Source organism: Pelophylax lessonae (assembly GCF_965119305.1).
Source record: "Pelophylax lessonae genome assembly, chromosome: 2".
In the NCBI taxonomy this organism is placed as follows: domain Eukaryota; kingdom Metazoa; phylum Chordata; class Amphibia; order Anura; family Ranidae; genus Pelophylax; species Pelophylax lessonae.
Genome location: NC_138769.1, coordinates 422,017,758 through 422,086,702, shown reverse-complemented (window position 1 = coordinate 422,086,702; position 68,945 = coordinate 422,017,758). Strand labels below are relative to the sequence as shown.

General features: G+C 50.4%; 1 long non-coding RNA gene across 1 annotated transcript; it reads left to right on the top strand.

Moving 5' to 3' along the window:
• The first annotated feature begins 20,528 nt into the window (after nucleotides 1–20,528).
• On the top strand, nucleotides 20,529–56,152 carry LOC309545266. The gene is made up of 3 exons (XR_014224884.1): nucleotides 20,529–20,582; nucleotides 46,536–46,611; nucleotides 55,726–56,152. It is a non-coding gene; the product is annotated as an uncharacterized lncRNA (long non-coding RNA).
• Nucleotides 56,153–68,945: the final 12,793 nt, after the last annotated feature.

Here is a 68,945-nt window from a genome sequence, read left to right as displayed (position 1 = left end):
CCGCTTTGTGCGGGTTCGCAAGTTCCGCATGGAATCCCTGCGCTCAGTGGTGGGCTGCCCTGAGTCCGGGGGAATTCATGGCCTCCATCGATCTGAAGGATGCGTACCTACACATCCCCATTTTCGAGGGTCACCAGAGGTACCTTCGATTCGCCATTGCGGAGGATCACTACCAATTCGTGGCGTTACCTTTCGGTCTCGCTTCGGCTCCGCGGGTTTTTACCAAGGTGCTGGCGCCGGTTCTGGCCCTGTTGCGAGCACAGGGCATTGCTGTCTTGGGGTATCTGGACGATATCCTGATACGGTCAAACGCCAGTCAGAGCCTGGTGACCGACCTGTCCACCACGATGCGGACACTGCAGGAGTTCGGTTGGACTATAAACATTCCTTCGGTTCGTCTTCCCTACCTGGGAATGATTCTGGACTCTGTCCAAGCGAAGGTCTTCCTACCGGAAGACAAGCTTCGGACTCTTCAGGACGAGGTCAGGTCCCTCAGGGACAACCGGCACTCGTCTCTCCGGACATGCATGAGATGTCTGGGTTTAATGGTCTCGGCTTTCGAGGCGATCCCTTTTGCCTAGTTTCACACACGGGGTCTCCAAGCGGAGATTCTTGCCAAGTGGGACGGGCGGCCGCAATCCCTGGATCTGCGGATCTCGTTGAGCCACAGCACCAGAAGGGATCTTCTGTGGTGGCTCCAGTCCCCGGCGGTGTCGGGGGGCAAGTCTTTTCGTCCATTGTTGTGGACAGTGATCACCACGGATGCCAGCCTGTCGGGCTGGGGTGGTGTCCTGGGCGTTTTGTCCGCCCAGGGAACTTGGTCGGAGGAGGAGTCCTCCCTTCCGATCAACATTCTGGAATTGAGGGCGATAAAGCTTTGTCTTTTGCGATGGACGGACCGGCTTCGGGGCCGTCCGGTTCGGGTTCAGACGGACAATGCCACCGCGGTGGCCTATGTCAACCATCAAGGGGGCACCAGGAGTGCCCGGGCGGCTCGGGAAGTGGCCGACATTCTGTCTTGGGCCGAGACGCACGTCCCGGCGATAACGGCAGTTCATATACCGGGGGTGGAGAACTGGCAGGCCTCGTAAATCTGGCAGTCGACGCTCCGTGGCGCCTGCCGCTTCGGGAAGACCTTCTGTCTCAAGGGCCGATATTCCATCCTGCTTTACAGTCGCTGGCTTTAACGGCCTGGCTGTTGAGAGCCAGGTCCTGAAGGATAGGGGTCTCTCCCCTGAGGTCATTCCCACTTTGATCAAGGCTAGAAAAGCCTCCATTCGGGGAATATTTACTACCGTACTTGGAAAGCGTACTTTGCCTCGTGTGAGTCCAGGGGGTATTCCCCTCGCTCATACTCGGTGTCGAGAGTGTTGGCTTTCCTCCAAACTGGAGTGGACCAGCGTTTGGCGTTGGCCACAATTAAGGGTCAGATTTCTGCGCTGGCCGTTCTCTTTCAACGCCCTGTGGCGTCTAATTCATTGGTTATCACCTTTGTTCAGGGGGTGCGACATTTGGCCCCTCCTAGGAGGGAACCTTTGCCTCCATGGGACTTGAACTTGGTTCTGTCTGTGTTACAGCAGGCTCCCTTTGAAAAGATCAGGGAGATCTCGTTGTCTCTGTTGTCCAAAAAGGTTGCCTTTTTGGTGGCGATCACTTCGGCTCGCAGGGTGTCGGAGCTGGCGGCTTTGTCCTGCAGCTCTCCCTACCTGGTGATTCACAAGGATAAGGTGGTCTTGCGACCTAACCCATCTTTTCTTCCGAAAAGAATCTCGGAGTTTCACTTTAATGAAGACATTGTCTTGCCTTCGCTCTGCGCGAAGCCTAAGCATCCGAAGGAGGTTGCCTTACATTCCTTGGATGTTTGGGCGATCAGGGTTTACCGGTCGTCCACTAAATCTTTTTGCAAGTCGAATTCCCTCTTTGTCCTTCCTGAGGGACCTCCAAAGGGCATGGCGGCGTCGGCTGCGACCATCGCCAAATGGATCAGACAGATCATTGAGCATGCCTGTGCCTTGAAGGGGAAGGTTCCACCTTTCCCTGTGAAAGCGCACTCTACCAGATCCTTGAGTACGTCTTGGGCTTACCGTCATCAGGCTTCTGTGGCCCAGGTGTGTAAGGCGGCGAATTGGTCGTCCGTTCACACTTTCTCAAAATTTTATAAGGTTGATGTTCAGGCATCGGCCGATGCCTCCTTTGGCCGTAAAGTTCTCAGTGCGGCAGTTTCTTAGGGACCCTTGTTTACTTGTCTTTCCTGGGTTGTTGCTCCTGTTGAGCACGTGTTCCTGTTGCCCAGTTGGTTCTCTTACTGTGGTAAGGTTCCTTTCTCTGATGTGGGTACTGCGTTGCCTTTTCCACGGTTGCGTCTCCCACCCCTCATGTCTACACTGCTTTGGGACGTCCCATTGGTGAAGACTTGGGAAGGGGCGGCGACTGTCGGAGGACGTAAGAGAAAACGGAATTTTTGTAAAATCTTACCGTAAAAAAATTCCTTTCTCTGAGTCCTCCGACAGTCGCCGCCCCCCGCCCCTCTTTTGGGGTTTTTGTGTACTCTTACTGCTATGCTACCAAACTGAGTTGGGAATGCTGGTGCAGGGAGGTATTGACTGAGGGGACAGCCCTTAGGGGTGTGTCTATGCTAAAAGCTTTTGTATTAACAATTCTTGTTGCCTAGCTACTCCTACGGAGCAAAGGTCAATACCCATTGGTGAAGACTTGGGAAGGGGCGGCGACTGTCGGAGGACTCAGAGAAAGGAATTTTACGGTAAGATTGTACAAAAATTCAGTTTTTGCCTGGTGTGAGTCCAGGGGCTTCTCTCCTCGTTCTTACTCGGTGGCGAGAGTGTTGGCTTTCCTTCAGTCTGGTGTGGACCAGCGCCTTGCGTTGGCCACGATTAAGGGCCAGGTATCTGCACTGGCTGTTCTTTTTCAGCGCCCTGTGGCATCTAATTCTTTGATTCGCACCTTCATTCAAGGTGTGCATCACTTGGCCCCTCCTAGAAGGGAGCCCTTACCTCCATGGGACTTGAACTTGGTTCTGTCCGTGTTACAACGTTCCCCGTTTGAAAACATCAGGGAAATTTGGATGGGTACCGCCCTTCCCTGTCAAGGCACACACTACCAGATTGGTGAGTGCGTCCTGGGCCTTCTGGAATCAGGCCTCGGTGGCCCAGGTGTGCAAGGCTGCAACTTGGTCGTCAGTGCACACTTTTTCCAATTCTACAAAATTGATGTTCTGGCATCAGCTGATGCCTCCTTTGGCCGCAAAGTTCTCTGTGCGGCAGTGCCGCAGGGGACCCTGTTTTTTGTTGCGGGTCCCTGGCTGTTAGGGTTGTTTACCCCCTTGGTTATTTGCTTTCCTGGGTTGTTGCTCCTGTTGAGCTTTTTTTGTTGCCTAGGAGGTTCCCTTGCTGCTCATGCAAGGTTCCTTTCTCTGATGTGGGTACTGCGTTGCCTTTCTGACGGTTGCGTTTCCCACCCCTCATGTCTACACTGCTTTGGGACATCCCCATTGGTGAAGACTGTATGAGTGGGCGGCGACTGTCGGAGGACGTAAGAGAAAACTGAATTTTTGTAAAATCTTACCGTAAAATTCTCTGAGTCCTCCGACAGTCGCTGCCCCCGTCCCTCTTTTGGGGTTCTTATACACTTAACTGCTTGCTACCAAACTGAGTTGGGATGGCTATTGCAGGGGGGTATTGGACCAGTGGAACAGCCCCCATGGGTGTGTCTATGTAAATGCTTTGTTCTTAACAAGTCTTATGCCTAACTACTCCTGTGGACAAGTCTTATGCCTAGCTACTTCCTGTGGAGAGGAAGTCAATACCCCATTGTTGAAGACTGTATGAGTGGGCGGCGACTGTCGGAGGACTCAGAGAAAGGAATTTTATGGTAAGATTTTACAAAAATTCAGTTTTTCTCTGACCTGGGTGCTGTGTTGCCTTTCTTGACGGTTACGTTTTCCCACCCCTCACATCTACATGAGACGTGCATATTGTATGAGTGGACGGCGACTGTCAGAGGACGTAAGCGAAAATAGAATTTTTGTAAGAACTTACCGTAAAATTATTTTCTCTGAGTCCTCTGACAGTCGCTGCCCCCGCCCCTCTTTTGGGGTTCATGGATCTCTATACTGCTTGCTACCAAACTCAATTGGGAATGCAGCTAGCTGGGGGTATTGACCAGAGGGACAGCCCCCTGTAGGTGTGTCTATACAAAGTTTTTGTGAATATTCTAACAAAATCTTCTGCCTAGCTTACTCCTGTGGAGAAGGCCAATACCCAGACATGCAGATTGTATGAGTGGGCGGCGACTGTCAGAGGACTCAAATTGTGCTGGCGGGTTCTTCTGGTTTAGTATGGACCCTGCAGACCATGTGACCCCACCTGACCCCCTCACGGAGGCCGCAGTGCCTTTCCGGAGCTCCACTGTCCATGCATTTTTCGGCAGTTCAGGAAGCATTTGGGCCCGGGTGGAGGTGGCCTTGGTGTGGCCTTGGTGTGCCTCATCTGACGTCTCAGATTCTGAGCCTGACTCAGCCGTGCAGACGGGGGCTTCTCTGACGGGTCTATTACCTCGCACCCGGTCTCGTCGGATAATGAGGATGACATTTCTACCTCCCCTGCCGCGCATGATACAGGCGCTGGTGGATGCACTGGTTGTTTCGGTGCGGGACACCCTGCTATTTGAAGGACGCAGCGATGGCTACGCCTGGGGTGCAGGTTGCATCTGGCATACATGCTTCCCGGAGCAGCCTAATTTGCTAGCATGCTCATAAAGCATGTGACCGTCTGAGATGTTCCCCTGGGGTGTTTAAGGGGCTGCTAGATGCTGCCGTTTTGAGGAGTCTTTGGTAAGGTGAACTGTACCGCCTAAGGTGGACCTACAGTCTCTAGGCAGAATAGGACTTCCGTTGTTCCGGTGGGGGTATCCCCGTCCTTTAAGGACCTGGGGGTAGGATGGCGCAGGCTGTGCCCTGCGATCTGTACCCCCTGGCGGGGTCTGCACTGGATACAGTGTTTGATTGCCCTTGCCACGAAGACTCTGCGGGCAGAGTTCCAACGCCGTGACTTGGTGAGGAGGGAGTCCCTCCTGCCCTGGGGGAGCTGTTGGACAACTGGCGCAGGGGCTGCAATGTGTTGCGATGCTGCGCTGGGCACGGCTCCCTTATTGGGTCACCTGTCGGTTTCGGCGGTGGTTATCCGGTGTATCCTTGCCCGGGGTGTTGGTCTGCGGAATGAGCTCTTAAAAAGGCTGGAAGGGGGAGTGCTTCTCTTCCACAGGCTAACAAGGTTAAGGGCCTTCGTCATGGATGGGGTCCCTCCTTTTCGGGTCTCAGACAGTTTTTGTCCCCCGTGGACAGTCGATGTGGCGTAGTCCTTCAAGACTTCCTCGGGTGGTTCCAAACGACCCTGGTCTGGCGAACCAGAGATCGTTTTTTTCCAGACCTGCGGTCTTCACCAAGGTGTTGGCTCCGGTCCTGGCACTGTTGCGGCAGCGGGGTGTATCGGTCCTGGGTTCCTGGCCGATCATCTTCTCCGTGGGGAGTCCCCTACGATGCTGACAGCGAATTTGGAAGTTGCCATGAGAACTCTGGAGGAGTCCAGGTGGGTTCTGAACCTTCAGAAGTCATCCCTTGTCCCTTCTATGAGACTGGACTATCTGGGCCTGACTTTGGACTCGTCCTCAGTCAGGGTTTTTCTCCCTCTGGGGAAACCACTTGAAACTTCAGACTGCGGTTCAACGGTTACTGTCCAGCACATTGTCGTCCCTTTGGACCTGCATGCAAGTTCTGGGACTGAAGGTGTCGTTTTCAAGACGGTCCCTTTCGCATGATCCTTCTCGAGGATTCCCCAGAAGGCGATCCCTCTCAAATGGGACTAGAGTCCTAACTCTCTGGTCAGTCGGATTCAGCTGAGCCAGGTGACCAGGAAGTTTTGATCTGGAATCCTTCCTCCCCTTTTTACTGGACAATTGTCACCGTGGATGCAAGCCTGTCCAGGTGGGGAGGAGTCCTTGGCAGGTTCTCTGCTTAGGGAGTATGGTCCCTGGAGGATCCAGGTTACCGATCAATGTCCTGGAGCTGAGAGTGATCCGGCTTTGCCTAGTTCACTGGACCTGGCACCTGCAGCTGTCCAGTGCGCATTCCATCAGACTATGCCACGGTCATGGCTTGTGTCATCACCAAGGGTGTCCTTGCGGTCTTGGATGTTAGACATTCTTTGTTGGGTGGAGCGCCTTGTTCCAGCTGTCTCCACTGTTTCCTTTCCAGGTGTGGAAAATTGGCAGCCGGATTGCCTCAGTCGCCAGGCCGTGCATGCAGGGGAATGGTCCCTTCATCCGGAGGTTTTCCAGCGGTTGTGCCTTCGTTGGGGCACTTCCAGACGTGGATCTGTTGGCGTCGCATCTACAGGATAGTGCAGAGGTTTGTGGCCCGCTCCTGGGACCCTCTCGTAGATGCACTGGTGGCACCATGATTTCTGACGTGGGCAAGAACATATGCGAAGTTCAACATGAACGATGTCGAGAAGTTTTAGCATGGTCACCTGCGCAAGGATGACACCTGCATAGTTGTGTGAGTGCAATCGCGGATCGGCCAAGCTGCTGTCTGTCTTCCCTCCTCTCAAGTTGCTGCCAAGACTTCTTGGAAGGATCGAGGCGGAAGGGATTCCGGTCATTCTCGTGGCTCCGGACTGTCCTCGCCGAGCTTGGTACGCCGACCTGGTCAGTCTAGCCGCAGGCTCTACTTGGAGGCATACTCTCACTGAGAATTTGTTGTCCCCAGGGCCCATCTTCCATCCTGCTTTACGGTTGCTGGCTTGTCGGCTTGGCTGTTGAACGCCAGGGCTGAAGGGCAAGGGATTGTCTGCTTCAGTGTTTGCCACCCTGCGTAAAGCATGGGAAGCGACTTCTATGATGATTTTTCATCGTGCGAGAGAGTCGTACATTGCGTGGTGTGTCTCTTTGGGCTCCACCTCGCTCTTGCTCGGTGGCCCAGATCTTGGCTACCCAAGTTGATCTTGGCCTTGAGTTTTCTCAGGGGTCAGGTTTCGGCTTTGTCAATTTCCTTCCAAAGGTCGTTGGCCATCCGTTCCCTGGTGCGTAACTTCTTCCAGGGGGTGCGACACTTGGTATTTCAGGTGCGACCTCTTTCACACCCGGGGACTTGTTTTGGTGCAGTCGGTTCTTCAGAACCTCAGTTTCTCATTATTCAGGGGCATCCCCTGCCTACCTTATTACAGAAGGTGGCCTTCTCGGTTGCTGTCACTCTGCACGCAGGGTGTCGGCATTGGCGACACTGTTCGGTCGTTCTTCCTATATGTTGGTTCATGGAGACAAGTGGTACTTCGTCCGGATCCGTCCTTCCCTCCGAAGGTGGTTCTAGTGTTCACTTGAATGAGGACATTGTATTACCATCTTGTGTCCTAAGCCCGAACATCCTATGGAATGTGCATTGCATGCTCTGGATATAGTTCGGGCACTAAAGGTGTACTTGGTGACTACTGAGTCTTTTCGTGAGTCTGGTTTGCTCTCTGTACTCACGGATGGCCCGAGAAATGGGCTGCCTGCGTCTGCTGCGACTGTTTTCAGATGGCTCGGACTGACGGTGGTGCAGACTTATTCAATTACGAGTCAGGTCCTATCTTTCCCTGTTTCAAAGCATTCTACTAGTGCTTCCTGAGCTTTTTGTCATACAGGCATCTGTGCTTCAGGTTTCAAGATGGCTACCTGGTCATTTGTTCACACATATAAGGTGGATGTGCTGGCATCTGCAGATGCCTTTTTTGGCCGCAAAGTTTGCTGGCTGCTGTCTGGAGGGCTTTTGGCCATCCTTGAGGGTGTTTTACTTTTTGTTTCACAGGGGCCTCATCTTCTGTTCTGATGAGTCCTATGTTGCCTGGTTGGCTATGTTTTAGCCTTGGGGACTTGTTCTTTTTCTGCTGTTCCCACCCCTCATTTTATGGCACTACTTTGGGATGTCCCTACTGATATGAATCAGAGAACTGCATCTGTATATGAACGATAGAGAAAACTGAATTCTTGACTTACCGTAAAATCCTTTTCTCTTAAGTTCGTTGACGGATGCAGTACCCGCCCCTCTTTTTTGAGTTGGGTTCGTGTTACTTTTCTGACACTGCTTTGATACAAAACTGACATCCTATGCATGAAGAGGGGTTGTACCCTCCAGGACTGCCCATAGGCGTAGCCAGAACTTTTTTTCTGCCTAGTGTCCCACTCCTGTAGGGGGCAGTATAACCCTACAAATATAGATCAGAGAACTGCGTCCGTCAGTGAACTTAAGAGAAAAGGATTTTACGGTAAGTCAAAAATCCAGTTATATATAAATATTAGTGATCGACCGATATCGTTTTTTTACCGCCGATACCGATATTTTGGTCATCGGATATCGATATCTGCCGATATTTTCGGACATTAAAATCTTTTTTTTTTTTTTTAATGTCTACAGGTACTGTGGTGGAGGGATCTGGGGGTCTAAAAGACCCCCAAACCCCTCCTCTGCACTTAAAGCATTTTGAATGTTGTACGTTTTTGAATTCTGCGGCGCCAGTACCCGGAAGGGATGTCATTTCATGACATCCCTTCCGGGTACTCGGCGGCGCTGAATTCAAAGAAATGGAGACTCGGTCAGATGGCGGCAGTGCAGATGGAGACCCGGTCAGACGGCAGCGGTGAAGGTAGGATGCCCGGGTCTCCCGGTGGGACAGGAGACCCGGGCGAGACGTCCCCTCCCGCTCCTTGGAATGACAGCCGAGCGGCTTCTCAGCTGCATCGTTTGTCATTACAAGACAGCCGAGCGTCGGCTATGGACACCGGTACTGGGGTGATGCCTGCAGCTGCAAGCATCACCTCGGTACATGCACTTTCCCGAAATATCGGCAATATCGGTAAATCAAAAGGCCGATTCCGATATATCATGGAAAGTGCATATTGGCCCTCGATATATAGGCTTTGCCGATAATCGGTCGAACCCTAATAAATATATATACTCTTTTATTATTGCAATTATTGTTAGTAATAGTATTTAATAGTTTAGGATTAACAAAATATTTTACTTTTTCCTTTAAAGATATAGACCGTTCCAGTGAAAGGTTAGAAGAACTTGATACTACTCGCTTGTTGCCTTTGGAGGTGAATTTTTTTTGTTTTCCCCATTTTAATCAGCTTCTTGTTGTTATAGCTCCATTCTGTTTTTCGTGTTTTTAAATATCAAGGAAGTCTGTCATTCGATAACCTTAAAGACTGCCACTGCTGAACTTCTTAAAATGCTTGCTGCCTTGCATATGCCAACTAACTGGCTTTAATAGTTTTTGACAATTGATCATTCTGGTGATACTACTTACTTTGCTGGAAAATGTATGTACCAAATTTGTGCTGTAATATGAATCTCAAAACGTTGGCAATGACATACAGTGCACCAAATTGTCAGTGACAAAAAAATTGATTTTATGTAATTATTAAATATTAAAATTTTCAACATATAATATTTTTGATGTTTTATAGCCTATTGGATTGATTAAACCCTATATTAGAAGGCATGTCGGAGTACTAATTTGTTTAAAATGAATGTTAAATGCATGGCGAGAGTAAATTTTCCTTGTGGAGTATGTGATGTGTGTTCCGTAACAGTACCCTTTTTGGTTCATTTTGATCTGAAAATGTTTGATGCATTTTAGAATGTACAAACTTTCAAGTCTCTCTTCTGCAAATATGTGGTTATTTGTAGAATGGGTATAATTGTAAGGAAGCTAAGGGATAGACATTCTATGATTTCTAATACTTGTTTTCATTTTTGTAGCCGTCAGATGACCTCTCAAGTAGCACATTTATAATTGGTAAGGCGTTAAAGTTTTTTTTTTTTTTTCTAAATGAATACTACTGTACAGTATATGTGCTGTCTATTATAGAATTGTCTATAATATTTTCATTTTGAGGACACCTGGTGGTAGCCTGTTGCAATTGCAGTTCAGTTCCTTACAGGAAGAAACCGAAAGGCTTGCCTTTGTTAATAAAGTTTCTTTTTGAACATCATAAATTTTCACCTTGGTTACCACATAACGATTTTACCTCTGATACAGTTCTGATGCAGACAAGTGAAGATCTCCATATTTGCCCCTAGATACACAAATGCCTGTAAGTCTATTTATTATTTCCCAAAGTTCATTTTACACTTGGACTGCACTGTTGTGTGTTTGATATATCATTTTAACCACTTTTTAGCTTTCAGTGCTCTCACACTTTGAATGACAATTGCGCGGTCATGATACACTGTACCCATATGAAATTTTTATCATTTTTTTCACACAAATAGAGCTTTCTTTTGGTGGTATTTAATCATCTCTGGGTTTTTTATTTTTTACAAAAAAAAAGAAAGAAGACAGAAAATTATGAAAAAAAAAAAGTTTTTCTTATTTTCTGCGAGTAAATTTTGAAAATAAATAAATTTTTCTCCTTCACTGATGTGCGCTGATGAGGCGGCACTGATGAGGTGGCACTTATGGGCACTGATGAGGTGGCACTGATGAGGAGGTGCTAATATGCCGCACTGATAGGGGGCACTGATGAGCACTGATAGGTGGCACTGCTGGGCACTGAGAGGTGGCACTGCTGGGCACTGAGAGGCGGCACTGACGGGCGGCACTGGCGGGTGGCACTGATGAACACTGATGGGCAGCACCATCAGTGCCCACACTCAGTGCCCATAGTGCTGCCAGTCAGTGCTCATCAGTGCCTAGGTGAGCAGGCACTGATGGGCACTGACTGGCAGCACTATGGGCACTGATTGTGGGCACTGATGGGGGCACTGATGGTGGGCAGTTAGTGTGTTTTAATGTACCTTGTGTAATCAGGGCACTGGTGATCAGTGCCCTGATTACATTCTTCTGTGTCCCTGACGGCTGATCGGCTCTCTTCCTTCCTCACACGCAGTCTCTGTGTGAGGAAGGAGCGCTGGCGATGAGAGATGATCTCATATGTTTACATATGAGATCATCTCTAATTTGACGGTCTGATCACGTGGTGAATGGCCGCTGTGATTGGCCATTCACCACGATCTGTGATTGGCTGTGTCCAAGGGACACGGCCGACACAGATTTTCCCCGATGCACGCTCGCGGGAGCGCCCGGGGAGCCTGTGTCTGGGAGGCCGTTTAAAGACGGCCTCCCGAAAATTAGAGTCCACGCTGCAGCCGTACTTCGGCTATAGCGCGGATGGGAGGAAGTTAGTATAAGCTTTCTGCATAGTAATGTTTAATGTTGTGCTTATTAGCAAAGTGTCACATGTAATACATAATTGTAATTCTAAGTCTCTCTGATTGTATTTCAGTTTACAGAACTATTGATAGAAGTAAATTTAGTTTTGGAATAAAACACAACACTATTTCTGTCTGTTTTGTTGACTGGCTGTCAGCTAAGGCATAGTAGGACAGCTCAGTATATGTAATATCCCTAATTTGTAAAGATTGCATATAAAATACCAGTTGAAATATTTCCCAGTAATAATTTATAGATTTCTATTGGCTAACCTTCTTTCATACTATAGAGGGGTTCAACTAACAGATTTTAGAGAGCAGTCAATCATGCAGGCATTAAACTGGCCATTCTCATCTCATAATGCTACTCTTATACTTTGCATTGTGTTTATCTGTACTTCACTGTTGCATTCTGTATTTATCCATTCTCCATTGTTTTCTCTGCAAGAAACTACTTTAGATAGCTGATTTCAGTGAGAGCTTAGTTTTCATTCTTAGGGTGATATTTTCCTAAATATTTTTGAAACCATATTCTATTAATACATTATATATATATATAGATATAGATATATATATATATATATATATATATATATAAATAATATATGTGTGTGTATATAATATATATTTATTTCTCTTACGTTCTCTGACAGTCGCCGCCCACTCATACAATCTGCACATCTTGGTATTGGCCTTCTCCACAGGAGTAAGCCAGGCAGAAGATTTTGTTAGAATATTCACAAAAACTTTGTATAGACACACCTACAGGGGGCTGTCCCTCTGGTCAATACCCCCAGCTAGCTTCATTCCCAATTCAGTTTGCTGCTGCCTAGCTTAGGAGTAGGCTGTCTTTCCCTGGCTGGGGCTGCGGTCTCAGCTTTTTTCTTCTTTTTTTTTTCCCTCTAAAAAAGTATTTTTTTCTTTTAAAAAGATAACTTTTTATTTGTTCCTGCGCTTAGTTAGTCGGACTTCGGAAGAATAGATAGTTTGCAGAGCTGGGACTCGCACTGGTTATTGTAGAGCCTTACAGACTCCCAGCCTGCCATCGAGCGTTAGCAGGTTATTGGTACGCCCAGGCCTCGCAAACGACTGTGTCTCTGACCTCAGGGACGAGCCTGCGAAGTTGCTATCTTCGCCGGGATGTCTCAACTGCGGTATGCCCGCGTGTTGCTAGTGTCCCCTTCCGCTGACGGAACCCCCAGTCAGGGTGGGAGGCTTCCTGTTGCAGAGCGGTGCGCATGTTTCGCTGGACCGGTGAGTACCATGCTACCCCTCTGTCTCTGAACATGTCTGTCGGTGTGTGTATGTGGGCCCTCTGTTTTTTGGGGATGGCAGTTCAGTATGGGTTCTGTGATGTCCCCCCTCATGTCTGTAGGTGTGGTCCCTGTGTGTCCGTTCCCGGTCCCTGCGGAGGTGCTGTCCCAGTTTCACCGCTGTATGGGGGTTTGCAGGGGCTCCTATGTCCCTGAGGTGCTTGTGGTACTATATGGGGAACAGTACATGGTGTGTGGGGGCCACAATTGGCGCAAAACCGCGCGGCTGCCATTTTGGGTGTGGGCAGGCTGTTGGGCCTCATAGTGAGGGCAGCAGCCATTTTCTACTGTCCTTTTGGCGCCGATCGTGTGCCATCTTTAGTGTGGTTATGATGTCCTTTTGTGGACAGCGTCCATTTTCCCAGAGCTTTTCCCATAGACTTCTATTGGAAACAATTTTCTTGTGGCACAGGGCTGTCTTTGCCTCTAGGGGCGTGAGGTTACTTCCTCTTTCTTCCCTTCAGATCGTTCAGCATCGTGGGGCAAGTATAACACACTGTAGGGGGGCTTTTACTGTATTCCCTGGCCTGCATTCCTGCTAGCATTCATTTTTTGCAGTTTCCTGTAGCACAGGACTTGCTCTCCATTTGCGGTGGGGACTGCGGGAATCGCCGATTTTAAAGGGCCAGCGTCATTTAAATTGAGATTGCTATTATGGAGTCCCAGGATAGCAAATTTCCCCCATATCTGGTAGAGGGTTCAGGTACTCCTGAATCATCTGCTATAGTCTCACTAACTGCTGCACTGGCGACTTAGGGCGTCAAAAGTGGATTTGTTGATGTCTGACCGGGCTTCTAAGAAAAGGCCTATGTCCTCTCAGTCTTCTGATTCAGAGCCAGATTTGGTTGCCACGGACAGCGTACCCCTCCCCCCCCCCCCCCCCCCCCCGAGGGGTCTCAGTCCTCTCAGTCGGATGTGGAGGAGGAGGATTCCTCTTCAGGATCAGCACGGGACCACGCTGCGGTGTCTGCGCTCATTAGCTCTGTTAAGGACACTTTAAATTTGGATGATGGGCTCCACATTTCGGGTAAGCGGTTTTCCTTTGGGACCCGCAAAGCCCAAAAATCGGGTCAGGTTTTTCCTTGTCCCGAAGAGTTTCACAAAACCGTGAATGAACAATAGCGCAGTATAAAACATAATGCCCAGGAGATTTCAGTACCGTTGTCCCTTTGCGGATCTGGTGGATTCTTGCTGGACTGCGGCTCCAAAGGTGGACCACACTGTGTCCAGGTTAAATAAAGCCACTTTAATGCCCGTGGAGGATTCTCCGGTGTTTAAAGACCTGGCGGATAGGTGGGTGGAAACACTTTACCGCCACATCTATCTGGTAGCGGGTTCCTTGCTGAAACCCGTGTTTGCTTCCGTAATGGTCTCTCAGGCTGTTGTGGAGGGGGCCAAGGCGCTTAAGCGCACTCTAATTGCTGCTCTGGAGATGGTGGATGAAATGGGCCAGGCCGTTCTGTACCTGTGTGATGCAGCCTTGGATGTGGCCCCTTTAGTCGCACGACTTTCGGCAGTCACGGTTGCAATCCGTCGCATCATTTGGTTAAAAAGCTAGTCGGCCGACCAGTCTTCCAAGAAGACAGTGTCTGACATCCCTTAGGTGGGGAGTCTTCTTTTTGGGGACTCTCTGGATGAACTGGTCAAGGGGCTCACTGGGGGCAAGAGCACTCTTTTGCCCCCAGGTGACAGGGGTAAATCATCCCGCGCCAAGCGGGGTCCCTCCTTTAAGCCTAACCAGGGGTCCTTTCGTGCCTTCAAGGCACAAGACAAAGGTAAGTCCTTCTAGGCATCTAGTGGCCAGAAAAAGCCTTGGGCGGGCAAGTCAAAAGCTGCCCACGCTGGCACAGCGGCTCAGTCCGCCTCGTCCTGAAGGGGCGCCCTCACCCATTTCAGGGGTGGGGGGACATCTGTGTTGTTTTCCCCAGCCTTGGCTGTCCAAGATTCAGGGCAGGCGGGTTCAAGAACTAATTTGTTCAGGATACAAGATCGAGTTTTGATCTCGCCCCGCAGACAGATTCTTTCCCTCAAATCTTCATTTAACTCCCGATCGTTTCCAGGATCTCCGTCGGGCGGTTCAGGATCTCCTCGCCCAAGGGGTGGTTCTCGCGGTTCCACAGTGGGACAGGTTTCGGGGTTTTTACTCGAATCTGTTCACAGTGCCCAGAAAGGAGGGCAAGGTGCGTCCGATTCTGGACCTAAAGTTTCCAAACCGCTTTGTGTGGGTTCAGAAGTTCCGAATGGAGTCCCTCTGGTCGGTGGTGGCATCCCTGAGTCCAGGGGATTTCCTGGCTTCCATCGACCTCAAGGATGCGTATCTACACTTCCCTATTTACGAGGGTCATCAGAGGTACCTCCGATTCGCAATACCGGAGGAGCACTATCAGTTCATGGTGTTGCCTTTCGGCCTTGCTTCGGCTCCAAGGGTTTTTACCAAAGTGTTGGCTCCTGTTCTAGCCTTGTTACGGGTACGGGGGATTGCCATCCTTGGTTACCTGGACAATCTCCTATTAAGGTCGAGCTCCAGTGGCACTCTGTTGGACCATCAATTTTCAGAAGTAGACTTTGTCTCCTTCTGTTCGTCTCCCTTACCTGGGGATGATTCTGGACTCCGCCCAGGCGAAGGTCTTTCTTCCGGAGGACAAGCTCTGAATTCTGCATACGGTCCCTGGGCTTGATGGTGTCGGCTTCCGAGGCGATCCCATTTGCACAGTTTCACACGAGATCTCTTCCAAGCGGAGATTCAGGTCCGGTGGGGCACACATCCTCAGTCTTTGGAAAGGAGGATTTCCTTGAGCACCCAAGTAAGATTGGATCTCCTGTGGTGGCTCCAGTCTCCGGCTCTGAAGGAAGACAAGTCCTTTCGCGGTTGATTTGAACTGTGGTCACCACGGACGCCAGCCTGTCGGGCTGGGGTTGAGTTCTGGGCAAGTTATGTGCCCAGGGCACTTGGTCAGAGGGGGAATCCTCCCTGCCGATAAATGTCTTGGAACTGCGGGCAATCAGGCTCTGTTTGCTCCGTTGGTCGGATCGACTTCAGGGCTGCCCAGTGCGTGTCCAGACGGAACTGCGGTGGCTTATATCAATCACCAAGGGGGCACCAGGAGTGCCCCCGGGCAGCCAAGGAAGTGGCAGAAATTTTGTCCTGGGCCGAGACGCAGGTCCAGGAGATTTTGGCAGTTCACATTCCAGGTGTGGAGAACTGGCAGGCGGACTGAGTCGCAAGACCCTGGACCAAGGGGAATGGTCCCTCCACCCGGAGGTGTTTCAGATGCTGTGTGCGCGGTGGGGATCCCCGGACGTGAATCTGTTTGCGTCTTGTCTCAACAACAAGGTGGGAAGGTTCGTTGCACGAACGTGCGACCCTCTGGCTGACACCTCGGACAAGTTGGTGGTGCCTTGGCATCAGTATCGGCTGATTTATGGCTTTCCCCCGATTCAGTTGTTGTCCAGATTCCTTCTCAAGTTGGTCTCGGAACCGAAGTTGGGTATTCTGGTGGCCCCAGACTGGCCGCGTCGGTCTTGATAGGCGGACATTAGGCAACTGGCAGTCAAAACTCCCTGGCGGCTCGCGCTGAGACGATCTTCTGTCTCAAGGGCCGATCTTCCATCCTGCTTTACAGTCGCTGGCTTTGTTGAAAGCCAGGTCTTGAGAGACAGAGGTCTCTCGTCGGCGGTCATTCCTACCTTGCTCAAGGCCAGGAAGGCCTCCTCGGGTAAGATTTATTATCGTACCTGGAAGGCTTATTTCACCTGGAGTGAGTGGCAGGGGTTCCATCCATGCTCCTTTTCGGTGGCAAGGGTGTTAGCTTTCCTGCAAACTGGTGTAGAGCAGCGTCTTGCGCTGACCACTATTAAGAGCCAGTTGTCTGCGCTGGCCATTCTTTCAGCACCCCTTGGCGTCAAATTCCTTGATCCCCACCTTTTATTCAAGGGGTGCATCATCCGTCTCCCCCTAGGAGGGCACCCTTGCCACCTTGGGACCTGAATTTGGTTCTGTCCGTTTTGCAGCGTCCTCCCTTTGAGAACATCCGGGAGATTCCTCTGCCTGTGCTGTCACGGAAAGTTGCTTTTCTGGTGGCAATCACATCTGCTCGCAGAGTGTCGGAGTTGGCGGCCCTGTCTTGCCGCTTCCCCTATCTGGTTGTTCATAGGTATAAAGTGGTCTTGCGACCTCATCAGTCCTTCCTTCCGAAGGTGGTTTCAGGCTTCCATCTCAACGAGGACATTGTCTTGCCTTCGCTGTGTGCGAAGCCTAAGCATCCTAAGGAGTTTGCCTTGCATTCCTTGGATGTGGTCCCGGCGATCAGGGTTTACCTGTCGTCTACTGAATCCTTCAGCAAGTCGTCTTTTTGTCCTTCCTGAGTGACCTCGGAAGGGTATGGCTGCGTCTGCTGCAACCATTTCTAAATGGATCAGACAGACGATTGTGCAGGCCTATTCAATTAGGGATCAGGTTCCACCTTTCCCTGTCACAGCGCACTCTACCAGAGCGATTGGTGCGTCTTGGGCCTTCCGCCATCAGGCGTCGGTGACTCAGGTGTTCAAAGTGGCGACCTGGTCGTCCGTGCATACCTTTACAAAATTTTACAAACTGGATGTCTTGGCATCAGCGGATTCCCTTTTTTTGGCCGCAAAGTTTTGAGTGCGGCAGGGCCTTAGGGGAGACAGGGTAGTTTTTTTGCCGGTCTCTTCCTGTTGGGGTTTCCCTTTTTTGTTTTCCTGGGCTTTCGCTCCTGTTGAGCTTTCTTGTTGCCCAGTTTTTTTGGTTCGGAGAAGGTTCTTTTCTCTGACCTGGGTGCTGCGTTGCCTTTTTGACGGTTACGTTTTCCCACCCCTAACATCTACACTGCTTAAGGATGTCCTCTGACAGTCGCTGCCCCCCACCCCTCTTTTGGGGTTCATGGATCTCTATACTGCTTGCTACCAAACTCAATTGGGAATGAAGCTAGCTGGGGGTATTGACCAGAGGGACAGCCCCCTGTAGGTGTGTCTATACAAAGTTTTTGTGAATATTCTAACAAAATCTTCTGCCTAGCTTACTCTTGTGGAGAAGGCCAGTACCCAGATGTGCAGATTGTATGAGTGGGCGGCGACTGTCAGAGGAATCAGAGAAATTTTAATTTTACGATAAGTTCTTACAAAAATTCTATTATATATATATATATATATATATATATATATATATATATATATATATATATACATATATATATATATATATATATATATATACATATATAATGTGTAGCAAGAAAAAGTATGCAAACCCTTTTGGAATGATATGGATTTCTGTACAAATTGGTCAAAAAATGTGATCTGATCATCATCGAAGTCACAACAATAGACAATCACAGTCTGCTTAAACTAATGACACACAAAGAATGAAATGTTGCCATGTTTTTATTGAACACACTATTTGAACATTCACAGTGCAGATGGAAAAATCCATATCCAAAGGGTTCACATACTTTTTCTTGCAGATGTGTGTGTATCTCACAAAAGTGAGTACACCCCTCACATTTTTGTAAATATTTTATTAGATCTTTTCATGTGACAACACTGAAGAGATTACACTTTGCTACAATGTAAAGCAGTGATTGTACAGCTTGTATAACAGTGTCATTTTTCTGTCACCCTCAAAATAACTCAACACACAGCCATTAATGTCTAAACCGCTTGCAAGAAATGTGAGTGCGCCCCTTAGTGAAAATGTCCAAATTGGGCCCAAAGTGTCAATATTTTGTGTGACCACCATTATTTTCCAGCACTGCCTTAACCCTCTTGGGCATGGAGTTCACCAGAGCTTCACAGGTTGCCACTTTAGTCATCTTCCACTCCTCCATGATGACATCATGGAGCTGGTGGATGTTAGAGACCTTGTGCTCCTTCACCATCATTTGAGGATGCCCCACAAATGCTCAATAGGGTTTGGTCTGGAGACATGCTTGGCCAGTCCATCACTTTTACCCTCAGCTTCTTTAGCAAGGCAGTGGTAGTCTTGGAGGTGTGTTTGGGGTCCTTATGTTGGAATACAGCCCTGCGACCCAGTCTCCGAAGGGAGGGGATCATGCTCTGCTTCAGTATGTCACAGTACATGTTGGCATTCATGGTTCCCTCAATGAACTGTAGCTCTCCAGTGCTGTCAGCACTCATGCAGCCCCAGACCATGACACTCCCACCACGTGCTTGACTGTAGGCAACGTTATCATAATTTTAACAGTTAAACCATGAATGTACATTTTAAGGTTAAAGTGTCACTAAAGGCAAAGCTTTTTTTTTTTATGTATGGGAGGGTTATACCCCTGTAAGATGGCAAAGAAAAAAAAAATCGATGTCTCATTACAAAGATTTATCTTCACTTCCTGTCCCATAGCCAAAACAGGAATTTCACGTGGTAACGTAGCAGAGCCTGACATAAGAGGAGTGGCTTACCGGGTAACTGGTGTGGCACAGGTTCACCAGAGACGCGGAGTCTAAGTGTTAGCCGGTTTTCACCAGGGCCCCAGATGGTGGGGATGGACTTGGCTGTTTGCTAACACCAGGTCGCGGTCCTCCGGATTCCCTGGTGGAGCCAGGAGCAGGTCCAGGACCAATAGCCGGTAGTGGATTAACAGGTCAGGACAAGCCAAGGTCAGGACGGGCAGCAGGTAATCAGAAATCCAAAGACAAGCCGGGTCAGGTAAACAGGAACAGCAGAATATAAGCAGGCACAGGATACAAGAGAGCTGATGATAACACAGCAATTACCTGGAGTGACTGCTGTGTTTAAATAGGCCGTTTTGGCGCCAATTTAGTAGCCTCTGACTATTGCACGGTAGCCTCTGACTATTGCAAGGTAGCCTCGAGCTATTTAAGGCACCTCTTCGTACGCGCATAGGCATTCAGTGCGCCTGCGCAGGGTATTGATTCCCTGACACGGAAGTCCCTCCAAGGTGAGGGATCACCAGGATTAGTGTCCCCATTGGAAGATGTCCTCTCTATTCCTGTGCTGATGTCAAGTTTGTCAACTTAAAATTTGGGATTTTCTTTTACTTTCACTTTCGATGATAACGGTAAACAGGACAAATAGAGCTGGTGAATCCACATAATGGGAGCACAGACGGCAATAAAAACCTGAAAAGAGTGCTAATCCCTCTTCACATCCTTCCTTCGTATCCAAAACTGAAAATTGCCTTTTAGTGACACTTTAATGGATATGGGGTTCAGTAGTCTTTTTAGGGTGAGGTTAAAGAAAAATTCCAGGCATGGTGTATTTTTTGTTCATATTGGGCCAATGTAACCATGTATATACCATACCAGGCAAATTCAAAACTATATATGGTAAGCATTCTCTGATTGGACAAGTTGAAGAGGCTCAGTGGTGGCATCATGAGCTCTACCTTGTCCAACCAGAAAATGCTTTGCTTTCTAGCAGAAAATGCAAAGTCTTCTCTGAATTGCACCTGTTCTCAACGGCAGACCTCCTGTGTTCAGAAGATAGTGGAGAAGAAGTGTTCCAGAAGATAGTGGAGATTACTGGAGTAGCGGTGTCTACTACAATGATTTCCAGCTTCCAGGAGAATCCGCCAGGTATAGTATATACATAGTTACATTGGTCCAAGGTGGCCCAGTGGAACTATGTAAAAATATACCAGGCCTGGAATTCTTTAATGGTTAAGCACTCTGCTACCAGTGATCATGGGTTTACTATAATGTGCAAACATGCACAACCTGAAAGACTTTCCTGCCACAGCAATTGCACTGCAGATATAAGAAGTTCACACTGTAAGGTGGGTTCGTGTCTATTTGCGAAGCAGTCATTTAGATTTGGACATGTTCCATGATGCAAAACAATACTAAATGTTTGCATTGCTGTCAATACCATTTAATGCACAATGTAAGAAATGAAATCGGTTTATTTAGAAAAAATAACATAGGCAAGACTTTGCCCTTTTCTTTTGTTCTCAGAAGAGATATCTGACAATGAAGACTCTGATCCGTCTTGGCTTGAACATTGCAAGGTGAATATAATTATTTTGTATTCAAGTTGCTTCATTTGCCTGACCTGCTATTCCTGCTATCTCCCCATTTGCCTTTCATCTGTTATGATAGCACTGCAACACAGCATGGACTTGGAGGCTTTTGCAGGCGTGCCTGTACTTGCTACTTATGTATGTAATGTATGCTCATAGATTACTATTGCCAAAAGGAAATTATCAACATAACACATTGGGGGAATTTACGAAGACTTGGAGCAGCTATGTATGGTAACCAATCGGCTTCTGGCTTATATCGCTTCAATATATGGAGGAAGCTGCGCTAAGTGACACAAAACATAAATCAGATTGAGTCCAACATAAGTCCCAAAAAATATTTTGATAAGTATATAAATATTAAATCAACAAAAAAAAGTCCAAATATTCAAACGAAAATCCACAAGTGCAGACAATGAATGAAGTTACTGCTTACCAGATGTAGCAGTATAATAAGCCTTGCGTGTAAATAGCCAAGCCAGATGAAGATCTGTGAAAGATTCCTCACCAGCGATAGCCGTCCCAGGATCACAATTAAGTGGATGTTGGAGTGAAAAACAAATGCAAAAACATAGCGTGATACTGTATAATAAAGGTGTAAATAAACCACTCCCGTGTGTATCAGGAAAGAAAGGTGCTAGTAGAGACCACCACCATCACAGGCTGCTTACCAGATAAAGGGTAAAAAATGGCAAATCAATCCAAAGCAATCCCAAATGAATGAAACAAGCCATAAGATAAGCCACCACCTTATTCCCAATTTAATTACCAGATAGTGTAGATAAAACAGGCGTATAGATCACTCAGATATCTTGTGACCCCCTAGGGACCGTCACCAGAATACCCTGCTTACCAGAAATAAGCAAATAAATGCCTATATCACGAGTCCGGGTGTCCCTGGATATGTTATCCTATCCCCTGTGAACAGGTCCGGTCCCTGGTGGTATAGAGGCTGACCCACAGATATGGCTCCGAGGTTCACATATAAATAATAATGGAGATGTCCATAGTGTAAAACCGTTTATTTAAGAATAAAGATAAAAAGTAATGCACTTACAGAAGAAGCATGTATAGATGCGCTGAATCGAAGCTGCCGGCCGGACAGCTTCAAACACCCGCCTGAGCGTCTCGTAGAGGTGACGTCAGCACACCGCGACGACATACGTTTCGTCAGAAAATGACGTTCTCAAGGTCTTTCTGACGAAACGTACGTCGGGCGCGGTGTGCTGACGTCACCTCTACGAGACGCTCAGGCGGGTGTTTGAAGCTGTCCGGCCGGCAGCTTCGATTCAGCGCATCTATACATGCTTCTTCTGTAAGTGCATTACTTTTTATCTTTATTCTTAAATAAACGGTTTTACACTATGGACATCTCCATTATTATTTATATGTGAACCTCGGAGCCATATCTGTGGGTCAGCCTCTATACCACCAGGGACCAGGCCTGTTCACAGGGGATAGGATAACATATCCAGGGACACCCGGACTCGTGATATAGGCATTTATTTGCTTATTTCTGGTAAGCAGGGTATTCTGGTGACGGTCCCTAGGGGGTCACAAGATATCTGAGTGATCTATACGCCTGTTTTATCTACACTATCTGGTAATTAAATTGGGAATAAGGTGGTGGCTTATCTTACGGCTTGTTTTATTCATTTGGGATTGCTTTGGATTGATTTGCCTTTTTTACCCTTTATCTGGTAAGCAGCCTGTGATGGTGGTGGTCTCTACTAGCACCTTTCTTTTCTGATACACACGGGAGTGGTTTATTTACACCTTTATTATACAGTATCACGCTATGTTTTTGCATTTGTTTTTCACTCCAACATCCACTTAATTGTGATCCTGGGACGGCTATCGCTGGTGAGGAATCCTTCACAGATCTTCATCTGGCTTGGCTATTTACACGCAAGGCTTATTATACTGCTACATCTGGTAAGCAGTAACTTCATTCATTGTCTGCACTTGTGGATTTTCGTTTGAATATTTGGACTTTTTTTTGTTGATTTAATATTTATATACTTATCAAAATATTTTTTGGGACTTATGTTGGACTCAATCTGATTTATGTTTTGTGTCACTTAGCGCAGCTTCCTCCATATACTGTTTTTTGATGTTTGTCACATATTAACCACTTGCCCACCGCTCACATTGAGCGTACTGCGGCAAAGTGGCTCGTTCCCGTCCAGCGACGTAGACCTACGTCGCTGGACTCCTCCCCCTGTAGGCGGCGCTCGCGCGCCGCCGGAGGCGCGCTCCCGCTGTTTTCATTCACAGCGGGAGTCGGGCCAGGGGAGGAGCAGCGGCGATCGCCGCTGCTCTGCGCTGATCGTCGGGGAATCGAGTGAGGAGATCCGCCCGCCTGTGTAAACAGAGCGGGCGGATCTCCATAGTGACAGGGACTGACAGATCGGAGTGTTCAGCATAGCTGGACATCCGATCTGTCCCTGTCTCACACAGTCACCTCCTCCCCCACACGTCAGTAAGCACCAGGCATACATTAACCCCTCCCTCTCCAATAAAATTAACCCCTTCACTGCCAGTGTCATTTTTACAGTAACAGTGCATATGTATAGCACTGATTACTGCAGTAATGTCACTGGTACCCCCAAAAGTGTCAAAAATGTCAGTCAAGGGTCCGATCTGTCCGCCGCAATGTCGCAGTCCCGCAAAAAAAATCGCAGATCACCGCCATTACGCGTTAAAAATAAAAACGCCAAAAATGACAGAAATCTTTCCCTTTGTTAGTAAACGCAATAACTTTTGCGCAAACCAATCAAAATACGCTTATTGCGATTTTTTTTTTTACCAAACATAGGTAGCAGAAAACAAATTGGCCAAAAATTTAAAAAAAATTAGATTTTTACATTTTTTTTGGGGGGGGAATTTCATATAAAAAATGTTAAAAATATTGTTATTTTTTCAAAATAAACGCTCTTTTTTTGTTTATAGCGCAAAAAGTAAAAATCGCACTGGTGATCAAATACTACCAAAAGAAAGCTCTGTTTGTGGGACGTAAATTTAGTTTGGGTACGGCGTCGCACGACCGCGCAATTGTCAGTTAAAGTCGCACAGCGCCGAATCGCAAAAAGTGGCCTGGACGGAAGACAGCAAAATCCTCCGGTGGTAAAGTGGTTAAGTTGCTGCTACCTCTTTTTTCTGATATTTAGCGCAGTTTCTCCCCCCCTTTTTTCCATTTATATCGCTTCAAACCTTAACTGAACTAGCTTAAACATTGAGGAGATCGATATGGAGGCATATCTCCATGGCAGTTGAGGGTTTGTGAGGACACCACAAGGATCGTTTCCTATTTTTGCAGACTCAAGAGTGGGAGTGTATGGCCATCCACCTGGGCATAAATTTCAAGCTACTTACTGTGGGAACATAGCACCACCTGCTCTTATGGTTTTGATGTGTATAGCAATCGATCATTATCTGCTCCCTATACCTGGGGTCAGACTCGCAGCCCAGGGTCGGATCTCTCTGGTTTGTTTATCCATCTGCACCTGTGCAATTTGTTTAGCTGTGCTGGAGGCGAATATGTGTGCACCTCTTGGATGCTTCTGAGATAACCTGTTTTTCACACTGATCTCTTTCTAACCGCTAACCCCCTGAACCTTTGAAGAATCCGACCAGGTGAAGCGCTTTGGAATGTGTCATCCTTCCTGCTCTGTTTCATTTTAGCACTGATCTGTATAGGATACTAATATATGCATATATGGTATACACATAGGGAAGGGCCTCTATCTTCAGGGGTGTACTGGTTGGAGCATTATGTGTGGATATAATTTGATTCTAATGAGATTACATTCCCCAATTTGTCTTTTTTAATATTCTATTCGTAATAAAATGTATTTCTCTTACGTCCTCCGACAGTCGCCGCCTCCTCTAAGTCATCACTATTGGGTATTGTCCACCTATCCGTAGGAATAGCTAGGCATATAGACTTAGTCAAAAGACAAAAGGCATTAGCATATACACACCCACGGGGGCTGTCCCATCTGGTCAATACCCCCCCTGCATCACCACTCCCAACTCAGTTTTAGTTTGCCTAGCTTAGGAATAGTCAGGCTACCTTGTGCTGGGGCTTCATTCTCAGCCTTCCTAAATCTTTTATTTGATTTTCTTTTAAATGTCAGTTTTCCCTAAAACGTCTTTCAGGACAGCACCTTAGAGATCCTCCTGCTGTCCTGAAAGACTATTGGAAAACAAGTTACCGGTAAGTCTAACTTGAATTTTTTTCTCTCACTTTACTAGCTGTTTATTTTACCAGCTCTAGTGTTAGTTTATTCTTCGGATGAAGATGGATCATGCGGTGCTGGGATTCGGACTGGCCGCCCTGGTTCTCCAGGGCACAGAGGGTCAGATGGACCCCCAGCCCGCCATCGAGCGTTCAGCTATGGTTCGCCCTGGCATTAAGAACGACCCATCCCTGTTCGCTGCAGGGATGCAGCCGTGACGTGGCTACCTCGCAGGACTTGTCTGCGATACTGCAGCGTCATGTCCCTGGCTCACGGCACTCCCTGTCAGATGAGGACAGAGGTTTATCCGTGCATAGAGGCTCCCCCACGCCATCGGGTACAGGTAAGTACTTTCTGTGTGGGGCCTCTGCCTGGGGTGGCAGTCTGTGTTGCTGTGTGTCCCCATGTCTGTGCCTGTGCGATCCCTGCGGGGTTCGCTGTGTGCAGATCTGTATGTTTGCCGGGGGTCCCTGTCCCAGTGTCACCTTAGGTGCATGTTTGGGGGTACAGACTTGTGTGTTGTGCGGCGACCGCTGCGGGGGAAAAATCGCGCGGTCCGCCATGTTTTTACTATGCACAGCGTATAGCCCCTCTGGGGCGAGTATACAGCTCATTTTGGCGCCATCCGCCGCCATTTTGTGGGCGGTGGAACGATCAGTTCGGCCGCATGTCGGTGGCCATCTTGGCGTAGCCTCCTATGCATCCCTATGGGGCAGCCATTTTCCCTGGGGTCTGGCTTATAGCCAGCCCCCTCCAGCAGCATTTCCTCTTCCTCTCAGACAGCACAGGTAGCAACGATCTGCGGGCTCTGCAGTGTATCTCTCTGTCTTCTTCTGCATACTGCTTCTGGCTCAGTTTCTTTCTCCTTTTGGGTGTCTTCATAGCTGTGACAGTAGCGGTGGGCTGCGCACTCCGCAGCGCTATTTAAGGGGACAGTACATTACTTTTTTGCACTGTAGTTTTTTATTATCTTGAGCCATGGATTCTCAGGAAAGCAAGTTTCCTCCAGCTTTAGTGGGGGGCCCCAGTTCTCCTGTGGCCCCGCTACGACCTGATCTGGCTGCTGTGGTTGCGACTTTAGTGGCAAATATGGAAATGCTGATGTCTGAACGGGCTGCGAGAAAACGGCCAAGGCTGTCTCTCTCTTCTGATTCAGATGGGGATATGGATGCTGCTGCAAGCGTGCCCTTTTCAGGGTCCCGCTCATCCTTGGACCCCCCGGGGTCTGAGGGGGAGGCTGAGGTGGAGGGTGTTGATACATCCTCCCCAGGGTCACCCGAAGAACGGGCAACCATGGATGTTTCTGTTAAGGAAACCTTACATTTAGAGGATGAGCCCTGTCCTCCGAGCGTTGTGTCCTCATTTGGGACGCACAGGACCCGCAAGTCTGCGCAGGTTTTTCCCTGCCCAGCGGAATTCCATTACACTGTTAATTAAATGTGGCGCACGTTAAAACGTCCATTCCTGGTACCTAGTCGGTTCAAATTGCTTTATCCTTTTGCGCCGGCTACGGAATCACGATGGTGTGTGCCTCCACAGGTAGATCACACTGTGGCCGTGCTGAATAAGGCTACCTTGGTTCCTACTGAGGATACCCCGGTTTTCCGGGATCCCACGGACCGGCGGTTGGAGTCTCTAGCCCGCCATTCCTATACGGTGGCGGGTTCGTTGCTCAAACCCGTTTTCGCGTCCGTTATGGTTGCTCAGGCGGTGGCTGATTGGATTAAGGTGCTTAGAAGCAACCTAGTGTCCGATGACGTGCCGCCTGCATGACTGGAAATGGTGGACCAGATCCATCAAGGAGTCATGTATCTGTGTGATGCAGCCCTACATGAGGCCCCCTTGGTGGCTCGCCTCTCGAGTGTCGCGGGACTTAACCGGCGACTGACATGGCTGAAGAGCTGGTCGGCCAACCAGTCCTCGCGGAAAACTGTTGCTGATTTTCCCTATGCTGGCTCTCGCCTTTTTGGCGAGGCGTTGGATACCCTGGTGAAGGGCGTCACGGGGGGTAAGAGCACTATGCTACCCCAGAACCCGAAGAACAAGTCCTTCCGTGGCAAGCGGGGTTCTGCGCCTAGATCTACTCAGGGATCCTTTCGTGCCTTTCGGAACCAATCCAAGGGCAAGCCCTTCAAGGCCCAGGGCAACCAGAAGAAACCCTGGGCGGGCAAGCAGAAGACCGGCAATGCCGGTTCGGCGGGACACTCCGCCTCTGCCTGAAGGGGCGCCCTCACCCATTTCTGGGGTGGGGGGACGTTTGCGCCGTTTCCTCCAACCTTGGCTGCTCCGGATCTCGGACAGGTGGGTCCAGGAAATCGTTCGATCAGGTTACAAGATCGAATTCCTTTCCAGGCCGGCGGACAGATTCTTTCCCTCCAATCTCCAGCTGCTTCTGGGGCGTCTGCAGGACTTGCATCAAGCGGTGCAGGACATGCTTGCTCAGGGGGTGATTGTCCCGGTGCCTCATCGGGACAGGTTTCGGGGGTTTTATTCGAATCTGTTCACTGTGCCCAGGAAGGAGGGCAAAGTGCGTCCTATTCTGGACCTAAAAGCGATGAACCGATTTGTGCGTGTTCGGAAGTTTCGAATGGAGTCTCTCCGTTTCGTTTGTGGCCTCCTTGAGTCCAGGAGAATTCCTGGCTTCGATAGATCTGAAGGATGCGTACCTGCACATCCCCATTTTCGAGGGTCATCAGCGGTACCTTCGGTTCGCTATTGCGGAGGACCACTACCAGTTTGTGGCGTTACCGTTCGGTCTCGCTTCGGCACCCAGGGTATTTACCAAGGTGTTGCCACCGGTTCTGGGCCTGCTGTGGGCCCAGGGCATTGCGGTCCTGGGGTACCTGGACGATCTGCTTCTGAGATCGCGTGCCAGTCAGGACCTTGTGCGCGATCTATCCATCACGGTACAGACGCTCCAGGAGTTCGGGTGGACCATCAACGTTCAAAAATCAGCGTGGTCTCCGTCGCTTCGCCTTCCCTATCTGGGAATGGTTCTGGACTCTGCTCAGGCAAAGGTTTTCTTGCCGGAGGACAAGCTCCGGACTTTGCGGGGCGAAATCCGATCCCTCAGGGACAATCCGTCCTCGTCACTCAGGGCCTGCATGCGGGGCCTGGGTTTGATGGTGTCGGCCTTCGAGGCAATTCCCTTTGCCCAGTTCCACACTCGGGCTCTCCAGACGGAGATCCTGGCCAGGTGGGACAGACTTCCTCAGTCCCTGGATCTGAGTGTCTCCTTGAGTCATCAGACCAGATTGGCTCTTCTGTGGTGGCTCCAGTCCCCGTCGGTGGCGGAAGGCAAGTCCTTCTGTCCGTTGGTGTGGACGGTGATGACCACGGATGCCAGCCTGTCGGGCTGGGGTGGAGTCCTGGACAACCTGCCTGCCCAGGGCACTTGGTCGGAGGAGGAATCCTCCCTCCTGATAAATGTGCTGGAACTACGAGCGATAAAACTCTGTCTCTTCCAGTGGTCGGACCGTCTCCAGGGCCTGCCTGTTCGCGTACAGACGGACAATGCTACCGCGGTGGCTTACATCAACCACCAGGGGGGCACCAGGAGTGCTCGAGCGGCCCGGGAGGTGACCGACATCCTGTCTTGGGCCGAGACTCATGTCCCGGCGATTTCGGCAGTTCACATTCCGGGTGTGGAGAATTGGCAGGCAGACTATCTGAGCCGCCAGACCCTGGACCAGGGGGAATGGTCCCTACACCCGCAGGTCTTTCAGATGCTGTGTGCGAAGTGGGGATCCTCAGACGTGGATCTGTTCGCATCCCGGCTAAATCGAAAGGTGGAAAGGTTTGTGGCAAGAACGCGCAATCCGTTGGCGGACGCCTCGGATGCGTTGGTGGCCCCTTGGCATCAGTATCGTCTGATGTACGCCTTTCCTCCGATTCAGTTACTATCCCGGTTCCTTCGCAGATTGGTCTCGGAACCGCACATGGTGATTCTGGTGGCGCCGGACTGGCCTCGCCGGTCTTGGTACGCCGACGTTGTTCACCTGGCAGTGGCGCCCCCGTGGCTTCTGCCTCTGCGGGAAGATCTCCTGTCTCAGGGTCCGATCTTCCATCCTGCTTTACAGTCGCTGGCTTTAACGGCCTGGCTGTTGAGACCCAGGTCTTGAAGGACAAGGGTCTATCTTCTGAGGTTATCCCTACCCTGATCAAGGCTAGGAAATCTTCCTCTGGTAAGATCTATTACCGTACCTGGAAAGCCTACTTCACCTGGTGTGAGTCCAGGGGGTTTTCCCCTCGTTCTTACTCGGTTCTTACTCGAGAATCTTGGCTTTCCTTCCGTCTGGAGTGGATCAGCGCCTGGCGCTGGCCACTATAAAGGGCCAGGTGTCAGCACTGGCGGTCCTTTTCCAACGCCCTGTGGCGTCTCATTCCTTGGTGCGCACATTCATTCAGGGTGTGCGACATTTGGCTCCTCCTAGGAAGGAGCCTTTACCTCCATGGGACTTGAACTTGGTCCTGTCCGCATTGCAGCGTGCTCCTTTTGAAAATATCAGGGAGATATCGTTGCCTCTGCTGTCGAAAAAGGTTGCTTTTCTTGTGGCGATCACTTCGGCTCGCAGAGTGTCGGAGCTGGCGGCGTTGTCTGCCGCTCCCCTTACTTGATAATTCACAAGGATAAGGTGGTGTTGAGAACACCCCCGTCCTTTCTTCTAAAGGTGATCACTGAGTTCCACCTTAATGAGGAAATTGTCTTGTCTTCGCTTTGTACAAAGCCTACAAAGCCTAAGCATCCAAAAGAGATTGCTTTGCATTCCTTGGATGTTGTCAGGGCAATCAAGGTCTACCTGAAGTCTACGGAATCCTTTCGGAAGGCGGACTCTCTCTTTGTCCTTCCTGAGGGACCTCGGAAGGGCATGGTTGCATCGGCAGCGACTATTGCCAAGTGGATCAGACAGACCATTGAGCAGGCCTATGCCTTGAAGGAACGGGTTCCGCCCTTCCCTGTTAAGGTGCACTCTACCAGGTCTTTGAGTACTTCCTGGGCCTGTTGGCATCAGGCCTCGGTGACCCAGGTGTGCAAGGCGGCGACTTGGTCGTCGGTGCACACTTTTTCCAAGTTCTACAAAGTAGACGTTCTGGCATCAGCTGATGCTTCTTTTGGCCGCAAAGCTCTCAGTGCGGCAGTGCCATGATGGACCCTTGAATTTTTCTCTGGGTCCCTGGCTGTTGGCATTTGCTTTCCTGGGCTGTTGCTCCTGTTGAGCATTGTTTTTTTCTGTTGCCCAGTTGGTTCTTACGGTGCATGTAAGATTCCTTTCTCTGATGTGGGTACTGCGTTGCCTTTTCTACGGTTGCGTCTTCCACCCCTCATGTCTATACTGCTTTGGGACATCCCAATAGTGATGACTTAGAGGAGGCGGCGACTGTCGGAGGACGTAAGAGAAAACTGAATTTTTGTAAAATCTTACCTGTAAAATTCCTTTCTCTGAGTCCTCCGACAGTCGCCGCCCCCGCCCCTCTTCTGGGGTTCTTATTACCTACTGCTATGCTACCAAACTGAGTTGGGAGTGGTGATGCAGGGGGGGTATTGACCAGATGGGACAGCCCCCGTGGGTGTGTATATGCTAATGCCTTTTGTCTTTTGACTAAGTCTATATGCCTAGCTATTCCTACGGATAGGTGGACAATACCCAATAGTGATGACTTAGAGGAGGCGGCGACTGTCGGAGGACTCAGAGAAAGGAATTTTACAGATAAGATTTTACAAAAATTCAGTTTTTTCTCTATGGCTGTCGAAAGGCGCAACCTCATCTCCATGAGCTGAGTGGGTTTATGCTCCTCCCATTGAGAGTAGTCTTGGCAGGAAAATTTGAATACACACGCCCAGGGGGCTGTCCCTCCAGGCATAAACCCCCACTGCACAACCCAGCACATCAGTTTGTTTTCTGCCTAGAGAAGGAGTAGACCTAGGTTTCCTGCTGGGACTCCGGTCTCAGTTTTTTATTCTTTTCAGAATATTTTCTTTTATTTCTCTTTACTCACTTGCTAGTGTTCAGGGAAGAATTTCCTGGTGATCTACAAGCAACAATGCCGGCTGGGGCTTCATACTGGATCATCTAGAACCTTATGGTCCCCCCCAGTCTGGCCTACGAGCATGAGCAGGTTATAGTTCCAACCTAGGCCTAGCCATGACTGTGCCTCCTTGTCCGGAGGGCGACGAGCCTGCGAGTGAATGCCTCGCTGGGACGCAGCGACCTTGAATGCCCTGAGTTGCAGCGTACCCCTTGGCTGGCAGCACCCCCACTTCAGGTGGGAGGCAGTCTGCACGGAGTGGAGCCCACCCGGTCCATGGTATGGTTAGTAACTGTGCCCCCCCTTGCCCCTGCTGGCCGTGGGGGGATGTGGGCCCTCCCCTGGGGATAATGGGATTGTGCCTCCCAAGAGATCCCCCTGGTCTGCCCGGTGCCTGGTTTGTGTGTCCTTCCTTCTCCCTGTCCCTGTGGGGGCTGTGTGTCTGGAGTGCTCTGGCGCTCGGGTGAAGGGGGGGTGACATGGTACCTTGGGCTTGCTAGTCCCTGTTGTGGTTCCTGAGACCTTCATGTGTCAGTCCCCAGCCGCATGATGTGCCGCCATCTTAGGTGTGGGTACCAGAATTATTTTCCCCATAGACTTGTATGGGGCAGCCATTTTCCCTGCAGCTTCCTATTCTTTTGAATGGGCATCCATCTTTGTGTAGCCCTAGTGCTATACTTGGCAGTGTATCCCTGTCAGGCGGCATCACGTCCTGTGTGGTCATTATCTGCTGCTGAGCCAAGGTCACTTCCTGCTTCTCTCTCCATGCTGTGGAAGATTTAGGAGGCTGTGTGTCTGAGGTGGTAAAGTACTGAGGGTCCCTGTGGGCATATCCTTTGTGCTTTCTGCTATCAGTTTAAAGGGGCTCCCTGCAGACTGTTGCGATCGGTGGTGGATACTGCGATCGGCGTTCTTGAAACTACAGTACTCCGTTTTTTGCAAATTGCCCTATGGAGTCCCAAACTGGAATTTCACCCTCAGACCCACTCTGTGTGACTCCCAGACAGTCCAGATCGCAGTTGCTGGCCGCGATTTCGACTGCCCTGGAAAGCCTGGCGACTAAAGTTGATTTAGTCATGAAAAAGGTTGATAGCTGTAAACGGCCGCTGCCTTCTCCATCTGTGGAGGTGTCCTCTGATTGAGAGGCTGATTTGGTTGCCCTGGATGCTCCCCTTCCTGAGGGGTCACTGTCCTCGCAGTCAGTTGGTGAAGAGACCCTGTCTTTTTCAGCTGCAGCGCAGGAACGCGCTTTGGTGGAAGCCCTGATTTTTTCAGTGCGGGATACTTTAAAATTGACTGATGAGCCCACGCTGGCAGGGACGAGGTTGGCTTTTGGCTCCCAGAAGTCTCCAAAAGCTAACAGGGTTTTACCTTGTCCCGACACTTTTCACAATATTATGAATGACCAATGGCGGTGCGTTAAGCATGTGTTAGTGGTGCCAAAATGCTTTAGACGCCTGTATCCTTTTGCTGAAAAGGTTTCCAACCGTTGGATGGTGCCACCTAAAGTGGACCATCCTGTTTCCGGATTAAACAAAGTGCCTGTGGAGGATTCCCCAGTTTTTACGGATCCAGTGGATAGGTGGGGGGAATCCCTTTCCTGCCATCTTCACATGCTGGCGGGTTACAGTTCCCGGTTTCAAGGTTTTTGTGTCTGCGCTAGTCTCAGACGGTGACGGAATGTATTAGGGATTTGTGGGAGACTTTGGACCCCAAGACTGTTCCTCTGGAACAGCTGGAACTGTTGGACCAGGTGATCCAGGCTCTGGTTTTCTTGTGTGATGCGTCTATGGATGCGGCTCCCCTGGCTGCCAGGGTCTCAGCCGTGGGCATTGTTTTAAGACGCATGGTCTGGTTGAAAAGCTGGTCGGCTGACCAAGCTTTTTAAAAAGCCTTAGCTGATCTCCCCTTTCTGGGAGACAGGTTGTTTTGGATGAGTTGATCAAGGGCCTGACTGGCGGAAAAAATACTCTTCTTCCTCAATCCTCCAAGGGTAACACACCCCATACTAAGCGGGGTCCCTCCTTTCCTGCTCATAAATGTTTTTTTTTTTTCATGCCTCCAGGGCGCAAGAAAAAGGTAAGCCATTCAGAACTTCTGCATGTGCTAAGAAACCTTGGGGCTTGTCCAAGGCCGGTCAGTCCGGTGCTGCAGACAAGTCCTCTTCAGCATGAAGGGGCGCCCTCACCCTTCTTAGGGGTGTGGGGGATGTCTGCGCTTCTTACTGGAACCCTGGACTTCATTCAGGACGAATGGGTTCGCGAACTGGTTTGTTCCGGGTACAAGATCGAATTCTGGTCCCGGCCATGGGACAAGTTTTTTTTTCAGTCAAATCTTCCTGTCTCCGGAGCGTTTGAAGGATCTGTGGAAGGCAGTGCAAGATCTCCTGGCTCAAGGGGTGATTGTGCCAGTTCCCCAACAGGAACACTCTCAAGGTTTCTATTCAAACCTGTTCACCGTGCCCAGAGCCCTTTATGGCTCTGAACCACTTTGTGCGGGTGCAGAAATTCCAAATGGAGTCCATTCGGCCGGTGGTGGCATCTTTGAATCAGGGGTATTTTCTGGCTTTCATCGATCACAAAGATGCGTATCTCCACGTCTCCATATTCGAGGGACATCAGTGATTCCTCTGCTTCACGGTGGCAGAGGAGCCCTTTCAGTTAGTGGCGTTACCCTTTGGTCTCGCCTCGGCTTCCAGAGTTTTTACCGAGGTCCTAGCCCCTGTGCGGGCCTTGTTGTGTCGATGATGTATCTCCATTGTGGGGTATCTGGACTATCTCCTGTTGGGAGCAGTTTCCCATTCGGATCTGCTGGAAAACATCTCCATCACAATTCGGACCCTTCAGGACTTCGGGTGAATGATCAATGTCACCAAATCTGCCCTGACTCTGTCTGTGCGGGTCACCTATCTGGGGCTGATCCTCCACTCTGCTCTGGCGAGGGTCTTCCTTCCCTTGAACAAAATTCAGAAGTTGCAAAGGGCGGTCCAATTGCTGATGGTGGCCGATCAGTCCTCCTTGCGGGCTTACATGAGGGCCCTGGGTCTGATGGTCTCGACCTTCGAAGCAGTTACGTTTGCTCAGTCTCACACGAGACAGCTGCAGAGATTCTGCCACAGTGGACCAGAGATCCTTGGTCATTGGACCAGAAGATTCGGTTGAGCCATCTCACAAAGTCGGCTCTCTCTTGGGGAATCCAGTCCTCTGTCCTGTGCCATGGCAAGTCCTTCCTGCCGGTGTTTTGGACGGTGGTCACCACAGACGCCAGCCTATCAGGTTGGGGTGGAGTGCTGGGGAAGCTCTGTGCTCAGGGGACTTGGGCATCGGAAGAGTGTTCCTTGCCAATCAATATTCTGGAGCTGAGAGCGATTAAGCTCTGCCTGCTTCACCGGATGAGTCGGCTACACGGCTCTCCGATTCGGGTCCAGTCGGATAATGCCACGGCCGTGGCTTACATAGATCATCAAGGGGGCATCGGGAGTGCCCTGGCAGCCAAGGAGGTGGCTGAGATTCTGGTATGGGCGGAACACAATGTTCCAGCTCTTTCCGCAGTCCACATCCCGGGTGTGGAGAATTGGCAAGCGGATTACCTGAATCGTCAGGTGTTGGATCAGGGGGAGTGGTCCCTGCACCCGGAGGCATTTCATCTCCTGTGTGTCCAGTGGGGGACCCCGGACGTGAATCTGTTTGTGTCTCGCCTCAACAGGAAAGTTCAGAGGTTTGTGGCCAGGTCTCGGGATCCTCAGGCCAACTCCACAGACGCTCTGGTGGCTCCTTGGAGTCCGTATCGCCTGATCTATGCCTTCCCTCCGCTTGTTCTCCTGCCAAGGTTTCTTTGCAGGGTGGCGATGGAAGGCATTACGGTTGTTCTGGTGGCACCAGACTGGCCTCGGCGGTCTTGCTGCGCACAGCTGGTAAAAATGGTCGTGGATCCTCCATGGCGTCTTCCTTTGCAGGAAGATCTACTATCTCAAGGACCGATCTTCTATCCTGCTTTACAGTCGCTGGCTTTAACGGCTTGGCTGTTGAAAGCAAGGTGTTGAGGGATAGTGGTCTTTCTGATTAAGTGATTCCTACCCTTTTGAAGGCCAGGAAGTCTGCATCTAGGAAGATCTATCATCGTACATGGAAATTGTACATTTCTTGGTGTGAACCGCTGTAGCTGCACCATGCTTGTTTTCTGTAGCTACAGTTTTGGCCTTTGTATAAAAAGGGGTTGAGCAGCACTTGGCATTGGGTACTATCAAGGGCCAGGTTTCGTGCCTTGGCTATTTACTTCCAACGTCCGTTGGCTACTCCTAGTTTAATTTGCACCTTCGTTCACGGGGTGCGTCATCTGGCCCCTCCGAGTAGATCCCTGTTACCACTGTGGGATCTTAATCTGGTTTTGTCTGTTCTTCAAAAGCTTCCTTTTGAGAATATTAGGGAGATTTCTCTGATCTTTGTCACAGAAGGTTGCCTTCCTAGTGGCTATCACTTCTGCCTGCAGAGTCTGAGTTGGCAGCGTTGTCCTGTCAATCGCCCTATTTGGTGGTCCACAGGGATAAAGTGGTCCTCCGACCTAATCCATCTTTTCTTCCTAAGGTGGTGTCGGATTTTCACCTGTATACATTGTGTTGCCTTCCTTGTGTCCTAAGCCTAAACATCACAAGGGAGTTGCTTTACACACTCTGGATGTGGTTCGGGCGATAAGGGTTTATCTGACGGGTACTGAGTCCTTCAGGAAGTCGGACTCTCTCTCTCTCTTTTCCTTCTGGATGGTCCTCGCAAAGGTTTTAGTGTGTCCGCTGTGACCATTTGGAGATGGATCAGATAGATGGTTGTTCAGGCTTATTCTATCAAGGGTCAGGTTCCTCCTTTCCCTGTGAAGGTGCATTCTACTAGAGCGCTGAGTGCCTCTTGGGCTTTTCGCCATCAGGCCTCTGTTGTACGAGTGAGTTTGTTGGCTTCTCCGGATGCCTCTTTTGGCAGCAAGGTTTTGCAGGCTGCTGTTTAATAAGAGAATGTTTGTTTGTACTTCTCTACGGGGTCTTTTATCAGGGTGAGCTCCTGTTGTTTGGTTTAGCTCCATGTTTCCCGGTTGGCCAAGTTTAGCCTTTTGGAGTTGACGTTACTGTCTGGTTTCATTTTGCCACCCCTCATGCCTATACTGCTTTGGGACGTCCCACTCAGCTCATGGAGGTGAGGCTGCGTCTGTCGACGGACGATAGCGAAAATACGATTTTTGTAAGATCTTACCGTAAAATCTTTTTCTCTGATGTCCGTCAACAGACGCAGCACCCGCCCCTCTGTTTGGAGTTGGTTCTGTTGTCTTCACTGCTTTTAAACTAAACTGATGTGCTGGGTTGTGCAGTGGGGGTTTATGCCTGGAGGGACAGCCCCCTGGGCGTGTGTATTCAAATTTTCCTGCCTAGAATACTCCTGATGGGAGGAGCATAAACCCACTCAGCTCATGAAGATGATGATCTGTCGACGGACATCAGAGAAAAAGATTTTACCGTAAGATCTTACAAAAATCTTATTTCTCTTACATCCTCTGACAGTCGCCGCCCACTCATATAGTCTTCACTTATGGGTATTGACCTCTTATCCACAGGAGTAAGCTAGGCAGAAGATTTTGTTAGAAACACAAAACTTTGCATAGACACACCTACAGGGGGCTATCCCTCTGGTCCAATACCCCCGGCTAGCCTCATTCCCAATTCAGTTTGTCTTTTGCCTAGATAGGAGTAGGCAGGCTTCCCTGTGCTGGGGCTACAGTCTCAGCCTTTTTCTCTGTTTTATTACATTTTATTTTCTGCTAAGTGTGTTTTTTCTTTGCACTACTAGCTTTTTATTTGTTCCTGCGCTTAGTCAGACTTCGGAAGACTACAGCGTTTGCGAAGCTGGGAATCGGACTGGTTGTACTAGAGCCTTACGGAATCCCAGCCCGCCATCGAGCGTTTAGTAGGCTATGCGTACGCCCTGGCCTCACAAATGACCTGTCCCTGTCCTCAGGGACAAAGCCGGCGAAGTGGCCACTTCGCAAGGATACGCCGTGTGTGGCAAACATCCTGTTTTTGGCTGACGGCACCCCCACCACCCGGGGTGGGAGGCTTCCCGTCGCAGAGTGGCACCCACAAAATCGCATGGATCGGTGAGTTCCATGCTACCTCCTCTGTCTGTGACATGGTATGCTGGGGGTGTGTGTGTGGGGCCTTCTCTCCTGGGGATGGCAGTCTGTGTAGAGTCTGTGTGCTTCCCCTCATGTCTGTCCGTGTGGTCCCTGTGTCTCCCTCACGGTCCCTGCTGGGGCGCTGTCTGCGGTCATACTGCGATGTGGGGGGTGTGCGGGGGTCCCTGAGCCCCTTGGGAGTGTGTGTGTCACTTTGGGGTACAGAGGTAGTTATTGTGGGCCACCGCGCTGTTAGATTCGCGGGGCCGCCATTTTGGATGTGGGCAGTAAGCTCTGGCTTCAGAGAAGGGTAGAGCTGGTCTGGACAGATGGGTTTAGGAATTTATTCGGTCGGGGTACAAGATCGAATTTCGATCGCGCCCAGCAGACAGATTCCCTAAAATCTTCATTTGACCCCAGATCGTTTCTAAGATCTCCAACGGGCGGTTCAGGATCTCCTCGCTCAAGGGGTGATCGTCCCGGTGTTACATCGGGACAGGTTTTCGGGGGTGTTTACTTGAATCTGTTCATGGTGCCCTGAAAGGAGGGCAAGGTGTGTCTGATTCTGGACCTACAGTTTCTAAACCGCTTTGTGCGGGTTCAAACATTCCGTATGGAATCCCTTTGATCGGTGGTGGCTTCTCTGAGCCCGGGAGATTCCTGGTTTTTATCGACCTCAAGGATGCGTTTGTACAGATCCTTGTATTTGAGGGTCATCAGAGGTACCTCCGATTCGCTATCGCGGAGGAGCGCTATCAGTTTGTGGCATTACCTTTCGGTCTCACTTCGGCTCCAGGGGTGTTTACCAAAGCTTTGGCTCCTGTTCTGGCCCTGTTGCGGGCGCAGGGGATCGCAATCCTTGGGTATCTGGAAGATCTCCTGTTTAGGTCGAGTTCCAGTTCAGCTTTGTTGCGCGATCTGTCATCCACGGTTCAGACGCTCCAGGAATTCAGGTGGGCCATCAACTTTCAGAAGTCGACATTGCTCCCTTCTGTTCGTCTCCCTTATCTGGGAATGGTCCTGGACTCCGCCCATGCAAGAGTTTTCCTGACGGAGGACATACTCCGGACTCTGCTGAAAGAGGTCAGGTCCCTCAGGGACAACTAATCCTCATCACTCAGGACCTGCATGTGGTCCCTAGGATTGATGGTGTCAGCCTTAAAGGCGATACCATTTGCACAGTTCCACACGCAATCTCTGCTAGCGGAGATCCTAGCCAGGTGGGACAGGCATCCTCAGTCCTTGGACAGGAGGATATCTTTGAGTCACTGGGTCAGAGTGGACCTTCTGTGGTGGCTCCAGTCTCCGGCTCTGATGGAAGGTAAATCCTTCTGGCCATTGCTTTGAAAGGTGCTCACCACGGACGCCAGCCTGTCGGGCTGGGGTGGGGTTCTGGGCAAATTGTCTGCACAGGGCACTTGGTTGGAGGAGGAATCCTCCCTACCGATACATGCCTTGGAACTGAGAACGATCAGACTCTGTTTGCTCCATTGGAGGGATCGTCTTCAGGGCCATCCTGTGCGGGTGCAGGCAGACTATACCACTGCGGTGGCGTACATCAATCAACAAGGGGGCACCCGAAGTGCCCGGGCGGCCAAGGAAGTGGCCGAGATTTTGCCTTGGGCCGAGACGCGGGTCTCGGCGCTTTCGGCAGTTCACATTCCGGGTATGGAACGTTGGCAGGCCGACTATCGGTGTCGCCAGACCATGGGGGAGGGTCCCTACACCCGGAGGTGTTTCCGATGATGTGTGTGCGATGGCGCGCCTCCTCTAAACAACAAGGTGGGAAGGCTCGTGGCAAGACCACGCGATCCTCTGGCAGCCGCCTCGGATGCACGGGTGGTGCCTTGGAATCAGTATCGCCTGATTTATGCCTTTTCCCCCGATCTGGTTGTTGTCACGGTTCCTGTTGTCTCAGAGGCTGTTCTTCCATCCTGTTTTGCAGTCGCTGGCCTTGACGGCGTGGCTGTTAAAAGCCGGGTCTTGAGAGATCGGGGTCTCTCGTCGGAGATCACTCCTAGCTCCTAGGGGCAGACGGCGAGCATATGACCACACAGAGGGCTTGGATAGCCCAGGACTCCGGGTCCATATAAGTGGATAGCCGTGCGTATAGGCCTCATTTATCTGCCTGAAGTGTTTCTTGGTCTGAGGAGAGGTCAACTGTGTTATCTTGTAGGACAAGTTTGGGGATATCCCTCCCACAAACTGCACAGAAAAAAGAGCCCTTTGAACCTGGTTTAATTTGTAACAATATAAACACTAGATTGATTGGATCTGGGGGTGAACGCACATATGAATGAACAAACCAGGAAGAGGATACCCATTTGCTGAGGGGTGACTATACCCCAAGATGCTTAAGTGGAGCCATATCCAACAGCTTTGACCTTGATGACACAGCTGGGACCTAATATGTCGGATTTTATGCAAGGAATTTCTTTCTGATACCTATATAAAGTATATGTGGTGAACACGGAGGTATTATCTTCCGAACTGCCTATGCATCGCTATAGCCCTGCCGCCTAACACAAGTCACTGTTCAAAAAGGAAACATCGGTCTGTTATGGTCTCTCAGGCCCTGAGGAAGCCTTAAGCGAAACGCGTCGGCTTGCTGGGGACCTACCGTGACCGAATTCAGCTTGAGACCCATCATCCACCTACACAGGCTTTGTTGTTCGCTCTAATCCCTTTTGGGATATGTTTCTATATAAATAGTGATGTTAGAATTGATTTTAACCATTTTGCGTGTTATCTTGTTGCTATCATACATGCATGGTCATCCATGCTTGCTTTTTACTTACTACAATAAAATGTTTTTTTGATTTTACAATTGGTTTTGGCTCTGATCCTTCTACTCCCACTGGCCCGCAAAGCCCCGCCTTTTTCTATCCCAATGTTTTTCATTAATCCTCAACAGGGGTAAGGGCCTATCCTACACGGCATTTTTTTGTTCACTCCTAGCTTGCTTAGAGCTAGGAAGGCCTCGTCCGGTAAGATTTCTTATCGTACCTGGAAGGTTTGATTCGCCTGGTGCGAATCGCAGGGTTTCCATCCTCGCTACTTTTCGGTGGCAAGGGTGTTAGCCTTCCTGCAATCTGGTGTGGACCTACGTCTTGCACTGACCACTGTTGAGGGTCAGTTATCTGCGCAGGCCATTCTTTCCAGCGCCCTTTGGCGTCAAATTCCTTGATCTGCACCTTTATTCAAGGGGTGCGTCATTTGGCCCCCCTCGGTGGGCGCCCTTACCCCTTTGGACTTGAATTTGGTTCTGTTCGTTTTGCAACGTCCTCCGGGGTTACCTGTGGTCTACTGAATCCTTCAGAGAGTCGGATTCTCTTTTTTTTGTCCTTCCTAAGGGCCTCGGAAGGGTATGGCTGCGTCTGCAGCAACCATTCCTGTCTGGTTCAGGCGGACGATTGTACGGGCTTATTCGCCTAGGGAACAGGTTCCGCCCTTCCCTGTCACGGCGCACTCTTCTGAGCAGGGGGTGCGTTTTGGGTTTTTCGCCATCAGGCGTCAGTGTCCCGGATGTGCAATTCGGCCACCTGGTTGTCCCTGCACACCTTTACAAAGTTTACAAACTTGATGTTTCGGCATCGGCATATGCCTCCTTTGGCCGCAAAGTTCTGAGTGCGGCAGTACCTTGGAGACATGGCGTTTTTAGCCTGTCCCCTCCGGTGGGGGTTTTTTCCCTCTTGGTTATTTTACCTTCCTGGGTTGTTCGCTCCTGTTGAGCTTTCCTGTTACCCAGTGGGTTACCTTTCTGGTTCAGATAAGGTTCTTTTATCTGACTTTGGGTGCTTCGTTACCTTGAGACGGTTGCGTTTACCACCCCTCATGTCTACACTGCTTTGGGACATCCCAAAAGTGAAGACTATATGAGTGGGCGGCGACTGTCAGAGGACGTAAGAGAAAACTGAATTTTTGTAAAATCTTACCGTAAAATTCCTTTCCTCTGACAGTCGCCGCCCCTCTTTTGGGGTTCATGCACTATCTACTGCTAGCTACCAAACTGAATTGGGAATGAGGCTAGCCGGGGGTATTGGACCAGAGGGACAGCCCCCTGTAGGCGTGTCTATGCAAAGTTTTGTGTTTCTAACAAAATCTTCTGCCTAGCTTACTCCTGTGGATAAGAGGTCAATACCCATAAGTGAAGACTATGAGTGGGCGTTGACTGTCAGAGGACTCAGATAAAGGAATTTTACGGTAAGATTTTACAAAAATTCAATTTTTCTCTGACGCAGATTCCATATTTTGATATCTGTAGGGTATTACTGCCCCCTACAGGAGTAGGACACTAGGCAGAAAAAAAGTTCTGGCTACACCTATGTGCAGTCCCAGGGGGTATACCCTCTCTCTCCCTGCTATAGGATGCCAGTGTTTTTCTGCCTAGTCAGGAGTAAGGACCTAAGTTCCTTGCTGGGATCTCTGGTCCTGGCAAGCTTTTTTAGCTAGCTTTTTTTCTCCGAATTGTTCCTGTGAGACCTACAAGCAATTATGCCAGATCTGGCCGACGGGCTGGATGCTGAGATCCAGTGGTCACCCCAGCCGGCCTACGAGCGCGTGCAGGCCCTAGCTGGACGGGGACTGGCCCGTGGGTTAAACGTCCTGCCAGGTCGCATACGACCGGTCTGCGACCGAGTTGCAGCTTTCCTTTTGGCCGACACATCCCCCCCCCCCCACTGAGCGGCAAGGGGTTTTGTCTGGAGTGGCGCCCGCACTTTTCCGGTATGGTGAGTAAATGTTCCCCCCCTTTTCCTCATGGCTGGCTCTGGGGTGGACACGGGTCCCTCCCTGGGACGGGCGGACCCCCATTTCTCTGGGTTCCCCTCTGTTCCCCTGTGCACCCCCCACCTGTGGTCTCCATCTCCCCCCCCCCATGGGGGGGGTGTTTGTATGTGGGGTGGCTGGCTGTTCATGCAGGCCGCTAGGGGGGCAGGGGGTGTTGTGTGGGGGGGCTTCCTTCCTGGCTCCCCAGGGCCTACTGACGATGTTGGAGGGGGGCCCCCGGGACCCCCTTTCCCGCCGCAGCGCGCAGGGCCGCCATTTTCCTGTAGCCTTCACGTGTGGTACGAAGTGGCAGCCATCTATGTACACCCAGCTCGTTTTTTCTACTCAGAGCTGGGCTTCAGTGGGAGTTCCTGGAGGGGTGGAGCCCCTCCCTAGACCCGGGCACATCGCTCCACAGACCTTTCTTTTCATGAGTACAGCGCTGCTGAGCTGAACTCTGGGACACTTCTGGTGCATCTGGGTGGTGAGCCTTTGGGGGTCTCTCTTCCTCTCTCTGCGGGGGTCTATAGGCACGTTGCCTGGCCACTGGGGGGCGCTGTAACGATGGGAGACATTCTTTTTTTAAAAAAAAAAAAACAACTTTTTTTTCGTTTTGTCATGATTTGCTGACAGGTTCCTCTGGTGTACCATGGACCCTGCTGCACATGTGTCCCTACCTGATCCCCTCAAGGTGGCCGCAGGGCCCTCCGGTCCCCAGCTCACCATTTGATGCACTTTCGGCGGTCCTGGAGTCCTTTGTGTCCCGGGTGGAGGTGACCTGTCAGGGACGGGGGCTTAAAAGCGACCCCCGCCTACCTCTGTCTCGTCTGATGCCTCGGATTCTGATTCTGAGCCAGTCGCTGCTGACACGCGTCTCCCCTCTGGGGCTGCTGTCTCGCGCCCCGTATCCTCTGATAGTGAGGATGACCTTTCTGCCTCTGCTGTCGCGCAAGACAAGGCGCTGGTGGATGCGCTGATTGAGTCTGTCCGGGAGACCCTAAAGCTGGAGGATGCAGCTGCAACTGATACGCAGGTTGCCCTTGGCACTTGCAAGCCCTCCAGGGTGACAAAGGTTTTTCTTTTTCCCACATGCTTTGACGATATCATTAAGAAAGAGTGGGTCCGTCCAAAACGCCCCCCAGGGATGCCTAAACAGATTGCTAGGCGCTACCCGTTTGAAGAGTCCCTCCTTAAGAAATGGACGGTGCCGTCTTCGGTGGATCCGCCGGTCTTCAGGCTTAATAAGGCTACTTTTATCCCGGTGGCGGATTCCCCGTCCTTTGGGGAATCCGGTTGATCGTAGGGCGGAATCTGTGTCCCGCACTATGTTCTCCCTGGCGTGGTCGGCCTTCAGACCAGTGTTTACCATTGCTCTGGTTTTGCAAACATTGACGGAATGGGCCAAGTTGTTACGCCATGACCTGGAGGGGAGAAGCCCCCCCCTACCGTGGCGGAGTTGCTGGACCAGATGGTGGCGGGGCTGCAGTTTGTTTGTGACGCCACGCTGGATACTGCTCCACTGCTGGGGCGTTTGTAGTTTTTCGGCGGTGGTCCTCCGGCGCATGCTATGGTGGAAGTGCTGGTCGGCGGATCAGGCTTCTAAAAAAAGCCTTGACTGATCTCCCTTTTCAGGGGGATCGCCTGTTTGGCGCTACCTTGGTTGATATTATCAAAGGTCTCACTGGGAGCAAGAGCACCTTTCTCCCACAGGCTGCCAAGGGTAAGGAACCTCGTCGCAGACGGGGACCCTCCTTTTCAGCCCACAAGAAGTTTTTCCGTTCCTCCGGGGCGGGCGACAAGGCGAAGCCCTTCAAGGCCCCCTCGGGGGGTTCCAAGAGACCCTGGTCTGGTAAGCAGAAATCTGGGTCTTCCAGACCTGAGGACAAGTCCGCTTCGGCCTGAAGGTGCGCCCCCACCCATGTCAGGGGTGGGGGAGCGTCTTTGCCGGTTCCCGAACCCGTGGCTCTCCAGGATTCAAGACAAATGGGTTCTCGAGGTCATACGGTCGGGATACAAGATCGAGTTTCTGTCAGTTCCACCGGTAAGGACTGTCCTCGGATCGACTAAGGGCTCTATTGGGGGCAGTACAGGACTTGGTACAACAGGGAGTAATAGTTCCGGTTCCCTGTGGGGAACGTTTTCGGGGCTTTTACTCAGATCTGTTAACAGTGCCCAGGAAGGAGGGCAAGGTGTGTCCAATTCTGGACTTAAAGGCGCTCAATTGTTTTGTCCGGGTGCAAAAATTCAAGATGGAGTCCATTTGCACGGTGGTGGCTTCCCTGCATCAGGGGGGCTTTCTGGCCTCCATAGACATCAAGGATGCCTATCTCCACATTCCCATTTACGCAGGACACCAACGTTTTCTGCGCTTTGCTGTGGGAGAGGACCATTATCAGTTTGTAGCGTTACTCTTTGGTCTCACCTCTGCTCCCCGGGTCTTCACAAAGGTTTTGGCTCCAGTTCTGGTGCTGTTGTGGCAGCGGGGCATATCGGTCCTGGGCTACCTGGACGACCTCCTCCTCCGTGCGGAGTCTCCGCAGGCTCTGTTGTCAAACTTGGAGATTACCATGACCTCTTTGGAAGAGTTTGGGTGGCTTGTGAACCTGCAGAAGTCATCCCTGGTTCCCTCCAGGAGGCTGGACTATCTGGGCCTGACTTTGGATGCGTCCTTGGCCAAGGTGTTTCTCCCTGCGGAAAAACTCCAGAAACTGCTGTCCGCCAACTGGTTCTCTTCGGACCTGCATGAGGGTTCTGGGACTGATGGTGGCGTCTTTCGAGGCAGTACCTTTTGCTCAGTTTCATACGAGGACCCTCCAAAAGGAGATCCTTCTCAAATGGAACCGGAATCCTGATTCCCTGGACAATCCGATCCGGCTGAGCGAGCGGACCAGGGAGTCTCTGGTTTGGTGGCTTCGGTCTCCAATGCTCAGTCAGGTCTTCAGGGCTGCCCGGTGCGGATTCAGTCAGACAATGCCACGGCCGTGGCTTATGTCAATCACCAGGGGGGCACCAAGAGTGTTCTGGCGGGCGTGGAAGTGGCCGGCATCCTTCCTTGGGCGTAACATTTTGTTCCGGCTCTCTCGTCTTGTATTGCGTGGTATGAGTCCCTCGGGGGTTCCTCCACGCTCTTACTCGGTGGCTTGGGTCTTGGCCTTCCTTCAACGGGGGGGTTGAGCAGAAGCTGGCCTTGAGCACTATCAAGGGTCAGGTTTCAGCCTTGGCGATTTTCTTCCAGAGTCCACTGGCCACTCATTCCCTGGTGCGGCATTTCATCCAGGGGGTGCGGCACCTGGTTCCTCCGGTGCGCTCGCCCTTACCGCCTTGGGACCTTAATTTGGTGTTGTCGGTTCTCCAGAAACCTCCCTTTGAAAATATTAGAGAGATTCCCCTGCTTACCTTATCCCAGAAGGTGGCCTTTTTGGTGGCTCTCACTTTTGCGTGCAGGGTGTCGGAACTGGCTGCGTTGTCCTGTCGTTCCCCCTATCTGGTGGTTTATAGGGATAAGGTGGTTCTTCGTCCGAATCCGTCCTTCCTTCCTAAGGTGGTTTCCGGTTTTCACTTGAATTAGGATATTGTGTTACCTTTCCTGTGTCCTAAGCCCAGTCATCCTCGGGATTGCACTCGGGGTTGCACTCCTTGGATGTGGTTCGGGCAATCAGGGTGTACTTGGCTACTACTGACTCCTTTCATAAGTCTGATTCGCTTTTTGTGATCACGGATAGCCCTAGAAAAGGGTTACCTGCGTCTGCCGCGACTATCTCCAGATAGATCAGGCAGACGGTGGTGCAGGCTTATTCTATTAAGGTTCAGGTTCCTCCGTTCCTTGTTAAGGCGCACTCTACTCGGGCTCTTAGTGCTTCCTGGGCTTTCCGACATCAGGCGTCGGTGCTTCAGGTTTGCAAGGCGGCTACCTGGTCGTCTGTTCATACCTTTACTAAGTTTTATAAGGTTGATGTGCTGGCATCGGCGGATGCCTCCTTTTGGCCGCAAGGTTTTGCTGGCTGCTGTTTGAGGGAAACCTTGGTCTACCTCAGGGGTTCTGTTTTTTTTTCAGGTGGGTCTCATCTTCTTGTTTTGATGGTTGGCTCTGTTTTGGCCTTCTGGATTGGGTTCCTCTGTTATCCCACCCCTCATTTATGGCACTGCTTTGGGACGTCCCTACGGATATCAAGATATGGAATCTGCGTCTGTCAATGAGCGACAGAAAACTGGATTTTTGACTTACCGTAAAATCCTTTTCTCTTAAGCTCATTGACAGACGCAGTACCCGCCCCTCTATTTTGAGTTGAGTTGGTATGATTTCTCTGACCGCTTTGTTACATAACTGACATCCTATAGCAGGGAGAGAGAGGGTATACCCCCTGGGACTGCCCATAGGTGTAGCCAGAACTTTTTTTCTGCCTAGTGTCCTACTCCTGTAGGGGGCAGTAATACCCTACGGATATCAAGATATGGAATCTGCGTCTGTCAATGAGCTTAAGAGAAAAGGATTTTACGGTAAGTCAAAAATCCAGTTTTATCTTTGCATATGCATTGGTATTGATTCTGAGAGGAGGTTTTCAGCACTTAAAAAGTCCCACCTTCATACTTGTTTTTTTTTCTTCACATTTTACAGCACTGAAATGATTTCAAAAGAAGTCTTAAAAAAATCAGGCAATTTTTCTATCTGAAGTTCTATTTACACTTTTCTTGATTCAATAAAAAAAAAAATAATAATTTTTTTTTTTTTTTTCTGTTTTTTTTTTTTTCTTAGCCTAGCTTTACAACCGGAAATCTATCCCCATCCATCAAACTTTCTGCAGGGAACAAAGAAGCTTGCTTACCAGATGGTACAAAAATATTTTCTTTTCCGTTTTTTCTTTTTTTTTGGATGTTAGTTAACAGACGCCAATTTTGTTATATCTAATGTAAAGTTTATAAGCAGACAATTGTTCTCTTTCGCTCATTGTTGGACACAGGTCTTTATCTTCTTGGCCATTTGGGTTATACTGCCCCCTACAGGAGAAGGACACTAGGCAGGATGACTACTCTTATGGGGCAGTCTCAGGGGGTATCTCTCAGCTATAGGCATTCAGGTTTTTTTCTGCCTAGTCAGGTGTAAGGACCTAGTTCCTTGCTGGGATCTCTAGTCCTGTTTTTTTTTTTTTTTTTCTTTTTAAAATTGAATTTTCTCTTACGTCCTCCGACAGTCGCCGCCTCTTCATATTCGTCACATATGGGGTATTAGACTTTGCTCCGAAGGAGTAGCTAGGCAACAGAATATGTTAACAATAAAGCTTTAACATATCCCACCCTCAAGGGGTGGTCCCCTCAGTCAATACCCTCCTACTTCCTGCAACCATATCTCAGTTTTAATGTCTAGCTTGTCAGGAGTGGCTGGCTCTCTCTGTGCTGGGACTTTCTGTCCCAGACTCTTTCTTCCTTTTAATATTTTGTTTGAGTTTTTCTCTCTACCTTTAATTAGCTGTTATTTTGTCAGCGTTAGTTAGTTCTTCGGACGAAGAGGATCATGCGGACTGGGTCTCGGGCTGATCCCCCTGGTCGCAGGTCGTGGGTCAGTGGCTTCCCAGTCTGCCATCGAGCGTTCAGCCAGGTAACGCTCCTGGCATAGTGAACGACCCATCCCTGTTCGGTGCAGGGATGATTGGTGAGGTGGCTACCTCACTGGACGCTGTGCGGTTTCTTAACCCCCATTTTGTGCGTCTTGAATTGCGACTCTCCCTGCCTCATGTGCAGCGGCTTGTTCGCCTGTGCGGGTCCCCCACGCCATGTGAGGTAAGTGTATTTATGTGGGGACCTGTCTGTCTGGGGGGGTGTCAGTCTGGGACTGTGTAACCTGCCTCTATTCACACTGCTTGTCTCCCTATCTCTCGGCTGCATGCTGTGGGCTGCAAGGGGGGGGGGAGCTGTATGACACTGTGTGTGTCAGGCTGGGCAGTGTGAGAAGCTGTGTGCTGTGGGGCATGTTTTTTTGGCATGTTTGGGCATATACAGCAATCGCTGCGGCGATCTAACATGTATTCTTATATTGGAATGTAATGTGTGTTTTAATGCACTGTGGAGCGGCGTTTTCGGCGCCAAACGACGCCATTTTGCCTGCACCCGCTCCGGCCGCATGGTTTACATGCATGGCGGCCATTTTCTTGTAGCCTCCATAGGCTTACATAGAGCGCCCTGGCAACATCACTTCCTCTTTCCAGGAACACCGATCGAGGCAGCAGCGGCGAGGGTCTCCTCAGGTTTTATCCTTCTGTTCTTGCTATCCATTGCCTGTGTTCAGTTTGCATATTCCCTGTGGGGGTCTCATTGTGCTTGAGTGTGGTGCGGTGGGCTGCGCTTGCCGCGCTTGCTAAAAAGGGGCAGTTAACCCTTGGTTGTCTGGCATTACAGGGGCAATGGATTCTCAGGAGGGCAAATTTCCTACAGTATTGGTGGAAAGCCAGGGGACCGCTGTTTCCCCCCCAGGGGGGGATTTAGCCACTATTGTGGCTGGCCTTGCTGCTCAGGTGCAAATGCTGGTGGCTGCTCAATCTACTAAAAGGCCCAGAGTTGCTCTGTCCTCTGATTCTGAGGGTGAAGGTGATGGGGCTGTTCTGGCAGGGGCCTCCTTATCGGGGTCCCGCTCCTCTCTTGATCTAGTGGGGTCTGAGGTGGAGGCTGAAGTTGAGGGGGTCGATAATTCTCCCCCTGGCTCGCCTGAAGAGCTTGCAATCATGGATGAGTTGATTGCTTCCATTAAGCAAACGCTGCGTTTGCAGGACGAAGTGTGTCCCCCCGCTGCCTTGGCGGCTTATGGGACGCAGAGAAAACGCAGGACGCCGCAGGTTTTTCCCTGCAATGCTGATTTTCAGCGCGCTGTTAAGGATCAATGGCGCGATCTGCGCAAACCTTTTGCGGTACCAAGTAAATTCAAGCTGCGTTATCCTTTTTCGCCTGCCACTGATGAAAGGTGGTGTGTGCCTCCCCCAGTGGATCATGCAATTGCGGTTTTGAACAAAGCCACTGCGATTCCTGCAGAGGGTTCCCCTGTTTTCCGTGATGCCACGGATAGGAGACTGGAGTCTCTTGCCCGTCATACTTATTCTGTTACGGGTTCTATGCTTAAGGCTCTGTTTGCTTCTCTCATGGCGGCCCAGGCGATCGCAAGTTGGACGCAGATGCTTAGGCGCGTTCTAGTGGCCGATTCGGCCTCGGCGGCGACCCTGGATATGGTGGATCAGATCCACCAGGGTGTCATGTATCTGTGTGATGCGGACCTGGACCTGATTCCGTTGGCTGCACGTGTGCACAGCGTGGCGGTGTTGTCTCGCCGCCTGGTTTGGTTAAAATGTTGGTCGGTGGACCAATCTTCACGGAAGACCTTAGCCAATCTGCCTTATGATGGGTCTCGCCTTTTTGGGGAGTCCCTGGATGTGTTGATTAAGGGGATCACCGGGGGTAAGAGCACTCTCTTGCCCCATTTCCCCAAGGCTAAGGGGGCTTCTGGGAAGAAGCATGCACATTTTCGGCCCCCTCAGGGGTCCTTTCGTGCCTTTCGGCCGCACTACAAGGGCAAACCGTTCAAAGGTCAAGGCTCTCAGAAGAAGCCCTGGTCTGGGAAACAGAAGTCCGGCCAATCCGGACCTGCAGCCCATAACAGTTCGGCCTGAAGGGGCGCCCTCACCCAGTTTTGGGGTGGGGGGACGCTTGCTCGGTTTTCTTCAGCCCTGGTTGGCCCGTGTGCGGGACAGATGGGTTCTGGAAATCGTTCGATCTGGTTACAAGATCGAGTTTCTCTCTCGGCCGGAGAGCAGATTTTTTCCCTCAAATCTTCAACTGTCTCCAGAGCGCCTGCGGGACCTGCACCTGGCGGTGCGGGACCTGAGGGCTCAGGGAGTGGTGGTTCCGGTGCCTCATCAGGACAGGTTTCGGAGGTTTTATTCCAATCTGTTCACCGTGCCCAGAAAGGAGGGCAAGGTTCGTCCGATTCTGGACTTGAAGGCTCTGAACCGCTCTGTGCGGGTTCGCAAGTTCCGCATGGAATCCCTGCGGTCGGTGGTGGCTGCCCTGGTTCCCGGGGGAATTCATGGCCTCCATCGATTTGAAGGATGCGTACCTTCACATCCCCATATTCGAGGGTCATCAGAGGTACCTTCGATTTGCCATTGCGGAGGATCACTACCAGTTCGTGGCGTTGCCCTTTGGTCTCGCCTCGGCTCCGCGGGTCTTCACCAAGGTGCTTGCACCGGTTCTGGCATTATTGAGGGCCCAGGGCATTTCTGTCCTGGGGTATCTGGACGACATTCTGGTTCGGTCTGCGACCAGACAGGGTCTGGAGGAGGACCTGTCTGTCACAATGCAAACTCTGCAGGAGTTTGGTTGGACGATAAATTTTCCAAAGTCGACACTGAGTCCGTCGGTTCGTCTCCCCTATCTGGGAATGATACTGGACTCGGTGCAGGCGAAGGTCTTCCTGCCGGAAGACAAACTCAGGACTCTCCGGGAGGAAGTCAGGTCCCTCAGGGACGTTCCGGACTCGTCTCTGCGGACGTGTATGAGATGTCTGGGATTGATGGTCTCGGCCTTCGAGGCGATTCCTTTCGCACAGTTTCACACGCGGGGTCTCCAAGCGGAGATCCTGTCCAGGTGGGACGGGCGACCTCAATCTCTGGATCTTCAAATCTCGTTGAGTCTTCGCACCAGGGAAAACCTTCTGTGGTGGCTCCAGTCCCCGTTGGTGTCCGGGGGCAAGTCGTTTCGTCCGATCTCGTGGACGGTAATCACCACGGATGCCAGCCTGTCTGGCTGGGGTGGAGTTCTGGGCGTTCTGTCCGCTCAGGGGACTTGGTCGGAGGGGGAGTCTTCCCTTCCGATCAACATTCTGGAATTGCGTGCGATAAGGCTCTGTCTTCATCGCTGGACGGACCGGCTGCAGGGTTGCCTGGTTCGGGTGCAGACGGACAATGCCACGGCGGTGGCCTACATCAACCACCAAGGGGGCACCAGGAGTGCCCGAGCGGCTCGAGAAGTGGCCGACATTCTGTCTTGGGCCGAGACTCATGTCCCGGCGATAACGGCGGTTCACATTCCGGGAGTGGAGAACTGGCAGGCGGACTATCTGAGTCGCCAGACCCTGGATCAGGGGGAATGGTCTCTCCATCCGGCTGTCTTCCAGACGTTGTGCGCGAAGTGGGGTCTTCCAGATGTGGACCTGTTCGCGTCTCGCCTCAACAACAAGGTGAAGAGGTTCGTGGCAAGGACGCGCGACCCTCGGGCAGACGCGTCGGACGCGTTAGTGGCCCCGTGGCATCAGTACAGGCTGATGTACGCGTTTCCACAGATTCAGTTGCTGTCCAGGTTCCTTCGCAGGTTACACTCGGAACGCAACACGGTGATTCTTGTGGCACCGGACTGGCCTCGCCGGTCCTGGTACGCAGACCTCGTGAATCTGGCGGTCGACCCCGTGGCGTCTGCCTCTTCGAGACGATCTACTGTCTCAAGGACCGATATACCATCCTGCTTTACAGTCGCTGGCTTTGACGGCCTGGCTGTTGAGACCGAGGTCCTGAAGGAGAGGGGTCTCTCTCCGGAGGTCGTTCATACTTTAATCAACGCAAGGAAGTCTTCCTCGGGGAAGGTTTATTACCGTACTTGGAAGGCCTATTTTGCCTGGTGTGAGTCCAGGGGGTTTTCACCCCGCACGTACTCGGTGTCCCGTGTGCTGTCTTTCCTTCAAACGGGTGTTGATCAGCGTTTGGCGCTGGCTACGATAAAGGGTCAGGTGTCTGCTCTGGCCGTTCTGTTTCAACGTCCCGTGGCTTCCAACCCTTTGGTTGGCACCTTTGTTCAGGGTGTGCGGCATCTGGTTCCCCCGAGGCGGGATCCTCTGCCCCCTTGGGACTTGAATCTCGTTCTCTCTGTGTTACAACGTGCTCCTTTTGAACAGATCAGGGAGATCTCGTTGTCTATGTTGTCCAAAAAGGTCGCCTTTTTGGTGGCGATCACTTCGGCTCGCAGAGTGTCGGAACTGGCGGCTTTGTCCTGCAAGTCTCCGTACCTGGTTATTCATTTGGATAAGGTGGTCTTGCGACCTAATCCTTCTTTTCTGCCGAAACGAGTTTCGGAATTCCATCTTAATGAGGATATTGTCTTGCCTTCGTTGTGCACGAAGCCTAAACATCCAAAGGAGGTGAGATTGCACTCTCTGGATGTTGTTCGGGCGATAAGGGTTTACCTTAAATCGACTGAGTCTTTTCGAAAGACGGACTCCTTGTTTGTTCTTCCAGAGGGTCCTCGGAAGGGCATGGCGGCTTCGGCCTCTACCATCGCCAAATGGATCAGGCAGACCATTGAACAGGCCTATGCTTTGCAGGGGAAGGTTCCCCCTGTGCCTGTGAAGGCGCACTCTACTAGATCTCTGAGTACGTCCTGGGCCTGTCGTCATGGGGCTTCTGTAGCCCAGGTGTGTAAGGCGGCGACTTGGTCGACCGTGCACACTTTCACAAAATTCTACAAAGTAGATGTTCAGGCATCGGCGGATGCTTCCTTTGGCCGCAAGGTTCTTAGTGCGGCTGTTCCCTAGGGTCCCTTGTTGGGGACTCCTGGCTGTTGGGATAAGTTTTGTATCCCCTGGTTTTTTTTTTTTTTTTGTCTTTTCCTGGGTTGTTGCTCCTGTTGAGCACTTATTTTTGCTGTTGCCCAGCTGGTTTCCTTCCTTTGGTAAGGTTCCTTTCTTTGATGTGGAGACTGCGTTGCCTTTCGGCGCGGATGCGTTTCCCACCCCTCATGTTTGCACTGCTTTGGGACGTCCCCATATGTGACGAATATGAAGAGGCGGCGACTGTCGGAGGACGTAAGAGAAAACGGAATTTTTGTAAAATCTTACCTGTAAAATTCCTTTCTCTGAGTCCTCCGACAGTCGCCGCCCCCGCCCCTCTTTTGGGGTTTGATTGTATACTCTACTGCTATTCCACTAAAACTGAGATATGGTTGCAGGAAGTAGGAGGGTATTGACTGAGGGGACCACCCCTTGAGGGTGGGATATGTTAAAGCTTTATTGTTAACATATTCTGTTGCCTAGCTACTCCTTCGGAGCAAAGTCTAATACCCCATATGTGACGAATATGAAGAGGCGGCGACTGTCGGAGGACTCAGAGAAAGGAATTTTACAGGTAAGATTTTACAAAAATTCCGTTTTTTTTCCTATCTTTGTTATTTTGTTTGTGTGAGAATCTACTATCCACTTCCGGACTGGGTGATGGACTGGATAATCTAGATCCAGAGGGTCCTCCTAGTCTGGCCAGCGAGCATACGCAGGCCTCAGCTCCGCCCTAGTTTGGCCACAACATAGCCCAACTGGACAGGGGCTTGCCTAAGAATTAAACGAAACGTCTCGCGAGGGCGCATACGCCCTGGCCTCTGCCTGAGTCACAGCGTTCCTCCTGGCCGACAGCCCCCCTATTCCGATGGAGCGGTGGTCTGTCAGGAGAGGTTCCCACCCTGTTCCTGGTATGGTAAGTAGCTGTCCCCTCAGTTCACACTTTCATAAAGTTTTTATAAGGTGGAGGTGCTGGCATCTGCGGATGCTTCTTTTGGCCGCATGGTTTTGCAGACTGCTGTTTAGAGTAGTGATCGACCTATATTGTTTTTGTAACGCCGATACCGATATCAGATGATCAAAATATCGATATTGGCCGATATTTTCGGACATTAAAACATTTTTTTTTTTTAATGTTTACAGGTATTGTGGTGGAGGGATCTGGGAGTCAAAAAGACCCCAAATCCCTCCTCTGCACTTAAAGCATTCAAAACGCCAAGTTTATCTGTTTTGAATGCTGTAAGGTTTTTTTTTATTTCGGCGCCGCCAGTACCTGGAAGTGATGTCATGGCATCACTTCCGGGTACTCGGCGGCACCAAATTAAAAAAAATGGAGACCCAGTCAGAGCCGAATGCGGTGTCTTCTCTTCAGCGGCCCTGCAGTTAGGATGCCGGGTCTCCCGTTGGGACAGGATCCACGGGAGGGGGGGGGACGTCCCCTCCCGCTCCTTGGAATGACAGCCGAGCGGCTTCTCAGCCGCATCGGTTGTCATTGCAAGACAGCCAACCGTTGGCTATGGATGCCAGCACCAGGGTGATGCCTCTAGCTGAAGGCATCACTCCCGAAATATCTGCAATATCGGTAAATCCAAAGGCCGATTCCGACATATCGGGGAAAGTGCATTTCGGCCACCGATATATCGGTGTTGCTGATAATCGATATATCTCTAGTTTAGAGGACCTGGTCCTCTTTGAGGGTGTATTGTTTTTTTTTTCAGGCGAGTTCCTAGTAGAGCTCCATGTTACCTGGTTGGCTACAGTTTAGCCTTGGGAATTTTTACTGCTGTTCCCACCTCGTGTTTGACACTGCTTTGGGATGTCCCAATGGTCAAGAAGATAAGGTGCTGTGTCCGTCAATGAATGAAAGAGAAAATGTGATTTTTAACTTACTGTAAAATCCATTTCTCTGATGTTCATTGATGGACACAGTACCCACCCCTCTGTGGAGTTGGCTTTCTTCTGACACTGCTTGTAACAAAACTGAATGCCTATAGCTGAGAGTGGGAGCATACCCCCTGGACTGCCCCATAGGTGTAGTAAAGTTTTTTTCCTGCATGGTGTCCTACTCCATGGGGGCAGTATAACCCAACGGTCAAGAAGTTAAGGTGCTGTGTCCGTCAATGGACATCAGAGAAATTGATTTTATGGTAAGCCAAAAATCCAATTTTTTGTGCATTCAGGTATTCGATTTCATATGCTAAATGTTTGGTGGCTGGGATTTTTACAGACAGCTGATTTAATTTGCTGTCAGCATGTATGTTTGTTGTTTGTTTTTTTTTTGTAACCTCTGTAGTGCTTTCTGTAGCCCTTTTGATATTTGCTTTCTCAAAGTAAGAATATTTACACCACACACCAGCATTAGTCTGTCAGTGTTACATACTTGATCGATCTTGGTAGAAACCGAATAACCTCCTGTGCAAAAGTGTGATATACTGGTGTAAGGCATTGAGAAGGACCTTTCTTTTTTTCCTTTTGTGAAACGACATCTATGCATTACATGGAACAGCTACTAATATACAATGTTACCTACATAGCTGTTTTAGGCCTATGTCAAGTTAATAACAGTTTGCATCTATTCTAGATATAGTGTGTAGTGTGGTGTATTCCCCTTCTGAGTCTTTTAGTAGTCTGTGCTAATGCCCCGGTATTCAGGTCGTAGAATAAGTCTCCATAAAGGATAATTTCGCTGTTGTTTTCTGCTAAAATAAGCCAGCATTTGAGCCTCTGTCACCTCCATTGGCATCAAAATGCTTACAGTATGGGCATGAATGCTTGATTCAAGCATGTAAGTTTATGCACCTGATAAAAAGAAAAAAAAATCCTTGGCGCCTGGATCATTCCTGTATGACCGACTACATCTGCAAACTTCAAGTTTGCAGTTTATTAATCTGTTTAGAGGATACAGACAAAAAATAATGGCGTGTATTTATAATGCCTCCTTCATAAAGTAGCTCACCTGGGAAACCAGCACTGAATCCTACAGGTTTGCACTTGTTTGAACACACCTGAAGATCTCTTTGCTCATACTTTTATTTACATGGCTAAGAGCATTTTGTACTGTCAAATCTGCTCTTCTCCAAATTCATGGGAAAGTAGCAGTGGCATCTAATGGTAGCATTAAGAAGCACAAAAAGTGGTCAAAAGCACCTCTGAAGGGATCTAGTCAAAACCACAGGATCATCTCAAACCGATCTCAACTGGAAGCTGACCATGTGTTGCTAATGATGAAGGATGTAAAATGGACTGTTTATCTATGTCAAGTAAAGAGAATGTCTGAGAATTTAGTTATTTCCTACAATAATATAATAGTCTTTCTTGCATATAAATTAATCTATGAACAACTTTTTTTTTTTTTTTTTGTTCACAGGCCGCACAAAATCTTTGATGCCATATACAGGTTCAAATATTGGCAACAAAACGTTTTTGGTGTCTCCACTACATTCCTCAATTCCAATGCACATAAAGTCCTTTGTTAGGAGACAAAAAAAGGATTGTACTTTTGAAGACACTAGAGAATTTTCCTATATTGACTACCAACCAGATGAGAGTAGTCTCCAACATTGCAGGGAAACTGCCTACTGTGATTCAGGAGACTCCAGTCTTGCTTACTATTATCCAGATATGGTAGAAAGCTTTAGACGGTTTTGGGAAATGCAGGGGAAAAAGCGTGCAGCTGACAAAATTGTCCAGTGCTATAAACGAAATTTTTGGAATGCTAAGAAATTATCCACTCTACAAAGATATTACAGACATTTTAATTCTAGACATACACAACCTAATTCACTCAGGGAATATGAAACTATTAAGGGATGTTCAAGGAGCAAGAAGACAGTGTGTCAAAGTAAACATTTAAAAAAATCTAATTTTATGGAGTCTGTACACAGTCCCGGAAATAAAACTTTCACTGTAAATTCCAATAAGGACAATGGTTCCATAATCTTGGACAATTGTTTTACCAAGCAAAACAAAGTGGATACTGGTTTATGCATGAAAGCGCAAAACAGGCAGCTTTCAGTCCCGAAGTGTAGTCCAATCAGAAGAAATATTTGTTCAAGGATTCCTATAATTCACAGCCCAAAGAAGACTTGTATTGATGATGGAACCAGTATCTTAGACAAAACTTTTACTTGGCAAAATGAAATCGAAAGTGATGATGCAAATTCTTCCATTTACCGCCGTGATATTTGTGCGCTTTCAGAAGTGACAGATGTGCTTTCTGAAAGTTCATTTTCTGCATTCCCGGTATTGCAAAGCCCCAGAAAAAAAACGGTCACATTGGGCTCTAGTATGGAAAGTAAGGCTTCAACTCCATGCAAATCTTTTATCAAGCAGAACCAAGTGGAAACCTATAAGGCAGACTCTTTTTACATTAAAGAACAGAATAATCAGACCTTGATGTACAGTAAACGGCCAGAAACTTACCAAAATGAAATGGAAGAATTTGCATCATCACTTTCTATTTACCACAGCAATAGTAGTGTGTGTTCTGAAAGTTCATTTTCTGCATTCCCAGTATTGCAAAGCCCCAGTAAAAATACTGTCACATTGGGCTCTAGTATAGAAAGTAGGGCTACAAATCCATGCAAATCTTTTATCAAGCAGAACCAAGTGGAATCCTCTAAGGCCGACTCTTTTTACATTAAAGAACAGAATAATCAGACCTTGATGTACAGTAAACGGCCAGAAACTTACCAAAATGAAATGGAAGAATTTGCATCATCACTTTCTAGTTACCGCAGCAATAGTAGTGTGCGTTCTGAAAGTTCATTTTGTGCATTCCCGGTATTGCAAAGCCCCAGTAAAAATACTGTCACATTGGGCTCTAGTATAGAAAGTAGGGCTACAAATCCATGCAAATCTTTTATCAAGCAGAATAAAGTGGAATCCTCTAAGGCAGACTCTTTCTACATTAATGAACAGAATAAGCAGACCTTGATGTACAAAAAATGGCCAGAAACTCAAGATATGAATTCTTCTTTCCAAAAAAACATTAAATGGATTCCACCAGTGGCAGGCACCCCACCTAGAACAAGTCCTGGAAAACACAATGTCATGGTAAAGTGTAGAACTGATCTAAAACACAAATCTTTGGACAACACTTTTACCTTCCAAAATTCTGTGGAAGTCAAATCCCATATCAAAGAGCAAGATAAACATTCTTTGCACACAGGTGCTCTTAGAAATAGTTCTTTCTCTGCATTACCTTTATTGCACAGCCCAAAAATCAATAGCAAATCGTTTTCCAACTTAACAATTGTAAGCTCAGACAAGACAATCATTTACCAGGAGGATTTGAAAACTGAAGTTACTGCTTCTCGCAGTCAAGAACTTGCAAGACAATTTTTAAAGCTGGATAATCCTCTACCTAGGCGCAATTCATTTTCTAATTCACCTGTAGCTTACAACCGAAGAGAAAAGAAAATGCCAGATAGGATGTTTGAAGATCTATACAAAATTGAAGCTCAAAATGGTTCTCATCCAAATGTTCCGGTCCAGTCATCTGAAATGGTATGGTCTCTTGTTAATTCACCAGGATCTCCGAGATCTAAAAGGCGAGCAAAAAGCAACGTATTCTCTACATTTAAGAGGCAAAAAAGTGCAGACGAGACTTTTATACAAAGTAAAACCAATACGGATGCTCTTCCAAAACCCAGTCCTGTAAGTTGCCCTCTATATTTTTTGAGACTTTTCACATGTGTATTTATGTATGTCTGACAACTACAGATCTCATATACAGTCAGGTCCATAAATATTTGGACATCGTCTCATTACTATTGGTCCCTTAAAAAGTGGGAGGCACATATACAAACTGTTGTAATTCCTACACCTTTCACCTGATTTGGATGTAAATACCCTCAAATTAAAGCTGAAAGTGTCATGGTCTTACCTTCTTGCTGTTCTCCTTCGTTTGACATGTGCTGGCGGCCATCTTGGTTTCTGGGTTTCTTGTAGCCTCCCACCCTGCGGCTCCTCCTTCCCACTGGGAGGAGCTGGATGCCTAGCTCATATATATAGGAGGTCTGTGGCTTCAGTTCCCTGCTTGGTCCTCCTGTGCTCACATGCTACTAAGACTGCTGCTACTTCTGGTTCCTGTTCCTGGCTTCGTCTGACTACCCTGTTGGTTCCTGATCCTGGCTTCGTCTGACTACCCTGTTGGTTCCTGATCCTGGCTTCGTCTGACTACCCTGCTGGTTCCTGACCCCTGGCTTCGCAAAGACTCTGCATCGGTTTCGCCATCCGTTTGGACTTTTGCTTTATAGCTTGTTTTTCAATAAAGCTGTCTTATTTTCACTTATCTGTTGTTGTACGTCTGGTTCATGGTTCCGTGACATTAGGACCAAGCCATGAATTCTGACGGTACAGGGCCATCCTCGCTACCCACGCTGGTTGCCAGACTTGATCAGCAGGATCACCTGTTGGGTCGGTTCGCCGTGGCGTTGCAAACCCTGCTTGAACGCACGGTACCACAGGCCATGAATTCTGACGGTACAGGGCCATCCTCACTACCCACGCTGGTTGCCAGACTTGATCAGCAGGATCACCTGTTGGGTCAGTTCGCCGTGGCGTTGCAAACCCTGCTTGAACGCACGGTTCATTTCGCTCCCGTTGCCGATGGTTCGTTTGTCGCTCCTGGGTCCGCTCCTACTGCCGCTCCGGTTGTTGCGCCAGAGTCTACCCCGACACCTGTTGTTGCGCCCGCGGTGTTTCGGGGTATGTCCGGTTCTGCCCCCCTTCCACAGCGCTTTGGGGGAGAGCCAACTCAGTGCCGAGGTTTCCTTAACCAGGTGGGCATTTATTTCGAGTTGCTGCCACATGCCTTTCCTACTGAGAGATCAAAGGTGGGCTTCTTAATCTCGCTGCTCTCGGACAAGGCCTTGGCCTGGGCCAGCCCTTTATGGGAGAACAACAATCCAGTGGTTGCCGAGTTTTCCGGTTTTGTTGCTTCTCTTCGGAAGGTATTCGATGTGCCGGCTCGTGCTGCCTCTGCTGCGAAGCTCCTTATGTCCATCAGACAGGGTTCACGATCCGTAGCTGAATACGCCATTGAGTTTCGTACCCTGGCAGCAGAGGTGGGCTGGAATAATGAGGCTCTGGTCGCTGCTTTCTCTCATGGTCTCTCGGATGCCTTGAAGGATGAGGTTGCAGCTAAGGACCTACCAGTGGAGCTCGAGTCTCTTATTTCTTTCCTGATTTTGATTGACACCAGACTCAGGGAGAGACCTTCCTTTAAGGAGAGTCTGCGGAGGCCTCCTAACAGATTGGCACCTACCTTTGTTGTCCCACCCGTGCCTCCCTCTCCTCCCACGCCTCCTGGGGATGACTTGTCTGGGGGTGAACCCATGCAGCTGGGGTTTGCTCGCCTGTCCGAGGGGGAGAGGGTACTCCGGAGACGCGAGGGCCGATGCATGTACTGTGGTCTCGGTGGGCATTTTCGGTTGGCATGTCCGAACCGTCCAGGGAGACGCTCGCACCTGAGATCCTGTTGGGGGCAGATCTTGGGTGGAGTCTCCTCGTCCCCGGTTTCCCGTGTTGACAAACCACTGATCACTGTTGTCCTTTCCTGGGTCGGGGGCTCGGTGACGACCCAGGCGTTGGTGGACTCTGGTGCTGGTGGTTTGTTCATTGATAGTGTGTTCGCTGCCGCCAATTCCATTCCTCTGCAGGCTCGAGGTTCTCCTCTGGCTCTTGAGGCGATAGACGGCAGACCCCTTCTGCCGCCACACGTGACTCATGAGACCCTTCCAGTGGGGTTAGCCATTGGTGCCGTCCACAGAGAGTCGGTCTGCTTCCAGGTTATTTCGTCTCCACACTACTCGGTGGTCTTGGGGTACCCCTGGCTCCAGAAGCATAATCCGTTTTTCGATTGGAGATCGGCCGAGATCCTCTCGTGGTCACCGCAGTGTGGGACTAGTTGCATCCATGGGCCTGTCAAGTTGCTGTGTACTTCCTCGGACTCTCTGTTGCCCCCTGAATACGAGGAGTACCGGGATGTATTCGATAAGGTGCGCGCGGTTGCCCTACCTCCGCACCGCCCATACGATTGTGCCATCGAGTTACAATCTGGTGCCGTTCCTCCTCGTGGCAAAGTCTATCCACTGTCGGTAGCGGAGAATGAGGCCATGGAGGAGTACGTGAGGGAGGCGCTTTCACGTGGACACATTCGCAAATCCTCGTCCCCGGCAGGGGCTGGATTTTTCTTTGTGAAAAAGAAGGGCGGTGAGTTGAGGCCTTGCATCGATTACAGGGGTCTCAATCGCATCACGATCAAGAACGCTTACCCGATACCCTTGATTTCCGAGCTGTTCGATCGCCTTAAAGGGGCCACGGTCTTTACCAAACTCGACCTGAGGGCGGCATATAACCTCGTAAGGATCAAGGCGGGCGATGAGTGGAAGACCGCGTTTAACACCAGGACCGGTCATTATGAATCCTTGGTTATGCCCTTTGGGCTGTGCAATGCGCCCGCAGTCTTTCAGGAATTCATCAACGATGTTTTCCGTGACCTGTTGCAGCAGTGTGTGGTGGTCTACCTGGATGACATCTTGGTATATTCTGAGTCCATGGAGACCCACATTCTGGATGTCAAACGAGTGTTGCAACGGTTACGAGAGAACAAGCTGTTCGGTAAGCTTGAGAAATGCGAATTTCACCGATCCCAGGTAACCTTCTTAGGTTACATCATTTCCGCTGAGGGGTTCTCCATGGATCCTGAGAAGGTTTCGGCTGTCTTACAGTGGCCCCAGCCCAGTGGTCTTCGCTCCCTGCAGCGCTTTTTGGGCTTCGCCAATTATTATCGGAAGTTCATCAGGGACTTTTCCATGCTAGCCAAGCCTCTCACGGATCTGACCAGGAAGGGCAGTAATTCCCAGGTCTGGCCGCCCGAGGCCATCCGAGCTTTTGAGGCTCTAAAGTCCGCCTTTGTGTCGGCTCCGATTCTGTCGCATCCCAACCCTGGGTTGCCCTTTGTCCTCGAGGTGGACGCGTCTGAGACGGGAGTAGGCGCCCTTCTGTCTCAGCGTAGAACACCAGAGGGTCCTCTGCTTCCTTGTGGGTTTTACTCCCGGAAACTGTCTTCCGCGGAGTGCAACTACCAGATTGGTGACAGGGAGTTATTGGCCATCGTGCAGGCTCTTAAAGAATGGAGGCACTTGCTCGAGGGTTCGGTGGTTCCGGTCCTCATCCTGACGGACCACAAGAATCTGACCTACCTCTCTGAGGCCAAGAGATTGACACCACGTCAGGCCAGATGGGCTCTGTTCTTGTCACGTTTTAATTACGTGGTCTCCTACCTACCCGGTTCCAAGAACATCAGGGCTGATGCCTTATCACGGCAGTACTCCGACCTGTCCAGGGAGGAGTCGATTCCGACTTCGGTCATACCTCCGAATCAGATCCTGGCTGCCATTCGCACCAGCCTGACCTCTCCCCTGGGTGAGCAGATTTTGGCGGCTCAATCTGGTGCTCCCTCTGGGAGACCCAACGGCAGATGTTTTGTGCCTGAGGAGTTGCGCACTCGGTTGTTGCGAACCTACCATAACTCCAAGACCGCGGGGCATCCTGGAAAGAATCAGCTGTCCTGGGCTGTTTCACGTCTGTTCTGGTGGCCCTCCCTACGTTCCGACATCGCCGCATATGTAGCGGCATGCTCCGTTTGTGCCCAGAGTAAGTCCCCTCGGCACCTTCCGTTGGGCCTTCTGCAACCCTTAGCCACCGGGGAGCGCCCATGGTCACACCTGGGGATGGATTTCATTGTGGACCTCCCTGCATCCCGAGGCCATACGGTCATTCTCATGATTGTGGATCGGTTTTCCAAAATGTGTCACTGTGTTCCTCTCAAGAAGTTACCCTCTGCACAGGAGTTGGCCACGATTTTTGCCAGGGAGGTCTTCCGGTTGCACGGTTTGCCCAAGGAGATTGTGTCGGATCGGGGGAGTCAGTTTGTGTCCAGGTTCTGGCGCGCCTTTTGCTCCCAGTTGGGGATTCATCTCTCCTTCTCCTCGGCCTACCACCCTCAGTCCAATGGGGCCGCAGAACGATCCAATCAGGCCTTGGAGCAATTCCTTCGTTGCTATGTCTCCGATCACCAAGACAATTGGGTTGACCTCCTGCCTTGGGCTGAGTTTGCCAGGAACACGGCGGTGAACTCTTCCTCTGGGACGTCTCCCTTCATGGCCAACTATAGGTTCCAACCTGCCGTGTTACCGGAGGTATTCTCTCCCCAGGATATTCCGGCTGTGGAGGATCACCTTTCCGTCCTACGTGCTTCTTGGGTACAGATCCAGAAGTCCCTTGAGGTCTCTGCGCAGCGCCAGAGACTCCAGGCTGATCGCAGACGAGCGCCTGCTCCTTCCTACCAGGCCGGAGACCGTGTATGGTTGTCCACCCGCAACCTCAACCTTCGAGTGCCCACTCCCAAGCTGGCGCCTCGCTTTGTTGGTCCCTTCCGAGTGCTTCGCAGGGTAAACCCGGTAGCCTATGCCCTTGCGCTTCCTCCTGGCATGCGGATCTCCAACGTGTTTCATGTCTCCCTGTTGAAGCCTCTGGTGTGTAATCGTTTCACTTCCTCGGTTCCTCGGCCTCGTCCGGTCCGAGTGGGCAATCGTGAGGAGTATGAGGTGAGCAATATCCTGGACTCACGCCTGGTCCGCGGTCGGGTGCAGTTTTTGGTTCATTGGCGTGGTTATGGTCCAGAGGAGCGTTCCTGGGTTCCCTCCGCAGATGTCCATGCTCCTGCCTTGCTCCGAGCCTTCCACGCACGCTTCCCTCAGAAACCGTTCTTTACTCCGCGGAGGAGGGGCCCTTGAGGGGGAGGTACTGTCATGGTCTTACCTTCTTGCTGTTCTCCTTCGTTTGACATGTGCTGGCGGCCATCTTGGTTTCTGGGTTTCTTGTAGCCTCCCACCCTGCGGCTCCTCCTTCCCACTGGGAGGAGCTGGATGCCTAGCTCATATATATAGGAGGTCTGTGGCTTCAGTTCCCTGCTTGGTCCTCCTGTGCTCACATGCTACTAAGACTGCTGCTACTTCTGGTTCCTGTTCCTGGCTTCGTCTGACTACCCTGTTGGTTCCTGATCCTGGCTTCGTCTGACTACCCTGTTGGTTCCTGATCCTGGCTTCGTCTGACTACCCTGCTGGTTCCTGACCCCTGGCTTCGCAAAGACTCTGCATCGGTTTCGCCATCCGTTTGGACTTTTGCTTTATAGCTTGTTTTTCAATAAAGCTGTCTTATTTTCACTTATCTGTTGTTGTACGTCTGGTTCATGGTTCCGTGACAGAAAGTCTGCAGTTAAAGCACATCTTGTTTCATTTCAAATCCATTGTGGTGTATAGAGCCAAAAAGATTAGAATTGTGTCAATGTCCCAATATTTATGGACCTGACTTAATGAAAAAAGAGCACGGTTAGTGTTCATCACAACCAACCGGGAAGGAAGCTTGACTTTTACAGAAAATGTCCTGGTTCACACTAGTGCGATTTCAGATGCTTCTTAAGTCGTATGACAATGGAATCACATTATTTTCAATAATGCCTGTTCACATCAATGCATGTTTTTGGAAAAGGGTCCTGTGCTACTTTGGTGTAATTCCAGCACAATTCTGGCCCCATAGAATATGCAGACCACATCCAAGTTGCATCACACAATAAAACTTAAAGGCAGATCAAACATTGATCACAACAGTATAATCCTAGCCTTAAAATAAAATCACCAAAATATTACAAAAAAAGAAAACGTGATTTTGGACTTCTATGGACTGAATACGTACAGTACATACTATCGAACGATTATAAAATTAACAAATTAATAAAGACCTTCAGAGCTCCACCTCTTAGAAAGCCTGCTTTTTTTAACCTATAAAAAAAAAAACGTACCATGGTATATAATAATTGCCCAGTACCAAAATATCAATTTCAAAGGGAAGCCAATAATACAATTTTCTCTTACGTCCTCCGACAGTCGCCGCCCACTTCATATTCGTCACAATGGGGTATTAGACTTTGCTCCGAAGGAGTAGCTAGGCAACAGAATATGTTAATATAAAAGCTTTAACACATCCCACCCCCAGGGGGTGGTCCCCTCAGTCAATACCCTCCTACTTCCTGTATCCATACTCCAGTTTCAATGTCTAGCTTGTCAGGAGTGGCTGGCTCTCTCTGTGCTGGGGCTTTGTGCCCCAGACTCTTTCTTCTTTTTTGATTTTTTGTTTGAGTTTTCTCTCTTGCTTTACTTAGCTGTTATTTTTTCAGCGTTAGTTCTTCTGATGAAGAGGATTCGTGCGGGCTGGGTCTCAGGCTGATCCCCCTGGTCGCAGGTTGTGGGTCGGTGGCTTCCCAGCCTGCCATCGAGCGTTCAGTCAGGTATCGCTCCTGGCGCAGTGAACGACCCATCCCTGTTCGGTGCAGGGATGCTTGGTGAGGTGGCTACCTCACTGGACGCTGTGCGGTTTCTTAACCCACCATTGTGCTGCGTCCTGGATGCGACTCTCCTTGCCTTGTGTGCAGCGGTTTGTTCGCCTGTGGGGGTTCCCCACGCCATCCGTGGAGGTAAGTGTATTTATGTGGGGACCTGTCTGTTTTGGGAGGGCTGTCAGTCTGGGACTGTGTTACCCTGCCTGTGTTCACACCGTGGATTTGTTTCTCCCTGTCTCTCTGGCTGCATGCTGTGGGCATAAGGAGGGGGGGCTGGGCTGCACTGTCTGTGTCAGCCTGTGTATGTGTGAAGGCTGTGTGCTGTGGGACATGCTTTTGACCATGTTGGGGCACTTTACAGCGATCGCTACGGCGATCCGCCATGTTTTTTTGCATGGGTGGTGTTAATGCATCACTGTAGTGGGAGAGCGGCGGTTTCGGCGCCAAACGGCGCCATTTTGCCTGCACTCGCCCAGCCGCATGTTTTAACTGCGGGCGGCCATTTTCTTGTAGCCTTTCATAGGCTTTCACAGAGCGCCCTGATTGCATCACTTCCTCTTTCCTGGTGTGCACGATCGCGGCGGCAGCTACAGCGAGGTCTCCTTCAGGTTTTTACCTTCTGATCTTCCTTTATCCATTGCCTGGGTTCTGTGTCTTCCCTGTGGGGGTCCCAATTGTGCTGTGTGTGTGTGCGGTGGGCTGCGCTCGCTGCGCTTGTTAAAGGGGCAGTTAACCCCTTCTTGGTCAGCAATAATTTTTGGGCAATGGATTCTCGGGAGGGCAAATTTCCTACCACATTGATGGGTAGCCAGGGGACTGCTGTTTTCCCCCCCCAGGGGGGGATTTGGCTGCGATTGTGGCTAATCTGGCAGCACAGGTGCAAATGCTGGTGGCTGCTCAATCCACAAAAAGGTCCAGAGATTCAATTTCCTCTGGTTCAGAGGGTGATGGTGCAGGGGCTGGTGTGGCCGGGGTCTCCTTATCAGGGTCCCGTTCCTCCCTGGATCTTGTGGGGTCCGAGGTGGAGGCTGAGGTTGAAGGGGTGGATGATTCTCCCCCTGGCTCGTCTGAAGAGCTTGCACTCATGGATGAAATGGTTGCTTCTATTAAACATACGCTGCGCTTGCAGGATGACCCGTGTCCTCCTGCTGCCTTGGCAGCTTATGGGACGAAGAGACGGCGCAAAACATCGCAGGTTTTTCCCTGCACGGATGATTTTCAAAACGCTGTTAAAGAACAATGGCGTAATATCCGCAAGCCTTTTGCTGTACCCAGTAGGTTCAAATTGCGTTATCCTTTCACGCCCGCTACTGACGAGCGTTGGTGTGTACCACCTCCGGTGGATCACGCGATCGCGGTTTTGAATAAGTCCACTGCGATTCCTGCTGAGGATACCCCGGTGTTCCGGGATGCCACGGACAAGAGGCTGGAGTCTCTTGCCCGTCATACCTATTCTATTATGGGTTCTATGTTGAAAGCTCTGTTTGCTTCCCTTATGGCGGCCCAGGCGGTTCGCGAGTTGGACGCAGGTGCTTAGACGCGTTTTGGTGGCTGACTCCGCCCCGCAGGCGACATTGGACATGGTGGATCAAATCCATCAGGGTGTCATGTATTTGTGCGATGCGGACTTGGATATGGTCCCGTTGGCCGCACGTGTACACGGTGTGGCGGTGTTGTCTCGCCGTTTGGTTTGGTTGAAGTGTTGGTCGGTGGACCAATCTTCTCACAAGACTTTAGCCAATCTTCCTTATGACGGTTCTCGCCTTTTTGGTGAATCCTTGGATACACTGATAAAGGGGATCACGGGTGGTAAGAGCACGCTCTTGCCCCAATCCCAGAAGGCTAAGTCGACTACTGGTAAGAAGCATGCTTCCTTTCGGCCCTCTCAGGGGTCCTTTCGTGCCTTTCGGCCGCACTTTAAGGGCAAACCGTTCAAAGGTCAGGGCTCTCAAAAGAAGCCGTGGACAGGTAAGCAGAAGTCCGGCCAATCCGGATCCGCTGCCCACACCAGTGCGGCCTGAAGGGGCGCCCTCACCCGGTTCTGGGGTGGGGGGACGCTTGCTCGGTTTTCTACAACCTTGGCTGGCCTGTGTTCGGGACAGGTGGGTTCAGGAAATCGTTCGATCTGGTTACAAGATCGAGTTTCTCTCTCGGCCGGAGAGCAGATTTTTTCCCTCAAATCTTCAACTGTCTCCGGAGCGTTTGCGGGATCTGCACCTGGCGGTGCGGGACCTGAGAGCTCAGGGAGTGGTGGTCCCGGTGCCTCATCGGGACAGATTTCGGGGGTTCTATTCGAATCTGTTCACTGTACCCAGGAAGGAGGGCAAGGTTCGTCCAATTCTGGACCTGAAGGGTCTAAACCGCTTTGTGCGTGTTCGCAAGTTCCGCATGGAATCTCTGCGGTCGGTGGTGGCTGCCCTGGTTCCGGGGGAATTCATGGCCTCCATCGATCTGAAGGATGCGTACCTACACATCCCCATTTTCGAGGGTCACCAGAGGTACCTTCGATTCGCCATTGCGGAGGATCACTACCAATTCGTGGCGTTGCCTTTTGGCCTCGCTTCGGCTCCGCGGGTTTTCACCAAGGTGCTTGCGCCTCTGCTGGCCTTGTTAAAGGCCCAGGGCATCTCTGTCCTGGGGTATCTGGACGACATTCTGGTTCGGTCTGCGACCAGCCAGGGTCTGGAGAAGGATCTGTCCGTCACGGTGCAGACTCTGCAGGAGTTTGGTTGGACGATAAATTACCCGAAATCGACACTGTGCCCGGCGGTTCGTCTTCCCTATTTGGGAATGTTCCTGGACTCGGTCCAGGCGAAGGTCTTCCTACCGGAGGACAAACTCAAGGTTCTTCAGGGAGAAGTCCAGTCCCTCAGGGACATTCCGTGCTCATCCCTGTGGAAGTGCATGCGGTGTCTGGGTCTGATGGTCTCGGCTTTCGAGGCAATTCCCTTTGCCCAGTTTCACAAGAGGGGTCTCCAAGTGGAGATTCTGTCCAAGTGGGACGGGCGTCCGCAGTCTCTGGATGTCCAGATTTCGTTGAGCCGTCGCACCAGAAGGGATCTTCTGTGGTGGCTCCAGTCCCCGGCGGTGTCGGGGGGAAAGTCTTTTCGTACTCTTTCATGGACGGTGATCACCACGGACGCCAGCCTGTCGGGCTGGGGTGGTGTTCTGGGCGTTCCGTCCGCCCAGGGGACTTGGTCGGGGGAGGAATCCTCCCTTTCGATCAACATTCTGGAGTTGCGTGCGATAAATCTTTGCCTTCACCGTTGGACGGACAGGCTGCACAGCTGTCCGGTTCGGGTGCAGACGGACAATGCCACGGCAGTGGCTTACGTCAATCACCAAGGGGGCACCAGGAGTGCCCGAGCGGCTCGGGAAGTGGCCGGCATTCTTTCTTGGGCCGAGACTCATGTCCCGGCGATATCGGCGGTACACATTCCGGGGGTGGAGAACTGGCAGGCGGATTATCTGAGTCGCCAGACCCTGGATCAGGGGGAATGGTCTCTCCACCCGGCTGTCTTCCAGATGTTGTGCGCGAAGTGGGGTCTTCCGGAAGTGGACCTGTTCGCGTCTCGTCTGAACAACAAGGTAAAAAGGTTCGTGGCAAGGACGCACGATCCTCGGGCAGACGCGTCCGACGCGTTGGTGGCCCCGTGGCACCAGTATCGGCTGCTGTATGCGTTCCCGCCGATCCAATTGCTGCCCCGGTTCCTTCGCAGGTTGAACTCGGAACCACACACGGTGATTCTTGTGGCACCGGACTGGCCTCGCCGGTCCTGGTACGCGGACATCGTGAACCTGGCGGTCGACGCTCCTTGGCGTCTGCCTCTTCGAGAAGATCTCTTGTCTCAAGGACCGATATTCCATCCTGCTTTACAGTCGCTGGCTTTGACGGCCTGGCTGTTGAAACCGAGGTCCTGAAGGATAGGGGTCTCTCTCCGGAGGTCATTCACACTTTGATTAACGCGAGGAAGTCTTCCTCGGGGAAGGTCTATCACCGTACTTGGAAGGCCTACTTTGCCTGGTGTGAGTCCAGGGGGTTTTCACCTCGCACTTACTCGGTGTCTAGGGTGTTGTCCTTCCTTCAGACGGGTGTCGACCAGCGTTTGGCGCTGGCTACGGTCAAGGGTCAGGTGTCTGCGCTGGCCGTTCTTTTTCAACGTCCTGTGGCGTCTAACTCT